At 32.7% G+C, this 63,173-nt stretch overlaps 7 protein-coding genes and 2 long non-coding RNA genes across 16 annotated transcripts; 5 read left to right on the top strand and 4 right to left on the bottom strand.

The window, feature by feature from the left end:
• Positions 1 to 2,848: 2,848 nt before the first annotated feature.
• LOC123198179 (probable WRKY transcription factor 30) lies at positions 2,849 to 5,521 on the bottom strand. The gene is made up of 3 exons (XM_044612827.1): positions 5,096 to 5,521; positions 4,738 to 4,866; positions 2,849 to 3,604 (listed from the first exon to the last, which is right to left on the bottom strand). The coding sequence occupies exons 1-3, from the start codon at positions 5,407 to 5,409 to the stop codon at positions 2,995 to 2,997; spliced, it is 1,053 nt and encodes a 350-aa protein (XP_044468762.1). The 5' UTR covers positions 5,410 to 5,521; the 3' UTR covers positions 2,849 to 2,994.
• A 6,354-nt stretch (positions 5,522 to 11,875) lies between these two features.
• Positions 11,876 to 16,059, top strand: LOC123197784 (RNA polymerase sigma factor sigE, chloroplastic/mitochondrial). Of its 3 annotated transcripts, none has more exons than XM_044612173.1 (7): positions 11,876 to 12,022; positions 12,890 to 13,626; positions 13,709 to 13,855; positions 13,951 to 14,187; positions 14,270 to 14,533; positions 15,226 to 15,417; positions 15,783 to 16,059. In XM_044612173.1, exons 2-7 carry the CDS (start codon positions 12,940 to 12,942, stop codon positions 15,855 to 15,857), a joined length of 1,602 nt encoding a protein of 533 aa, XP_044468108.1. In that variant the 5' UTR covers positions 11,876 to 12,022; positions 12,890 to 12,939; the 3' UTR covers positions 15,858 to 16,059. The 3 variants fall into 3 exon arrangements, with proteins under 3 accessions (XP_044468108.1, XP_044468110.1, XP_044468109.1); XM_044612175.1 differs by having other exon boundaries at positions 15,701 to 15,935; XM_044612174.1 differs by lacking the exon at positions 15,783 to 16,059 and having other exon boundaries at positions 15,226 to 15,665.
• A 134-nt stretch (positions 16,060 to 16,193) lies between these two features.
• LOC123197785 (transcription factor TRY) lies at positions 16,194 to 19,557 on the bottom strand. The gene is made up of 4 exons (XM_044612176.1): positions 19,351 to 19,557; positions 19,161 to 19,248; positions 17,903 to 18,006; positions 16,194 to 16,615 (listed from the first exon to the last, which is right to left on the bottom strand). The coding sequence occupies exons 1-4, from the start codon at positions 19,409 to 19,411 to the stop codon at positions 16,587 to 16,589; spliced, it is 282 nt and encodes a 93-aa protein (XP_044468111.1). The 5' UTR covers positions 19,412 to 19,557; the 3' UTR covers positions 16,194 to 16,586.
• Positions 19,558 to 26,927: 7,370 nt separating this feature from the next.
• On the top strand, positions 26,928 to 44,573 carry LOC123197831 (bidirectional sugar transporter SWEET3-like). Of its 2 annotated transcripts, none has more exons than XM_044612257.1 (6): positions 26,928 to 27,189; positions 27,288 to 27,324; positions 27,464 to 27,686; positions 27,902 to 28,063; positions 42,694 to 42,867; positions 44,363 to 44,573. In XM_044612257.1, the coding sequence occupies exons 1-5, from the start codon at positions 27,153 to 27,155 to the stop codon at positions 42,862 to 42,864; spliced, it is 630 nt and encodes a 209-aa protein (XP_044468192.1). In that variant the 5' UTR covers positions 26,928 to 27,152; the 3' UTR covers positions 42,865 to 42,867; positions 44,363 to 44,573. The 2 variants fall into 2 exon arrangements, with proteins under 2 accessions (XP_044468192.1, XP_044468191.1); XM_044612256.1 differs by lacking the exons at positions 42,694 to 42,867; positions 44,363 to 44,573 and adding exons at positions 28,177 to 28,296; positions 28,397 to 28,961 and having other exon boundaries at positions 26,952 to 27,189.
• On the top strand, positions 33,103 to 33,710 carry LOC123197833. The gene is made up of 3 exons (XR_006497931.1): positions 33,103 to 33,219; positions 33,325 to 33,493; positions 33,574 to 33,710. It is a non-coding gene; the product is annotated as an uncharacterized LOC123197833 (long non-coding RNA).
• On the bottom strand, positions 34,246 to 40,144 carry LOC123197830 (polypyrimidine tract-binding protein homolog 2-like). Of its 5 annotated transcripts, XM_044612251.1 has the most exons (12): positions 39,987 to 40,129; positions 39,577 to 39,724; positions 39,242 to 39,463; positions 38,934 to 39,143; positions 37,493 to 37,555; positions 37,331 to 37,404; positions 36,864 to 36,959; positions 36,567 to 36,624; positions 36,152 to 36,256; positions 35,985 to 36,066; positions 35,128 to 35,240; positions 34,246 to 34,918 (listed from the first exon to the last, which is right to left on the bottom strand). In XM_044612251.1, exons 3-12 carry the CDS (start codon positions 39,425 to 39,427, stop codon positions 34,562 to 34,564), a joined length of 1,344 nt encoding a protein of 447 aa, XP_044468186.1. In that variant the 5' UTR covers positions 39,428 to 39,463; positions 39,577 to 39,724; positions 39,987 to 40,129; the 3' UTR covers positions 34,246 to 34,561. The 5 variants fall into 5 exon arrangements, with proteins under 5 accessions (XP_044468186.1, XP_044468185.1, XP_044468187.1 ...); XM_044612250.1 differs by lacking the exon at positions 39,577 to 39,724 and having other exon boundaries at positions 39,987 to 40,144; XM_044612252.1 differs by lacking the exons at positions 39,577 to 39,724; positions 39,987 to 40,129 and adding an exon at positions 38,731 to 38,791.
• LOC123197832 lies at positions 40,359 to 41,936 on the top strand. The gene is made up of 4 exons (XR_006497930.1): positions 40,359 to 40,637; positions 41,197 to 41,578; positions 41,719 to 41,778; positions 41,877 to 41,936. It is a non-coding gene; the product is annotated as an uncharacterized LOC123197832 (long non-coding RNA).
• Positions 44,574 to 47,577: 3,004 nt separating the features above from the next.
• LOC123198024 (ATP-dependent zinc metalloprotease FTSH 11, chloroplastic/mitochondrial-like) lies at positions 47,578 to 56,514 on the top strand (the record flags this gene model as incomplete). Its single annotated transcript, XM_044612593.1, is given in 18 exon segments — positions 47,578 to 47,766; positions 47,768 to 48,252; positions 48,346 to 48,499; positions 49,225 to 49,317; positions 49,526 to 49,611; positions 49,776 to 49,899; positions 50,108 to 50,227; positions 50,605 to 50,655; positions 51,318 to 51,379; positions 52,582 to 52,639; positions 53,172 to 53,297; positions 53,397 to 53,477; positions 54,207 to 54,336; positions 54,470 to 54,618; positions 55,069 to 55,350; positions 55,614 to 55,703; positions 55,783 to 55,836; positions 56,037 to 56,514. Coding segments are annotated over 18 exon segments (2,490 nt in total), but the record flags the coding sequence as incomplete, so codon positions are not given.
• Positions 56,515 to 57,083: 569 nt separating this feature from the next.
• LOC123197336 (abscisic acid receptor PYL8-like) lies at positions 57,084 to 59,504 on the bottom strand. The gene is made up of 3 exons (XM_044611586.1): positions 59,175 to 59,504; positions 58,185 to 58,400; positions 57,084 to 57,818 (listed from the first exon to the last, which is right to left on the bottom strand). The coding sequence occupies exons 1-3, from the start codon at positions 59,319 to 59,321 to the stop codon at positions 57,600 to 57,602; spliced, it is 582 nt and encodes a 193-aa protein (XP_044467521.1). The 5' UTR covers positions 59,322 to 59,504; the 3' UTR covers positions 57,084 to 57,599.
• Positions 59,505 to 63,173: the final 3,669 nt, after the last annotated feature.

The following is a 63,173-nucleotide window of genomic DNA, read 5'->3' as shown; positions in this document are numbered from 1 at the left end:
GTAAAGGAATTATTACTAATCATTCAAAATTTATGACTCTAAGATGTAAATCTTTCTGAGTCGACATTCTTTATATTGTAATCTTCAAACTTAATCAATATAGAGTGCGACACTGCATGCATCTACTTTTTATGTAATATTTGCTGTATTAGACAAAAGCCATGTTCATAAATGTTCGTGGACCATTTCATGAATATTTTAGTACATTTTCTTTGATGTGATAATTTTATCTTCAGTTGTTGACTTGTTTTTCTATTAATAGATGGTTTTGTATGAATGGTTAGGGTTCCCCGCTATATTGTAATATTTTGATCTATAAGTACCCAACCAATCTCCCCCATTTGGCAAACCAATTGTACAATTTTGTGCAAGTCTCCCTTAATTAGAAAGAAAATAGACATGATTTGCATAGAGACCTTTAAAGTCTCATGCATAAAGATGTGTTAGGTACTGTTGGGTGTTTTCCACTCCAAAAGCTTGATGAAGAGGTGAGTTTTTCACTCACATGACTTAATTCATATAAGTAATCAGTTCTACATTTTTTACAATTAGTCATCCGAAAGTCAATCACCCTCTCACACATTGGGTTATCAAGCTAACATTTCTCACAACAAGCCATTCGTAGGCTAATCAACCCTCTCACATAGGGTCATCAAGCTACCAGTTGGACCTTCAGGTCAATTGACTACTTTTGAAGACTCTTGAATGAAGTTACAATCAAGTTCAAATACCACTATTAGATGTTATTGGACTTCCCGCACCCTAAAAGTTAGCTCAATTAGTCAAGTTTTTCTTCATAGTTATACACCAACATTAAACCCCTTTTTCAACCGATGTAGGACAACCCAACAATATGTCCATAGTATATATATAAAATTTAGGTGTAAAATAACTCAAGAATTTGTGCATCTATTATCAAAAGGCTTTAAAATCTAGCTAAGAAGCAAGGAGTTCAGACTCTTACTTAAAAAGATGCCTCAATCATCATTGCTTAGCAAATATAGAAGCATTTTGGTTGTTTATTAGTAGCGATCAGTACAAAAAAAATGACCTTTAACGAGGGAAAAGTTTTTTTTTATTCTCGTCATTAATACTTTTAACGATGGAAGCTATAACGATGATCGACGATGAAATTTTTTTCTATCATTAAACTTTTTAACGATAAAAAATAAACTTTTAATAAATTTCTTTTAATAAAAATATAAATAATTTGTTACTAAAATTATGAAAAAAGTATTTATAACAATGAGATATGACCCCTTTTTTATTGCTTCTCTTGCTAAAGCTAATATTTTTTGTAGTGGATCTTATGGCTAAATTTTGATTAATATATTGTAACTTACAAAGTCATTTACAAGGAAACAAGTTGGAAACCCACAAATTTTAGAAGTTGAAAAGCATCAAAGTTGGGTTATGGTCCCTCCCATAAGCTTAGACTGAGATTTTACGGCAGCTAGCTGAATTTTGTATGAATGCCTTAATTAATGAAGCTTGGACCACCCACTACAAATTGTACAAGAGACAATTCATTCTCAAGTTTTAGTGGGGGTTAGATTCAATTTGAGTTATTCTAGTTCAAATTCAAGATCAGATTGAACAAATCAAATTAGAATCAAATTCAAAGTTAAATTATTATCAAACCAAATTTCAGTCTTAATTAGTTGATATCAAATTAGATTCTTTTTTAGACTCAACCCAAATTAAATCTAGTCATAATTTTTTTTATGCTTTTGTGAACCAATGCCAATAACATGGGTGGCTCTACAACTAGCCTAAGAGGCAAAGCCCATATCTTAGTTAGTTCGTGCTCCCGGAAACTTTTAAGGGTGTTTAGGAAGTCCATATTACATACTTTTAGAACAGTTAGCCCATTTTAGTTAGAGTGAATTCATTAGACCCATAATCAAACTAAATAAATAAACCCATCTTTTATTTAACACGCCCCATTTGAAAATTATTTTTGTTCTTATGTACCAACCCGTAGATTCCATTAATGTCCTTTAACCAATCTTCACAAATTAATTGAAAACTGAAAAAAGAAATTGTGATTATTGAATAAATTTAATAAACAATTTAAATTAAAAAATAAGTAATTATAATTTTATAAGGATCAAAATCCAAAATATCTTTTAGCAAAAGCTCTTTCTCCACATTTGACATATATATATATATATATATATATATATATATATATATATATATATATATAGCTTTTGCTAAAGATATTTTGGATTTTGATCCTTATAAAATATATATTTTTTATTTAAATTGTTTATTAAATTTATTCAATAATCACAATCAGTTTTATAATTTGTGAAGATTGGTTAAAGGACATTAATGGTGTATATATATATATCAAATTAGAGTTTCTATACTCAACATAAAGAATTAGGGTTAATGCACATATAAGTGGGTGTGTGAAGAGTGTGTTATAATTTATAAAGAAGAAATTGATTAAAATTTAGCAATTTTATTCAAAGGTAAAACGTTAAGTTTTTCTCAATTAGAAACGTTTCAATTTCATCTCATAACACTTATGCTTTGGGATTTGATACCTACAATTAGAGGTAAGTTCAACTGAATGAAAATAAGTTTAGCTTAAATCCAAATTGGTTAGCTCGAGTTGTTGGAGAAGAAGGATATATGGTTAGAGAAGGAGTAGAATTATTAGGAAAGAAAAAAAAGTTCAGCAAATTGAGTTCCAGTGCTAACGTCAATCTTGAACCCAATGAATTGAACTTGCTTTAGCTTAATTGAGCTTGTTCGAGCTAAATATGAATTTAAATCTAAACTATCTTGGTTTGAATTCACTCTTGTCAACAACCCCAATAGTATAATTATTGAAACATGGTGAAAATGGAGATTCATTACTTAGTAAATGTAAATGAGCAACACTTGATAGACATCTCGGAATCAAGACAGTGGAACTTCCTCTTAAGGGACAAACAAAAAATTTCGAATTAGAGTAAGATTCATGGCTAAGCGAAATTATCTTCATTTTCCGAAGGGTCGGAATGAGGAAAACAGTGAACTGTCAAACGTGAAGTTTGGATCGAATTCAGCGTTACCAAAAGGGAAATCGAAGCTGCCAACAGTCGGAGAATTGGTTGCTGAAGAAGTAGCAGCCGAGACAATTTCATTGAGCTCTGACTGAAAGCTATTCATCCCACTTGAAGAAGCCGAGAAATAATTAGTCCCAGAAGTTGCAGGAGACATAAACGACTGCGGAAAGCTTCCTGTATTAAAACTGTTATCAACCATGGAAGGTGGAAGATGAAACGAAGCAACTGATTGCTGGTGCAAGTCTAAATCTTCTGTAACAATTTTAAGGCCTTGTCTCAGATTCAACAGTGCCTCTTCTTGTTGTTGGTGGGCAATTTGCAGTGGTGGGAAATTGTGTTGAAGTGGTTCAATATTGGTGTTGATGATTGGCTCTTGATTTTCAAGTGGTGCTGAGGAAGAAGCAGCCATTTTGGAGGCTTGTGCACAAGTGTGCCTTCCACGATAAGTTATTTCAAAGATGGTGGGATCTTCGTCGGATCTTTGCACTTGTTTTGTGGCCAAGCAACCTTGGATATTTCGATGTGTGCATCTGTAGTAGCCCCTGTGAGAAACAAAAAGGAAAAAGATTAAATTTCCATTAAAATATTATCTTTATGGCATCAAATTGACCAGTGATTAGTGTTAGATAATCAGAGAATTAAATTGGTGATCCGCATGCTGCTCTAGATTTGACAGGTGGGGAAATATTTGGCCATCAGTTTCTTCATACTTGCACCGTCCAATTAATGAAGATGACTTATAACTAGCTGCACTTTGGGTATCTTGGGTTGGTGTGTTTTAATTAGAAAAAGCAACAACGTGAAACCAGTTCAATACATTATCAAAGTGTTTAACCATATATTCAAATCTGTATGCATATAGTTTTATTATAATCAAGTGCACATAGATTGTAATCAAAGTCATGCATATTGGTGCAAAACATGAGATTTAGGGCTACAACTTAAACTTGGTAAGATTCTATAACAAACGAGCTTAAGATTATCTATATTGATGTTAATCCACATATAACAAAGTGTTTAAATCGATGATATATTGTCTATTTTAATCATTATTAGGCTTACAATTTTATACCAAAAATATTCAAAACCTTCAATCCTTATTTGACATGAGATTTTTGATATTAATACAATCCCCAAATCAAAGGGTTTGAAAAGAACATTTGACATCATCTTCACAAATAATACCATTATTGATATTATCTCTATACGATTTAAAATCGTAAGATATCATTTATTTAAGACTTTATTGCTCTTATATTTTTGCCTTTAAAAGACATCCATGAGAAGGAAGGAATTTATACATATATATATAAACCCTCTACTCTATTTGACATAGGATTTTGACATTAACAATCTACTAAAGTTCTGCTCATTGACATAACTCTTTATATAGTATATGTATTTTTATGTGCGTTTAGACGACATCACTACAAACTAAGAAATAATAAAGCTCTACATCTGAAAGTTCACTGAATTTCTGTCTTCTTATATTAGACTACACCATTAAAAAGTTGATCGATATTACTTTGAGATCTAATTTTGTCGTCATGGCTTATACATATTAATTATAATTAAAACAAAAAGGTATTTGGTGGTGTATATATGTGCCTGTGTATGCACGTCGTTTGTAATTTATGCAACTATTATCATGAATGCTGCATAGATGTATACGTACCTTGGATGTTTGGCTCCAAGAATGTCTTTCTGGCCATATTTTCTCCAGCTAAAGCCATCGTCAAGAGGCCCTTCCAATCCTGCTCCAGGATTAACACGCACCCGTTTTGTCCACCTTGGAAACGTCTTTCTGCAACACACAAAAACTCAAGTCTCAGAAATACCGCATAGAAGAAGCTTAAAGCATGGACAATTATATATGTGAAGCAATAAAACTGTGTGTCTACTTTAAATACATAAATGAATATATAATTAATGTATATCATTAAGTGATTAGATAATTTTGAATTATAAATATGTATTAATTTATATACTAAAAAAGTATTATGCATAGCATTGCTCTATGTGAAGGTGGTTACCTCCTTTTCGAGCCATCTTGGTCTTTCAAATCACGATCAGAGTCCTCACTCCGGGGGCTGCCACTCAGTGGCGGAGACTCAACTCCGAGCCCTACAGGCAGCTGTGGCTCGCCCGCTGAGGCACTGCTGCTGAAGTTGAGAATGGAGAGCGCTTTCTCGTATGAAGATGTAATCTTTTGCGCCAACATCTCACGAGTTTCATGGGAAGAATACGGCACATTTAAATGAGCTTGAAGTTGCCTTGCCAACTCCCTTCCTTGTGTTAACTCATTTATCAGCTGCTTATTTTGCTCCCAGTCTCCCATATTCTGCATTTCTCTAAATGGAAAGTTGGTAAAAAAACCGTGTTAGCTTGAAAGAGAAAGAAGGTAGCAGTGAATATATGAAGAGGCGAAATGCAGGCTTGTGATTTAAGAGGGAGATGGAGGAGTTGCTTTCTGTTTGAAGGAAGAAAGTGAGGGAAAGTTTGACTGAAGAAAAATGAAGAGTTGATTTTCGTCGTATAAGACCGGTCTTTGGTCGTAGGAACAATCTATGGGTTCAAAGAGTGAACAAGTAAGGTCCACTGCTGACCATTTCTTCGCTGCTTAAATATCCTCTACATCCCATACATGCAGATTCCCTCGCAACTTCATCTTCACTTTTGCTGTACACCTTTACATGACTTTCAATTTTGTAATTATTATTTTTTTGTGGTCAAAAAATGTTACAAATTTCATTCAATAAAACTGAAAAGAGTAATATATTAATTTAAATATCAATAATAATATATTATTATATAATAATTAAAATTAAAAATATTAAAAAATTAAAAATTTATTATAATCCCTCTCATTAATTTAAAATTTTATTTTTTTTAGATTTTAAAATTATTATTATTATTATTATTTTAATGAATTTTTCTATTTATAACCATCTTTAACTCTGATATCTCTCTAATAAATTTATCGATCTTTTGTCCTTTTTCTCTATCCCTTTTTATCAAAAACTAAGTCACAAGAGAAGGAATAAATTTAGGAAAATATTATAAGTGTAATTGTAAAAATAATAATTAGGATGGTTAAAAGAAAGTCATAGCAGATACCTGGCAGGGAATCTTCGGACCCGTTTCCGCGTTGTTACTGCGCCAACGAACAACATATACGTCGGCAGGGACTTGATGACGAGACAGTAATGACGTGTCCACGACACTAAATTTTGAACCCTAGCATACGTTATTTTCATTGCCGTGTTTATACCTATATAAATTTCATTGAACTTATTTAATTAGTAATTAATAAAGCACGTGCATTACACTCGGGAGGACATTAAATATTTTTATATTTTGCACCAATAGCATAAATTGGGTGATAAAAAAAGGAAATCCTCAAGGGTAGGTCGAGATATGATCAGAGTTAGTTTAGTTTTAAAAGTTAATTTAATTTGATTTGATTTAATTTAATTTAGACTAAACTTGAATTAGAAGATTTGATTCGTTTTTTAATTTTAATTGAACTTGAATCAAGAGATGTTTGATTCGGTTTAATTCAATCTAAAAAGAATAGTTTAACTCAAATAAGGGTTTTTTATTATCAAAAAAATATTTTTAAACAAAAGTGGATTCAAACCAGATCAAACTCAAATAAGTTTTAATTTTAGTTTGATTTAAATTTAAAATAGTTAACTCAATTTTAAGTTTGATTCAATTAGTTATTGAATGGTAACATCAAAGAAGACATCGGGCTTGTTGGAGGAAGAAGGAAAAAAATTTGTAAAGAAAAAAATCCTTAAAAAAGAATAATAGTTATAATATGCCGGTATTGGCCAACAATGAAACTCAAATTGAGACATTTAACTAAATTTTCAGCTTAAAGTCAGCTCATTCAGACAAAAAATGGATTCCCGTATGGCCGACTCAATTTGAATTTCCAACAAGTGTTAAAATCACGCATGACCTGCAATATTTATTTTTTATTGAGTCTGCGTCTGAAATTGGATGATTTCTTGGTCACATTCATGCATATGCAAGAACATGGATTAATTACTTGCACAATTTTTTATTTTTTATTTTTGTAATTTGAATAAAAAATTGCAGCATATTATTGCAGAATCGATGAACCAATATGCTGCATGATTCATGTATCAGTGACAGAATTTCAGCAACAATTAAATTGTGAAAAGAATGGAATTTCAGAGAGGATTTTCGAAGAATAGAAGAGAACTCAACTTTAATCATATATATTTAGAAATTAAAAAAAAAAAAAAAAGAAGAGACATCGTGGATCTTCACTTCTTTGGTATAAACTACGTATGACTTTTCCTCAAGGCCAAAAAATTTATTCTCACTTAAGGTTTAGTTAATTATTGGAATAATATTCGTTAATTTTTAAAAATTTAAATACTTATTTGTCATTTAATTTTTATTAAATTTTATTATTAGTTATTAAGAATAAAAGCATAATTTAATTAATAATATTAAAAAAATTAAAAATTTTATATCATTTTTTATCACAAAATTAAAAATTTTCTTTTAATCTAAGCTTTGAAAACTAAGTTTTTTTTCTTTATTTTCCAGTGATCATCTCCATTTTGGCCGACTTCGACTTCTCACCTATTTGCTTTACCAACTCTTTCTCTCTCTCTCTCTCTCTCTTGGCGCCTAAAGAGAAATAAAATTAAACCGAAGGCGAATTGTTTTTATCGATGAAGAGATAAAGATGATAACAATAAACTAAATCTTGGGTGGTAACAAGTAATTTGGCCTTTTTTTATGCACTTCTAGAAATGATATTAAGCGTGCCCCTCTATAATTTTGAAATAAGAAATGATTTTTTTTTAAGCTCAATCCAAACAAATGCTGTCTCATTCTAGGCTTGAATAAAAAACGATTGGTTTTAGATCAAACTCGATTTTTTTGAATCGTCAAAGAATAAGAATACTCGTCAGAAAAAAAAAAACATTTTTGGGGAAAAAGAAAGATATATCAAATTCAAAAGATTTGTCAGAGAAGAAGAAAAAAATCGTTAAAAAAGAAAAAAAAATTTCAACGATGCAAGCTCTTGTTCGAGCTAAGCCAAACAATGATTTTAAGTTCAAATAACTTGACTCAAATCTACCCCTAAATTACCTATACAAAGAGAGACATTTCGCAAATTTTATTAGATTTTTTTACTATTATAAAATAAACTTGTTACAATTTTTATCTCTTATATAGTCATCAAGAGGAGAGTGGGAATCTCTCTACAACAAGACTAATCATTATTGAAGTTTAAAATAAGATAAATATAGTCTAAATAGTTATGTTATTTAAATCAGAAATTTTCTTTTTTTTTTCCTTTTTAATGTCAACACATACCATATATATTGTTGAAATAAAATTAGAATATATATATATATATATATATATATATATATATATATAACATATCTTAAATTAAAATAGACTCAAAAACTATAATCAATCTACCTGATTGATTCGATTTAAATTTTTGAGTAGATAGACAATTTATACATTTTATTTGTCTAAAAATTGTTTAAAATACTATTTTTGAATCATAAATAAAATATAATTCAAAAAATTATCCATAACTTGTTAGGCACTTTAAAAAAAGTTTAATTAGGAAGATAACATATCGCAAAATACAATAAGATCATATAAAACGAAACTCTAACATACCCAGTACAATGGTTATGAGTTTGATTATTATGCTTTAGAGCTTATCTGTTTGACGAAATTGAGCAGACTTTTTTGTTTCTGAAAAAAGAAAAAAACATGTCACAAAATAGCATATATATTGTTGTATGAAAAATATAATATAAATCTAGAAGAATTATGCATATATATGGACCAATTCAAATTCAATGATTGGACCATCTTTTTTCTTTCATTCTTTCCTTTGAACAAGGCAAAGAGAATAATATTAAGAGTAAGCAACAGAGAACTTAAGAGCCGCATTTTGATCCGCCCTTTGTTTCGTGTAATATGACCTCATTTAAAGAAGTGTCAATAGAAAATTCTCATTGTTTGGGTCCTTATCATAATTTCGCTTGGTATTATTATTATTATTATATGTGCTTTTTAATTAACTAAAAAATTATTATTATTAGGTAATTTTGCCCTAGGGCGAGTGAGTCTAGATAAGTTTTAAGAAATGGATACTAGGACTAAGTAGGATAGGTGATCAATTTGGGATGTAACCATATATCGTTTTAATTTCTCAAACCATGAGTTATAAGCTTGTGCTAGAAAATTTCTTGATGTGAACTAATATAAAGATGATAACTTTAGTTTGAGTTTAGGGTCTTCGATTCTCTCTAACCCTAAAGAAAATGAGATGAAAAAATTCTCACAATCTGGGATAAGCCAGGAATAGAGATACATGTATCCTCTCTCTAACTGCCCTATCACGTTCCCACCTAGTCTTATTAATACATTTGCTTAAAATACTAATATGTTCTTATAGTTTTAAATTATTTATGTTTTTCAAATTTATTTATGTTTTTTGTTGTGCAAAGTAAAATTGTTAGCATATGTTATTTGCGATATTTGAAATTGTGAATTGGTTTTAATTTTAATTAATTTTGTTATTTAATATATTCGTGTTGTATTTAGAGGATACAAAAAGAGGATTTTTGTTCGCGGGTATAGGGATAAGGAATTCTTATCATCCTGATAATAGGGTTGAGAATTGATATCTCTCGTGGGGATAAAGATGAGGACTATGAATAGGGTATTCGGTCTTATCCCTCCCCGTTGTCATCCCTAAACTAACAGTAACTATAATTTGGGCTTAATAAAAACCAAATAATTGAATAATTCAATGATAGTTTAGAGATAAGCTCAATATTATTAATAAGTAGAGACACAATACACTTTACATATAATGATTTCAATAGACACACGACATCAGTGTAGGTCTTTGGGTTGATTGAACATTTGATAAAATCTAATAACCTTTTATAAATTAGTTATATCTCATTTTCGAAACCCTAATAGAATAGTTATTTATTGAAAACTATTATTTAAAAAGATTTTATGAGTAAAAAACCAATTATATCCAAATCCAGAATCAATGAACTCAAACTCAAAACAAATATAATATTCGAGCCACTCAAACTTAAGCTTGATTCGTGTTGCGAGTCGCTCCTCGACTCATTGGAAGTGTGAAAGGCAATTGTATAAAAAAGTGAAGAAATTAATTGATATGAGACTAGAAGCATTGTATTAAATGGTAGTTGAAAAAGTTGAAAGGCTTAGTAGCCACAAGGCCCGCAAGCCGCAACAATCAAATATAAGTCCACACCTTCGATTATTTGTGAGAAGCGTGTGGACTCTCACACCTTTCATTCTTTGAATTGAATCGTTCTCCCTTTATTTCCAGTCAACGTCTTAATGCTTTTTTCTTCTTTTTTATTTATTTATTTTTGGAAAATATTTATGCCGATTAAGATTAAAAGGTGGGGGTATTTGCATTAAATTGTAAAAATTAATTTTTTAATGTAAATATTTATTAAAATAATTATCCAAAATCTTATTAATCATTTGAATCTAGCCAAACTTCTGTCGGATATTGCAGGTTTCTCGAGTTTTACGAGGTCAAATGTTCAGCTGCCCATGTTTTATTGAAGATTGTTAATTTGTCAAAATGCAAAGGAAAGAGAAGAAAATTCATGGCACCTGCGGGTCTAGATTCAAATTAAATCGAGTCTAATTATTAATTAATTCAAACATAAAAAATCTAGTTTGACTTAATGACGAGATTGTTAAAAATTTCTCAAAAAACTTGAAAAAAGAAGAAGAATCCTTATACTCATAAAAAAAAAAATAATATCTTCCAAACAAAAAGAAAAACAATTGAAAAAGATAAATTTATTAACGATTTTTTGACTACGCGTTAAATTTAAATTGATTCGGTTTGAACTTAAGATAAGACAACTCAAACTCAAATTTAACTTATTTGAATTGAATATCAAACATAGGCCAAACTAATTCAACTCAATTTTATGTTTTTGCTATAAATTTAAAGATAAATCTGTATGTTTAACTCGTTCGATAAGTTGGTCTAAGCTAAATTGATCAAGGAGGCTCACTTATAATTCAATCAAGCCCATTCATTTTTATCAATCATTAGTATTATAATTTGACAATGTATTTTTATTCTAATCGTGGATAGGTTTGAAATGAAACTGAGTTAAATTTGAATTTATATTTGAATTAAAATGGTTAAAGTTTTAATTTGAGTTAAGATTAAAGATTGGTTTTTCTTTTTTTTCTTTTTTTCAATGGTTTTTCTTTTTGTTTTTAATATATTTTCTTTTTTTCTGATCTTTTTTTTTTTTTTGGACTTACTTAGATTGCAAAACAGATCAAACGGTAATAAATTTATTAAATTTTAATTTTATAATAACTTAATTTAATTGAAAATTATTGACGGACGGAAAATTTTTCATTTTCTTAGGTAGTACTTAACATTTAAGTAACGAACATATTTTTCATTTTATTTTTTAAGTTTTATTTATTATAATTTCCAATAATTAAAGGGGCTGAAATTAAGCAACGTAAGACATCCGTGACCACCACAAGAAGTAGGTCCCACATATTTGGTAATATCTTTCAACCAATAAAAACCAACCACGTGTAACAGAATCGTCCATAAGAACTCATAAAATATCTCGTCCGCCACCGTAAAGTCCCCACGTCATCTCAACACTTCCGTGTAACTTTCTTCTAGAGTCTTACTTGTACACCTTCTCCACCGTGGATTCAGATCACCATGTTTTCCTGACCGTTGATTTCTCGACTGATATAATTTGTGGTTACAGTTTTTTACGTTAAATAAAAATACATGATTCTTGCAATAAAAATCAGAAATTTTCACAGTTTAGATTCTCTGCAAATTTGCTATCGAAATCCTCAGTACAGTTCCTGAGAATCTGTGCGATTTATAGGTACGTTGGCCTTTCTTTGAATTGATGTTTCTGTTAATGCTTGTTGCAGAAGCTTGTACTTTCATGAAAAACACAGTAAATATTAGCAGTTTTTTTAGTGGTTTCGTTGTTCATCAGTACTGTCTTGCATGGAAGCTGATGAAAATTACTGTGTAACTTTGATCAGTGTTGTTGCTGTGTGTAGCATATGTTTGATTTTGAGCTAAATCACATTTTAATAGCGATAAACCAATTGGTAGATTATTGATTCATGAGTGATACGTTTGAAGTATAATGGAAGATGATGAGGATTAGATTTGTAAACATGATCATTTTTTTAAGACTGGGCTCGAAAGCCAGATTGGCTCGAGTTCGCATAGGTAAGCCCAAGTTGAGCACTATCTAAGGTTTTTTGTTCGCTTGGTAACTAAGTCAAACTTGAACTGAGAGAAGTTCAACTCGATTGATCTAACTCATGGGTCAATAGTTTAGTTTGGTCCAGTTCAAGTTTAATTGTAGCTCAAATAAAATAATTGATAAAACAATGATATTTTGATCATTATAAAAATGACGCCCTTTTATGATAAAAAAAATAATTCTAGTTTGAAACTTAAAATAACATCGTTTCAACTATTTTTAAAATAACTCATGAATTTAGACCACACAAACAAGTCGTGAACTCAAGCCATGACAACGAGCCGAGCTTCAAACTTGCATCCCAAAGCGAGCCTGAACTTTCCTAAATCCCAACTCAACGAACACAAGCCATCCCATTATACATCCGAGCCAAACTTGCCTGCAGATGTTTTAGTGGTGCACAAATTTTGACATAGTTTTGTTGAAATTTAAATCGTTTGTGTTATTGATCAGCCTTGTGATCTTGTGCAGTATTGAGAGCTTCACTCTTGTTCCCTTAATTTTTACTCGGACAAATTGGTATGGGAGTTGTGACTGTCTCTAGTTCAGCTGCTAGAACTCCAGTTGGATTGAGTACCAAGTTTCAAACTCACCATTCAACATTAAAGAAACCATTGATTGTGGCATTCAAAGGGGATAAAACAGATAATACGGCTTTAGTAGTGCCACATGAGCAAATTCCATTGCCGATAGAAGCGCCTAAGCAGCAACGAAAGACACTAGGAAAAGGTAGCAAATCTTTGAAGAGGGTGAAAGCGATCTTCACTGATGAGGCCTCTCCATGCACATCAGAAGTGGATTACCATGAAGCTGCTGCCAAACTTGAAAACATCTACAAGCTTAGTCCAGCAATTAGTACTTCAGATGTTGAAGATAATGGTGTAATGAGGAGAGGAAGGCGGAGGAGAAAAGGGAGCGCTAGTGAAGCTGATACTCATAAACCAGTAGTTAGGAACTTGGCTAAGAGTCCTAAGAGATTGAATCTTGATAAAAGGATTGAACTGAGGAAGAAGAAGATGGATGAAGTGATGGAAAAAAGACGAAGAAAAAAGGATGTCGAGGCTGAAAATGAGAAGATTGAGATACTTTTAAGGGATTATTCATCATCAACTGATTTCGTTAGCTTGGATTGGAAAAAAATGAAGATACCTCCAGTTCTTTCCTCTACAGAGCATACTTGGTTGTTCAAGCTGATGCAGCCTATGAAGGTGAGCCTTCTCTTTTCAAAAGGCAATCTGTTTCTGTTTCTGTATGCTCTTCTGCTGATAAGCTTATTTTGTTATATTTCAGGCACTCGTTCAAGTAAAGGAGCATTTGCAGAAGGACATAGGGAAAGAACCAACCGAGGCTGAATTAGCTGAGGCAACAAGTATGACTGTGGTTCAAGTGAGGAGATGCTTGCAGGTTGGTCGAGCTGCACGAAACAAGCTCATTAAAGTGAGTAAATTTTTTTCCAGTCTTTTGGTGAATAGGCAATTACTCTTCGGCACTGTAAACAAGAAGCATTGGCAAATAATGCTAATTTGTTGCAGCACAATCTCCGCCTTGTTTTATTTGTAATGAAAAAATATTTTCAAGACTTTGCAAATGGCCCCAGATTTCAAGATCTCTGTCAGGCTGGAGTGAAGGGACTTATCACAGCAATTGATCGTTTTGAACCAAAAAGGAGATTCCAGCTATCTACTTATGGCCTGTTTTGGATCAGGCATGCAATTATACGTTCGATGACAGTTTCAAGCTTCACACGTGTTCCATTTGGCCTTGAATCAGTAAGCATGCTTTTTACTAAATCTTGGTTTTTCTTGTTTCCATTTACCAAAAAATGAGAAATATTGATGATGGTTGATGCAGGTAAGGGCAGAAATCCAGAGAGCAAAACTTGAATTGTTGTTTGAGCTTCAGAGATCACCAACAGAGGAAGAGATAATTAAAAAGGTTGGTATCTCGCCTGAGAGGTACCGTGAAGTGATGAAGGCCTCAAAGCCTGTTCTTTCTCTCCATTCAAGGCATGCAGTCACCCAAGAAGAGTTCATTAATGGGATTACTGATGTTGATGGGGTTGAAACTGAAAAGCCGAGGCAACCAGCTCTTCTCAGGCTTGCACTAGATGATGTGGTAACCATTTATCTTACTTAGCTGGCCTTTAATTTCTTCCTTGATTTATTGATTGCCAATCAGAATATATTAGGATTCCTAAACAATTAAAGAACAAACTTTAGAAGCCATCTATGATAGAACAGAATGAACAGTAAGATTATATTAAGCCTCAATTGTTATGCACAACAATGCAATTGGCTAGGCTCTTATTTATTTTTAAGGTCTTCAACAACAGAGTGCTCGCTTTTCAGCCTGCTTCTTTTTCTTGTACTAGAAGTAATGTATAAAAAATATAGTTTGATTGACTGGTGTTGGATTTGGCATCATTTCGCGTATAAAGCGCAACGCATATGGTCTATGAAGAGCTGTCTTAGGATTTATTAAGTTTAAGAATCTTGATACAGTTATAAATACATTAATCTCCTTTAAGAGTGATATTATAATTCAATAGAACATATATATATTTTAAAGCGAAAGGTAAAGAGATATGAAAATAATATTTGACTTTGTTGAATTTATCTCTGTTTTGGATGAATTGAGATAAATCACACGATCATTCTTTTACTATTTATATTGGTTTGAGGGTGATTATTTGTTTTATTAATTTCACACACTCTCTAGTTCGTTCAATTAGTAATTATAATGTGTGATAAACCATCAGCTATTGTACATGGACAACTTACATCCTTTCTATGGATCCCCTTTTCCAGCTTGATTCTCTAAAGCCTAAGGAGAGCTTGGTGATTAGACAGAGATATGGATTAGATGGAAAAGGCGATAGAACATTGGGAGAAATTGCAGGGAACTTAGGTATTTCAAGAGAAATGGTACGCAAGCATGAGGTTAAGGCTCTCATGAAGCTCAAGCATCCAACTCGAGTTGATTATCTTCGCCAGTATGTGGTATGAAACAATGAATCAACAACATTATGCATTCCCATAATTCGATTTCCCCCTTTAAATTTGCTGTTCTAATACCAGTAGGTGGCAGATACGACCAATGGATCTGTACCATATCTAATTAAAATACAAGAACACAGAATTCTCATATACCATGCAACATATGTTTAAAAAACAACGTTTTAAATTACCATACTTATACTTGATGTATTTTCCTCCTTTATATAATCTGATAGTGGTTGATGCAGTAATTGAATATTGAATCCATCATTTTTTATGATTGAAGATGTAATTTCAGACTGCTGAAATAACTACTCAGAAAAAGGATGAAATGAATATGGATACATGTAATCTGTTTTGATATCCAGAAACTGGGAAAAGAAGAGAAATTGAAGCATTCACATGGAGTGTGTTGGAGTATTGTAAAATTATTGAAAAGATAGATGACTGATGGAAATTCGGAGGTCAAAACTTTTTATTGTTAGATGATTAATGGGAATTGCTGGAATCTTTACCACTTTGATTAAAAGGTGTGATGTGTATGAGATCTCAGTGTTCGGTTAGTTGGTTACTCTTGAAGGTAAGTTTTTTATCCCCTTTGTATATGAAGAGATATTGAAATAATATTAATTCTATTGAACAGAACATGCTTTAGATAAATCAGATAAATTGCCCATGTTCATTCTCTTTACTGTTAGGGTGTGTCTGCGTAATTGATTCTACACACTAATTGATAATAAGGTATTTAAGAAAGGGAGCAACTGAGGCAAGAATCAAAATACATGAATTCTTTCCTTCAGAAAGATTTCCCCTTTCATGTAGCAGCTAGTAGTTCTTGTATTACATGAGAAGGCAATTTCATACATAATGGAAGCCACTGTGCAGTTTGCTACTATGGTGCCATGGACTCCCCTCTTTATCTACCACCCACTTTAATCAGCTTCTGCTGCGCCGTCGACAACATTTTTCTGATTGTTGGTGATGGTGGCGGAAGAGCCGATTATGTGGACCTAACTGCAGTCTCACTTGCAGTCATGGGTTTTCTTTCTTTTTAAGGGCGGATTCTGTCGAAATTGTTTGAGTTCAAGTTGTTGTTTAGCTCCACTCAAACCGAAGTATGCATTACTAGTGATTTTTTTTCTTCTTCGATGATAAAATGAGTAATACTGTATCTAGAATTCCCCCGGCGAAGAACATTCAGCTGCATTGCCGACATGAAAAACACAAATTAGAGAAAAACATCATTAGCTAAAAGGCCAAAAGAAAGGTTCAGTGAAAACCTAAATTTCTATCGCTAATTTTCAAAAATCCAAACTTTCACCCGTTACTCAAATTCTATTAGAATTTTCTGTTAAACCAACAGTAATATTGTTATTTCATCAAAAAGGTTAAAAAATTATAACTTTATCTCATTTTTTCTCCCAACTTTCGAAAAATAATGATTTTACCATAACCTAAAACTTTTATAATTTTAAAAAATGACTTTTCCCTTCTAAATCCCTAGGGTTTCAATATTCCATCTTTGACCACCATATCCAATGATGGAAATCGTCAAACAAAAGAGAAGAGGTGGCGACCATCTCTCGATAGAGGAGATTCGCGTTAACGATGACATCTTTTCATTTTCGTCGATGAAGAGATGTCTTTATGTCTTTATCTTTATTGACAACGAATCTCCTCTACTGGGAGATGGTCGCCGTCTCTTCCTCTCTTATTTGATGGTTTCTATCACCGAATATAATGGTTGGAGTGGAAGATCAAAACTCTAGGATTTAGGAGGGAAATTGTTTTAAATATTATTTTAAGTTTATTTAAATAATTCACCAGTCCAACTAGGAAAGTCTTGGATTGAGCATAGATTATAGTGGCTAGAACTTGAATTAGCTTAAACATGGGTTAGCTCTAACTCAATTTGAATCTTAAATTATCCGTTCAAGTTCAAACTTAAGCTCATTCAAATTTATTAAAGATGTTGTCAAAAATCATCAATGAGATGAATAACATCACTAACATAATAAAAAATATCATCAGTAGAATAAATAATATTACAAGTGAGAGATTCGAGTTAAATGTGAGTGGAGCTTTCAAATTAAAACTTTAGCTTGAATTTAAATCAAATCAAGTCAAATACAAATTTGAGCAAAAATGATTTGGTTCGAATCCAACCCTTCTCCCATTTTTAAGCAGGACAGGGGAAATACACAGAGGAAAACTTGAATTATATTGTTTGAGCTACAAAAGATTCCACAAAATGAGTGACTGCCAGAAAAAGAACATTTCTGATACACTATGAAGATTCCAAAATGTATACTTACATGAACATATAATAAATTTGAATTATAAATCGAACAGGATTCCATTTGATCATTGGAAGCTGGTGTTTTGCTCATGAAAATATACTAAATAAAAATTAAAATAAAAAAAAGTTGAAAAAATAATGAAGAAAATATTTTGAAGCCACTAAAGATTTATGAATTCCTTTTCTTACTCTGGCTTCTTCTTTCGGCAAACCCTTCACAGTTTTTCATTATCCAAAACCTCTCTATCTCTTCCGCTTTCCGTCCTGGTATTCGCCCTGCTATCAAATCCCACCTGAAAAATAATTCATACTGTTAATTTTTTACTTCATTTTTTAGCATCATTTAAATAAAATCTAATGCCAATGCGATCTGCTCAAGCACCAAAAGAAGAAAATTGCACCAGGTTCTTCATGAATGTCTTCAGGATAAATACGAAGGAAATGAAAGTTGTTTTTGTTTAGTTATGGATTAGTAATCAGGACATAAAGTAACTGATCTGACAAGCTTAAATTCATAGAATGAAACTTGAATTTTACATTGAACTGAGATGACTTTTAATATGAGGTTTACATCATATAATTCAAGCTCGAGTTGTAATTCAACAACTCGATCAAGTTTGGTTTTTTTTCCCTATTGATGATATTATTAATTCTGTTAGTAATACTATTTATCATATTAATAATACTATCCTCTTTGGCAACATCTCTCGCCAATTCAGTTAAACTCATACTGACCGTTATTTATTCAAATTAAGTTTGAACTATCTCATATTTGAAATCAACTAAACTCCAATCTAATCATGTTTATATAGTTTTGGATTCTCTAATCTCAATAATTTCCGGTGGGGTCCAAAACTCTATGATTGGTATAATGTTACTGGATGGGGAATTAATCTGTTACCGTATTAATTCCAATTCACACTTGAGTCTTAACCCAGATAACTACCATGAAAACTGATAAAATGTTATTGTTCAAAGTACAGACCACAGTCGTATGAAGCTAGCAGAACAGTAATTTCAAAGACAATCAGGAAAATCAAGACTTCAGTTGAATTAATAACCAAAATGAGCTACAGTTTTTTAGATAGGAAACATCAATGACTTCATTTCAAAGCAAATCACAAGCAGCCATTCGCTTTAGAGGTCTACTACCACCGCATGTGGACACTGTACGGTCTACAGTTCCGGTGGCCACCCGCCACACTTTTATTATTGTAATTGAATGAAATATGTGGCCAGTAACAGACACCACACAACTAAAACCAAGCCTGACTGGTGCTTATTTACATAAAAACGATATTCAAGACCCAGAAAATATGTGGCTCTTCTCCATGTTTAGTTTACTGATTAATCTAATTTTCTATATATATCTGATAAAATAAGACAAAAGGATCACAAACACAGCACAAAAATGAAGAAGAATGGAGTCTAATGATTAACTAGCCACCTATCTCCAACGAGTCTATGCATTCTGTAGATGAGATCTTCTTCTTGTTCAGTCATGTTAATGAATTCCCATTCAATACTACTAACCTCTGCCAAACAAACAAAATTTAAAGCTATTATTATAAGATAACAAACCCAAGAAGCTGATCTATATATCCCATATTCTACAACAAATCTCATTCTTTTTTTACCTTCAGACTCAAAGATTACTGTTTTGGCCTGCTTCCCACGCCGCCTGCTCGCAATTTCCATGGAAACTGAGAAAGGTATTTGAGAGAAATTGTAGCCCCAGAAAAGGAGAATATGTTGTTGATAGGAACGCTAATCCAAGCCAATCAATCAAGCATCCACAAAGGAAAAAAATAAGTTTGCTTGTTGACTTGTAGGCTTCAAAGACTTGTAGTTGACAACTCAACTCCTGTTTGATATAACAATAGAGAGCATCACATTCATACAACCAACCAAAATTGGAAAACAAACAGGGTATTTTTGTTATTTTACATATGTCTTGTCGTAACTCGAAAATAAGTTACCATGTGATTAGTTCAGATTCGATTAGATCAGTCCGATTCAAGTAAAGGTTTACTAATTATTTCTTGTGTATATATATATAGTTACACTCAAAACGTCCTTGAGTATTATGTAGCTTTCATGGAATTTGTAAGCTGGCCGAACCCAGTTGGTTTATAAGGTGGCCCCTGTGGCTGTTGTACCTTTGCAAGAGCGAAACAGCCAAGAAAATTCCTGGAAAAGATAGATTAATAATTGAACAATTAATTGTTGTTCCAAGATTTGGATGTATTCTCATTTCAATTACCAAAAGGGTCACCTTGGAGCCTTAGACCTTTGTTTTACTATTAAAATACCTCTTCTCCTGTTAAAAGAACATGTTTTATTCTTTCACCTAACATTCTTGTTGCAAAAATAAGATGCTATTCTAGCAATTGGTGTTTAGTGGGGGATCTTGATCTTTAGTTTTGATCAAGAGGACATAAATCTTATCATTTTATGTTCCTGAAAATAAAATGAATCTTCTACATCAAACTGAAATTCTTTTTCGTATAAATACCAATATATTCCGACCAGTCTAGATTTGGATTGATCTAATAAGTAATATGAATAAAATTATATATTTAATATATTTATTAATTGGGCAAATTTAAGTATAAATAATTCTGGTTTAAAGACATTTATACTTAATTCGAACCAGATTGATCATCGAATTCTAGTTCAACCAGTTAATATGATCTTGATTTAAAACAATAAAAAATTAAAAACTATAAAATTATGTATACTCAATTTTGAGTATTTAATTTAATACATAGATTATACGTCATCATTTAAATGAATTATTTTAAATCAACAATAAAATAATAATCAAAATTGAACACACTTCTCATTGCTCAATTAATAATCATTTGAAATTTTAGTAAAGAGAGTGTTTTTATTTAAACCAATATTTTTAACTCTAATTCTGGCCTTTTTAACAAGTACAGTGCATGCTGCCGTTTATCAATGATTTTAGCCATGAAAAGAGTATTAGCCAACTCGGGAAGATGCTCATATTTTATGAATAAAAGTAGAAATTTCTAATCAATCCTGCATTTTCTGCAGTGCTTTGCTGGGATACTTCTGCGCTTGCGGAAGGGTGAATTACCCATTTCTTTTCATTATTTTCCTTCTTTTCGTTGTTTGTTCTCTCTTACTATTGTAGATAAGCTCCAGTTTTGATGGATTTTACAGGCTGACAAGCAACTTTCTGATTGCAATCTCTTCATTGTCTGCTTTTCTGTAACTACTAAGGAGTTTGGCTTTTCGACAGTTCATCATTTTGGCATCAGGTTCCTGAAAACCATGTGACAAGGTTCATTATTGAACATGCAAAACACCAGACATAGCCCTTTATATTAAATATTAAAGTCTATATAATTTGTGAACTTCCATGCAGGCTTTCATGGATATAATAAATAAGAGTAACGTTATCTGTGCAAATAATAACGTGTTATTATATGATTGAATAATTAAAAGTTAAATACAAAATAATACTCAATCATATAATGACACATCATTGTTTATACATAAAGTTGTGTGTGTAATATTATTGAATAAATAAATATTCCCAGATGATTGAAAACCCATATAAGTGTGGGTTATGTCTAGTAGGCTCAGATGACAGGTTTTGTGTAATATGAGATTTGATTTCCACACTTATAAACCTAATATATTTCAACTATTTAAAAGATTTATATTATGTTCTAGTTAAGTTCTTCTGGCATCTTTAATTTTTATTTTCGCTCCTAAGAGATAGTTTCAATGATAAAAAGTGTGACTACAAAGTGAAGAGTTTAAGTTTAAGTCTCTCTAACAATATATCAAAATTATACTTTTGATTGACTTGAGTCAGTGATTATTGTGTTAATCATTGGATTTGAGGTTATATTTGTTTAGTATGATTGATTCACTTCTGAAAAAATAGTTCAACTCTGGCGGATTCTTCTTTTGAAAAAAAAATCATTATTTTTGAATTTTAAGTAGCTATATATAGTTGAATGGATAAACTTTAGTCCCATATAGAATCCATTGGCTAGGATAAGCTTGAAACCACCATAGATTTGTCTTTAATAAGCTCTTGTTCTTGACTTCAGAGTTTGAACATTGAATAAATAGGAATAATATTTCTCTAAATTGGCATATGTTAACCATACACCTAATTTCATCCAATTGAAAACGACATTGCATTTTCAATAATACGCTTCTCATAATCTTATCTCATCCCCCAAACACCATATATTATAAGCATAAAAAATATCCATCATCTCATAATCTTATCTCATAATCTTATCAATAATATGTATTGTTATGTTATTAGATTTCTCTTATGTAAATTTGCTAGATTAATTATTGAAAATTTGCCATCCCTTTGCCTCTTTACCATATGAATTTATAAGACCGAGAGGAAACAATGATAATGTATATACATAAAGATAGGTTTTAATAATATATAGAATCTAAACATATAAATAACTTTGGTTAACTATGTTATTCGACCAAAATATAAGATAATTTTGTACTTTATAATGATAAGGGAATTGCAATGGAAAGTGATAATATGATATTAAGAGATTGTGGTAACATGTTAAAGAGATCGTAAAAATATTTAAGACTATTAAAAGTTTTTTTTCTTATTGTTTCTAGATAGGAGATCATCTGTCCGTATTTAAAGTCTATTTGTGAGTAAATGATATCTCTAATCATTGATTATATGAGTAGTCGTTTTTTTTTATATGACTCGTATATTTAACTAAGATGAAGTCTAACTACACAAAAATTAATGTGTTGTCGTGATTATCAAATTGAAATTATTATAAGCAATGAGAATAGCATCATCTCAAGGCTCGATCAAACATAAACAAAGAGATAAATATCTATAATTTCATTAGAGTAATACTATATGTATCAATATTTTTTCTAATTTATCTATATAAAATAAAAGTGATAATTTGTAATTAGGGTATTTTAAAATGAAAATAATAATAATAATATATATATATATATATATATCTACTCATACATGTACCACCATATCCATTTATATGGATAAATCGATTAAAAAAAATGTTTATACATACAATTTTATTTGGTGAAAATTGGCCATTTTTGGCCCAACCCAAAATAAATAAATAAAGAGGAAGAATCAATTTGGGTGATGTCTAATACAATTGAAGAATCAAATTCTTGAGGCCACAAAGAGAACAAAGCTACCATTAAAACCAGGAATATTAGGTTAAACTATTTCCATTAAAGGCATGGCATCATCTTAAGATTTATTAATCCCCATATTAGGGCCACATACATGAAATAATTAAAATTATAAATAAAATCTTTTGAGCTAATCATGGTAAAAGAGCAATACTATATGTATATATTTTTTTGTACATAATCTGTGTATATAAATGATTTGTCATTATGTGATTGAGTGTTATTTTATCTTTAATTCAAAATTATCTACTCATATAATAACACATCATCTATATACCCAAATTATATACAAAAAATATGTATTTATTAGTTTTATTAATGGTAAAAAGAGTAAATATTTGTGTTATTGGGTCCCTTTGTGTCCTCAATTTTTTGGAAGGAAATTTTGTGGTGAACAAAGGGTTCAACTATCCAAATAAATACATGTTTACAAAACCATGTTCTACACATATTTCTAAGTTGACACAATTAAGGGTGGACTCAATACTAGTAGGTGTTATGTTTGACTCGAATGAGTCCAACTCAAGTAGGGGAATCATCGGCTTGAGATCCACTAAAGCTAGCTCCCTCACTTGAGTTATCCTAAAGTTATTGATAAATTTATCTTTTATTACGACTTTCAATTTTTTCTAATGACTTCTCATTTTCTCTTATGATTTTTCATCTTTTTTGATAACTTTTCATTTTTTTAATGATTTTTCTTTTTTAATAATTCTTTTTCTTTTTTTTTAATGACCACTTTTTTTCTCTAATAGTTTTTTGGATAAACTCATGATCAATCGTGCAAATTGAACTCGATTTTGAATTAGTTATTTTATATTCAATTTGACCTCGACCTAAGCTTGATACTAGCTCTTGAATGGGGAATCCACCCTAGACACAATCCACTTTACTCATAAAATAAATCAGTCAAGTCACCATATTTACAAATTTATATTAAAAAATTGCATGGAATTGAAATAACTCCAATAATTGAACCATTTTCTTTAAAAACACATAGAATTTAAGCAGCAGAGAGATGTGATGATTAACACAATGATTATGATCATAATAATTGAATAATTTAAAAGCCATCGGCTCAGGAACCACAAAACAAATTTGTCCTTTGCGTTGAAAACGAAGAAGAAGAAGAATCCAAAATTGCTTATTCAATAAGCCAACATTATCAACATCTTTTGAGTCGACCCCCACAGACTATGAACAGTGAATAATTTATGTTTTTTTAAAGTTTGTCAATGGGGAAAATGCTGTCACACCTAACGCCATTCCCCCATAGTCAGATTTCATGCGTTTACATTTATCCAATTGAACAATAAAATAAATACAAGCACTTTGGCAATACTTACAATGCTTCTCAAACATGGGTTTAGGGTTTTGACAAATAATTAATGACAATATGTTTATTGAATAGTAAATAAATAGAAATAAAAGGTAAAATAATATAATAAAGAGTAGAGTTGTTAATTTGATGAGACTGACCTACGGCTTAGCTCAAAACCCAATAAAATGGTTTGGCCTAGTATTGTAGAGTGCTAAGCCCGATCTATAGATCTTTCTGGTCGGGCTGACTTGATACTGTTCACATAATATTAAAAAAATTAATTAATTAATAAATAATTATAATATAAAAAATTAATTTTTTATTAAAATTAATAAACTAACCATTTAAAAGCCGACCCTATATATATTAAAATTAATAAAATAATAAAAGGTAAAATAATATAAAATCGGAACAGAGGTACTCCACCTACTGCATGAGAGTTAACTCTTATAACAATATTGAAAAAATAATCGATGTTTCCCCTACCAACCATAGCTTGTATAAATAGGTAAATATTTTCTCTTAATCAAATCCTAAATCTTGCTTATCATATTGTTTATAAAAAATTACTAAATTTTATATTATTAATTATCAATAAAACTATATGCACAATCTTTATATATAAAAAAATTACACAAATTGATGTCACGTTGATGTGACAGATCTATCACATTAGCACCAGTTTGTATAATTTTTTTATGTACAAAAGTTGTGCATATAGCTTTACTAACTATCTATATTGTTTTTTCTCCTCGAAATAATTTTAGTAGTATACGGTTCGTATTACCAGCTTCTAAGAGTGTTTTTTTTCTAATATCAAAGTCGAATCAATCAAGTGCTTCGTACAAAAACACGTTAAAACTCATCTTAGAATTGATCCAATCTATCTCATCACGCGTTCATCGGTACTTAAAATTAGGTGTATGTGATGTTGTTCTATCACTAATAGAGAATAAATCAACATTTGGAGAATAATTTGATTTAAACAGATTGAAGGAAAGACTAAACATGTTTCTGGACTGATTGTGACCAATCATTTAATTCTCAGAATGTAAAATATGACCTTAAGTTTCAATTCTCAAAAGAATGTGAGCACATTATAGACCAGTGGCAATCTTTAAGCATCAGCACCCAAGTTTGATTGAATATTGATTGCTGCAAAACATCACCACCAAATTGCAACTGTCAGTAATTTGTAGCTGGGGAATATATTCTAAACAAGGAGAAAATTGCACATTCATCAGCACTACAATCTTAATTACAAGTTCCTCTGATTGAATGGTCCATGTTGAAACCATTTGCCAATGTCTAAAATTTTCTGTAGTTGGACAATGACAATCATAGTCGGAAAGGTGAATTTTTACATGGTTTCCTCAGTAAATTAAAGGGGTTTTGGCATTGCATCAGAAGCAACAATGTATCATGTTGAATGGTTACTTTATTTAATATAATAATATCCCCCTTGGGGAAGAACATTCAAGTGAAAGAACCAATTGTGACAAAATGAGGCATCAGAAACCCCAATGTTGCATTGAGGATATGGAAATTTGAAGGATTGTTGAAGCAAAATAGAATAATTATGGAAGACAGCTAAAAAGGAAGCTGAGATCAGTATCATAGCAAATGGTCTTCCCCATCACACAAGAAAAAAAAATTAAAAGTTTCATGGGAAAAAGAACTCCACTTTTTAGACATGGTATATTTTGACAGGCAAAATCTTTGGTATTAGAAGCACACCACACAAATTTTCCAGTCAGAATAGTTTGATTCTCAGCAAAATTTTACTCTTATTAGTACTGAGAGAATTAGAATAATAGCTATCAACATTCTATTGAGAAATTGCTTGGATGTCTATCGTTTCTTTAAAATATTATGCTCTGGTTTTAAGTGCTTGCCTATGGAGACTGATCAAATATTAAGATCTATGATTCTTTTTCACATGGTTTTTTGAAGAAATTATATCTTGAATTTAACCTAATTATTCACTTTTCTGTTGAAGTTCAAGATTATTCATATATGATGTAATTCATTTCATTATCATCATCAACAAAAACAAACCACAGGCATCAAGGCCTTAATGTTAAATATGATTCCTTATCTAAAGCAAGCTGTAATCATCAATTTATTTGCATATGATTAAATAGAAAATTTTCAATGAGAACAAACACTTCTTTTAATGGTGTCCCTTACTGTGAAGGTTGGATTCGATCTCAACTACAAGAGCTTTACTTCGAGTTGGGACGTGCTCGTTTTTATAAAATGGGTTGAGTTCAAATCAATCCAAACTTTTGAGTTTGAATAAGCTTAGATTGAGTTTAAAATAAAATTGTTTTCGAATCTTAGTTTGTTGATCTTAAATCAATTTAGAGATGACTCTTTTGAATTCAATTTTGTTTGAACCCGACCCAAATCGAGTCTACTTACTCCACAATTGGTATAACGATAAGTTTTGTAACATAATTAAAAGAAGTGCTGAATAAGATATTAGTGGTATATATTGCATCAAGAGTCAGACAAACAAAACCTAATTAAATTTTTTCAAGTGGGTAGTGGAAGTAACTGACAGCTTCCACTCATGAAAATTCAAATACCAAAACAAATGCTTTATTATTTTCCTCTGATATATTTTAAAAAGTATACTAAAGCTTTTTCTATGAAAGCTTTTGCATTAAACAATTTGTAACAAAGCTTGGTGCTGTAGTAAACTGTTTTCTGCCACAAGTTTACAAAGATGTAGACAACACTTCTGCTTCTTTCAATTTATATTATTCTCTTTTGCCCATCTTTCCATTATTTATATCCCCTAAAGGGTGTTAAACAATCCATGCAACTTTCTTATGTAGTTGTTTTGTAACTCCTTTTGTTGGGACCATTAATTTTCTCCATCTTAGGACCATTTTTACAGGAAAAAACATGGGGGATAGATTGCGCCTGGCAGTAGGAGTCATGGGTACCTTTCTTCTTTGTTTATTGTTTTAACTTCCTATTAATATATCACCATAGATGGAAAAGCCTTCACCTAATACACTAATAATGTTTTGCTTGCAGGCAATGCAGCTTCTTTGTTACTTTATGCTGCACCAATGTAATGTTGATACAATATTCCACTACATGTTATATATTTTTATACAAGTTATTTTATTCTTAGACTTAAGTTATACTTTATCGAGGTTTGAAGAAGCTAACTTGGAAACTCAAATCTTAAATTTTTTATATGTTGCCAGATTAACATTTGCAAGGGTGCTCAGGAAGAAAGACACAGAGGGGTTTTCATGCATTCCTTACATCATTGCTTTGTTAAACTGTCTCCTTTATACTTGGTATGGACTACCTGTTGTAAGCTGCAGGTGGGAGAATTTCCCTGTGGTCACTATAAACGGTTTAGGGACCCTTCTTGAGTTCTCCTTCATTTTGATATATTTTTGGTTTGCTTCAGCAAGAGACAAGGCAAGCAATTTAACCATGTCTATTTGGCATGATTTAGATTCATTTGCATGCATGAAAGGAAGTTATTATTCAAGTCGCCAGAAAATGGTGAATGCTGAGAAAGAATAATTTTATTTCCATATATATATATATATGTATATTGTATTCTTGCCTGCATGCACTTGCATACATAGTTCAAGAAAGAGAAATATAAAGTAAATATAATGATTTTACAGATGAAGGTTGCTGCTATATTGATACCTGTTGTCCTAGTGTTCGGCGTCACTGCAGTTATCTCAGGATTTCTATTTCATGACCATCACCATCGCAAGGTGTTTGTGGGCAGTGTTGCACTGGTGGCCTCTGTGGCAATGTATGGTTCTCCACTGGTGGTTGTGGTGAGTCACCTTTTCTCGTTATGGGTTCCTGGTAGTATTCTTCTAAGTATTGCACACACAAAACAATCTCCTTTAGACTCTTTGATTCATGTAATTAATATTTGGTGTTGCAGAAGCAAGTTATTCAAACAAAGAGTGTAGAATTCATGCCATTCTATTTATCTTTTTTCTCATTGATTGCTAGCTCACTTTGGATGGCCTATGGACTGCTGAGCCACGATCTGTTCCTTGCGGTTTGTATAGCTATTAAAACCCTCTTTGTGAAGAAAAACTACATGCTTAAACAATTTATTGTGCTTAGAGTTTCACATTTGAACTCCTTACTTCTTGCAGTCCCCTAATCTTGTGGGTAGCCCATTAGCCATCCTCCAACTTGTTCTTTATTGCAAGTACAAGGGCATTATAAAAGAACCAAATAAGAAATGGGATTTAGAACAAAATGAAGACAAATCCAAACAGTTGCAGCTCGTGATCAATAATAATGATGCTAATGGCAAGAGTTAAAGAAGGTTCCTCATGGTGTGCATCAGCAAAGTTTTCCAAGAAGAGAACAATCCCATATGAAGTTATTAGAATGGCTCTTTGGCTTCAAGAAATTCTGCTAATATTTAAGGCATGCTGATTAAGCAGTGACATAAAATAATAAAAAGTTGCTTCTAGTAGCAGGTCTCTGGTTCCATGTGATGTGCTATCTTAAAACAGCATGAACATAGTAGAGTATGTTGAACAGAAAATGACCCACTTCTCTTAATGGATGCCAAAGTTAGAGCAATATTAAATAGTTCAAAATCTGGAGCAGTGTATGTAAAATGATTGACCGAGTTAGCTATTGAATGTTGTGAATAAATCAATTTTAGCAATTTAATATAACAGAAAACATAATAACTATTGGCTCTCACACCTCCAAATGTATTGTTGTTTACCAGCTCAAGTTGTAAAATTCCAACGTGTCAGCAATGGTACACAATTAACCATCCGACCCTCCGTTATATGCAAATAGACCTGTCAATCCCAGATGGGCTCGGCCTGTAATTTTATAGATCATGCCGGAGCTATCTTTTTAGGGTGGGTCATCTTGGGCTGGCCTGACATATCCCACTAATTAAAAGAAAAATACGATATGTTTTCCAACATTTTGAGGGGTGGTTGTTGCCCAATGGCTACACTGCCAATGGTCAAGCAGCTGTTTGTCTTTTTTCATGTAACGTCTCCGTTACAAGTAAAAAATTTTCAATAAAATTTAAATGCATTGTCCTTGTTTTTTTTTTTTTAAATTAATAATTTGATAATTTTAGAAAATTTTTAAAAAAAAAAAATTTGAGATTTGGCAATTTCACTCAAAAACCACATAGATTGGCTAATAAAGGCATGACTCAAACAGTTGTAGATTATACCCTAAGCCTTGTTTTTGCAACAGGCCATATCCCAACATGACTTATCGCACGGTGAGTTGCACCAAATTAGGTGCAGCCCACAAAAGCATGACTCAAAGGGCTGTAAGTCATGCCCCTAAGCCTTGGTTTTGAATGGGTCATGACCCAACACAACTTGGGGCGCAATGAGCCACACTAGATTAGACAAAGTCTATAAAAAGGCTCATAGAGGCACAATCAAAAAGGTTATAGGTCATGCCCCGAGCCTTGGTTTTGCAACAGATTATAACCCAACACAACTCAGGACGCGGCGGGCCGCACCAAATAAGGCACGGCCAGCAATCACCTCTGTCAACAAGAAGTGCCATTTTCATTTAATCAAATTATGTGTTAATTTGTATACTGAATAAATGAGCTGCATGAGATTAGGCACAAGCACGACAAACAGCAGAAAAGAACAGTCTTAGCTATTGAAATAATAGTCTCGTGGTATTTTTTTCTTAAAGAACAACAGTTAATCTGCATGTTTTACGTTGCTAAACAGAGAAGAACTACTAAAAATGCTAACACTAGTTTGGCCTATGATGAATTTTTGTAAGAAGTGCTCTCCGAAGCTACAAAGATTTCAAAAAAATATAAGAAAAGCTGTCATTGTCCAGGATCAGAACAAAAGAAAATATCAAAAAGGATACTAAAACTTTGAAACTGGAAGGGTTATGTTGCCAGAGCAAGATGCGCACGGTTTTATGGATAAAAGAAGAGATTCCTGGAAGCTAGCCATGTGAAGGACTGTGAATAAGCTTCAGATATAATTGATTTTGCAGCTTTGTTTTAATGGAGTTTGGCTTCATCAGTTTGTCACTCAACAGATTCTTGGAAACCGTGTGAAGGAGTTGCCAAACTGAGATCAAAGAAGAGAAGGCTGGATAACCAATGAGTTGCAATTCCTGCTGAGTATCATCACCTCGTTTTGCATAAACTGTTTCCTCCACACCTATATAACGTTTCTTCTTCTTTCAATTTTATTTTATTCACTAATTTACCCTTCTTTCCATTATATATATCGCCTAAAGAAGTCCATGCAATAGTTATCTTCTTGTTGAGAGAGAAAAAAACATGGGAGATAGATTGTGCCTGGCAGTGGGAGTCATGGGTAACTTTCTTCTTTGTTCATTGTTTTAGCTTAATTCCTATCAATATATCACCATAGATAGACAATCCTTCACCTAATACACTAATAATGTTTTGCTTGCAGGCACGGCAGCTTCTTTGTTACTTTATGCTGCACCCATGTAATGTTTTCAAATTTTTCCAGATTAACATATTCAAGGGTGATAAAGAACGAAAACACAGAGGGCTTTTCATGCCTTCCCTAATTACATAATTGCTTTCTTAAATTGTCTACTTTATACTTGGTATGAACTACCGATTGTAAGCTTCAGGTGGGAAAATTTCCTTGTGGTCACTGCCTACGGTGGAGGGGTCCTAGAGTTTTGCTTCTTTTCAATAAATATTTTGTTTGCTTCAGCAATGAACAAGGCAAGCAATTTAATTATATCTATTTTTTCATGATTTTGAATCATTTGCAAAGTCCACAGAAAGTGGTGTATATGTTGAAAAACTATATGCACTTTCATACACAGTTCAAAAAGAGAATAAGTAAATAAAATGATTTTGCAGATGAAGGTTGCTGCCACATTGCTTGTTTATGACAGGAATGGCTTCAATAAAGCAACAAAATTCCAGGAAGATGGCAATCACATCCAAAGTTATCAGAATGGCTCTTCAGCTTCAAGAAATTCTGCTAATATTAAATTGTTGCTTGCCTTGTTCATTGCTGAAGGCTGAAGAAAGCCAAACATCAAAACAACGTTGATAGTCCCCACAAGGAAATTTTCCCACCTGGAGTTTACAATAGGTAGTCCATACCAAGTATAAAGGAGACAGTTTAACAGTGTAATTATGTAAGGACTGCATGAAAACCCCTCTGTACTTTTGTTCTTGATCACCCTTGAAAATGTTAACCTGGAAACATATGAAAAATAATAGTTTGAGTTTCTGCATTTACTCTTCTTAACAACACTTTTGAAATGGAATGAACAAATAAAAAAGCAACAAAACGCACCGTTTGGCTTCTCATGGCATTCTTAAGATGAGAAAAATGGATCATATCCATGCCTAGCAGTAGGAATAATGAGATTTTTTTTTTTAATCAAAGAAATACAGTGATGATAGAGGAGCCCCATATAACTGTTGAATTATGGTAACTTTGTGCTCACGGGTAATACAGTGATAATAGAGCGGCCCCATATCAACTACCCTCCAATCAGCAGTGAATGATGGTAACTTGTGTTCACGAGGCTGGCACCGCTTGCAATCTGATGGACTCAACTCTGACTCAGCCATTCTATTTCTGTTCTATGGCTCTCCTCTTCTTCTATAATGTCTCCATCTGCACATTGATGAGAAGCTGCAGATAGTCATGTGCTGCTGCTGCCATAATGCATGAGTTGGGCAACATTTTCTTGTTCACTTTAAAGATTCCAGGGAGTGGTACTTGAGTTGCTGTCAGTTGTAATACTCTTGATTCTTCTTTGTGCTTTGTTATTATAGTTAAATTCTTCTTATTCTGTCAAAGAGCTTCTTGATTTTGCAGAATATAAGCAATTGGGATAACGTTTAAGTTGAGAAAATTTTCTAAAATCAAGCTGAGAGGTACAAATTTGGCAGCAAAAGAGAGTATTTTTGGGTTAATTTTAGGGACCTCGAATTTTTCCTAGAGAATATAATTCTAACCCATTCAGAAATTTGATTAGAGCATATGACTCTTCAAAATTTTACTATAACATAATCTGGCACTGTTGGCCTTGGTCCATCCATGGCGGATCCACCCCACCCACAACATAACTTTTGGTCATTTAAGCAGTAATATGGACTTTTGGACAGTTGGCTGAAATTTTGTGTGTGTTCTACTAGCTATCTCCCTTTTTCATAGTAACTGCCGCTGTAGAAAAGGCCAAATGTTAGCTATAAATTCAATTTCAGTGCAGATCCATAATAAAGCCTATCTGTTGCAGATGCAAATTTTGCTAATTATTGAAAACTCTAACAAGAGGTGAGGCTTAAGTTAAGCTTGGATAATTATATCTGTGGCGCAACAAAATCAACTTTTTAAGAGGATTAATTATGCATCTTAAATAAGTGGCAGATCTCAGTTATGAACATTAAGCATATATCCCCATACTTTTCTCCCATGGAGGACATAAGTAGAAACTCAGGATGTGTGGCATACAATCTAAGAGTAGCTGTTTCCTTGGGTTGTGAATTTTTTCTGTGATATATCTTGGTTTTGGACTTGGAGCCTATTCCATTACATACATGAAATTTGACCATCTTTAGTTCTAGAATCATACATATCTGCTAATGAATTCTAATTAGGTTATTGGCTTTTTTTTTTTGGTTCTGGGTTGTTCATTAGTTAGGTTTATCTCATTTTTTCCTGTTAATTTTAAAACCAGCCCTTGTGGACTAGGCCTACTGGGACTGGCCGCTGGATATTGGACATTTAAGTCAATCCTGACTGAAGTTGGATGTTTATTTTCGTGAATTATGATTTGACAATACGTAACATTTGCTAGTTATTCCTCATTTATTTCTTTCTTGAATACTACAGATATCAAGGTTAATCTTTACGAATTCAGGCAATGCCATCTTGGCATTAGCGTCAAATGCTGTCGCCTGCTCTGGAAGTGGCAGCGAAGTGACCGTAATTCAACTGGCAAGGTACTAAGCTGCCAAAAATTTGTTTCTGTTGGCTTACACAGTTCTTAGTCTTCAATTTATAATATGACTCGGCTTTTCTCCAACAATTGGTCATTCATTCTGTAGGCAACTGCCAGTGTGCCACCTCAACTATGGCAACCACCAAGTGGCATTCTGATGACCAATGAAGTTTCAGACACAAACCCTGAAGAGGCTGTTTGTTGCTTTGCTTTGTCTAAGAATGATTCTTGCTTCTGGTGGAAAAATTTCCCTCTTCAATATGATGACATTTAAGGTAATTCATGAATCTTTATAGTCACTTCGATGTTTCTAGATGTTCATTTGACCATTCTTAACTTTTTTGGGCAAATGCAGACAATGGCTACTTTCATGCACCACCTGCAGCCACGATATTTATAAACAAAAATGCTGGAATTAGCTTGGACTAAAGGCATTCTGTTTAGACAAAAAATTTGGCTTGTTTTTATTGTGTTTATTTTATCATTCTCATACAAGTTTAAAGATGAAATAACCGTCTCGAGTGGTTGATCGTTGTCAAGATTGTGTTCCCATTTTGCCGCTCCCATGGCATCAACCGTCAAGAACACTAATCCATCTTTAAACACCATCTATTAGACTGTTCGTTCAACTAAACTTATTTATTATGTCTTGTATGACTAAAGCCCGATTAATTGGACATATAAACCCTACAATATAATGATTAAACCTACGACCATCACACCAAAAAATTGAAATTTTGACTTAGCATGATAACAATTATTCAAACATTTCATCAAAACCAATTGCAATACTGATATACACCAGTCAATCTTGAAGCAGTTTATCTTCATATAATCTTTTATTTTTTGTAATAACAAATTATCCAAACAAAAAACACTCTAGGTGTCAAATTTAGGAAGTGAATTATACATGTAAATTAAATTGGGTTATTAGACTTTGCACGGTGAAAGTTTTCAGAGGCACGTAATTTTTTCACATGCTAGGGGAGAAGTTCAGAACAGAATTCTGTGAAAAACTAGATTGTCCTCGACACAAGCCTGAATGGCAGTAACTTAATAGTCAGGTCGAAAAAGAACAAGAGTTTTTTTTCCCCAAGTTTTTCACATTAACAAAACAGAGTTCTTAAATAACTCAATCTTTGGCCTGTCACTTACATAAGCTCCCTTCAGAATTGGAAGGCAACATTTGACACATTTCAGCTTCATAACTGTTTGTGGGATCTTCACCAGTAAGCTTCTTTTGGTCAAAATGATATTTCCAATCAAATTGAACAGCCACTTTCAGATAGGCATAGTCATCCCACAATTGCACAAAAACAATCAAAATATTCTCAGGAGATGTGCTATTGCATCTTCTCAGGTCTGGTTGGAGGCATAGCCCCTACATGTGGTGGCATGCCACCCTGGCCTGGCATCTGCATCATTCCAGGGCCCATTTGTGGCATTGTTCCAGCTGGCATGTAAGAATGATTATTCATCATCGGCATGGAATGAGGTACTACTGCTGGAGCAGCTGAGCCCCATCCTGCTGAAGGCTGCTGCATCACAGGCTGCTGAGGCGTCGGAGGATACTGAGATCCATTGTATGGATGAGCAGCTGTGCCCACCATAGGATGTGATTGTTGCCCAAGAAGAGATGGCTGAGGGTTCACCATAGGTGTGTTGGGAATTGTATAATCCCTGCTCCGATCATTATTGACCTGTAATGATTGCATCAAGATCTGAATAATAGGCCATTCATCTTTAAAAGGTATTTGTAAAGATGTCTCAACAATGCTCACTACTTGAGATTACAATATTTTTTGACAGCATGGATGTGCACAAGTGATAAAAATCATCCTATATTGACACACAGTTTGTACTATGCTTTTATGGAACCAGAGCTATTTCAAGGGCATGATTTAAATACCTTTATACTGAGATCAGTATGACGAGAGTATGAAATGTGAAGCTTGCAAAACCCTCCATCATAAATGCAGTGTCCTTCCAAGGCTTCCTTTGCAACAACAGCTGTCTGAACATCTGCAATTAGTCACAATATGAATACCTTGAGTAAAAACTTCTTAAAGTCAACCAGACGTGTCCATGTCCACATGCAAATATGGAGTTCATTTTAAAATAAGAAATTCACCATAAACTTAAATGTTACCTGAGATGTAAAATGCATGGGATGTCTAATGATAACAAAATGCGGACTACCTTTCATGGTTTCCAAAATATTTCTTCAAAATAAAATTGATTTCCCCTCATCCAAGCATAAACCATTCCTTTCATATTTCTTTCTCCAATTATAGTGAAAAGAATAGTAGAACACAAAGATCCTTTAAAAAAATCAGAATTCCTAAAAAATCTAAAAAATATGGGCCAAAAAAGACAGTGTGAGGTGAGAGGAAATAGATCAACGGAGAAAGAAAACAGGAGATTAGATAGAATTTTAAGGGGAAATAAAATAGTATTAATAATAGATCAAGTGGTGCAAATTTTGAACTGTGAATTGAGCAAGTTATCCAAAACAACCACTTTCAGATGCCTTGTTTATAGAATGCCAAATTTTGATGCCGTAATACATACAAAGCAAGGTAACATTTATATTTTGTTTTTCATAAAATTTAGTATAAGATAAATGATGTGACCACATAATGAACATAAAAGATTTTATACTTTGACAATGCATATAGGCTCAAAAAAAGCAAGTTAGCAAGCTACACAAAGTAATCAGTGACTGTTATTTATATCAATATAAGTTGACAAGCTCCAAGAAATTACCAGGATATTGAATCAAGGCCTGAAGTCCACCATTCTTATCAAACATGGCAATCTTCTGAACAGGCCCAAAAGCAGAAAAAACCTAGTCATGGGTATAAAGGAGGCAAATTTTAGTGTTGAGGAAAAGCATATCAGCTAATAATGTCAATAATTGCTATCGTATATACCATGTGCAATACATCCAAGGTGATGGCATACTGCATGTTCTCAATAGATGCAAGAAGAACATTGCTCTCAGGTTCTAGTTTTTTCCCATCAATGCCCACACTAAACTGCAAGAGAATATAAGAAATCTATTTAATTAAGAACTCAAAGACAGGCATTATCAGATATTCCACCAGAAAACGAAAATGTTGTGATCTTAAGCATCACGGAATATCAAGTCCCCCTCAGATTGCATCTTGGCACATAGAAAAGATACCGAGGTTCCATGATTGTGTATGGCAGTAAACAGTATATTAGACCCCAATCAGGCAAAATAACCTCATGATGTAAATGCTTCAAATGAGCCAAACATTATTTCATATTGCACCTTGTAACTATGATTTTATATAACACAATAAACCCCTGAGTCGCAGTTACCTGACCACTAGCATCAATGGCTGATGGAGCAACAGGAAGGTAAGGATTAGTGTAGTCCCTGTAGGCGCAATTAACATAAATGAGACAAAAAACTTACTATTATCAAGACAAAGGGAGAAGTCTAGTAAATAATATTATTGCAAACAATCATATAACCAAATGGATGAAGGGAACTGAATGGTACATATAGATGTTGAAAAAGTGCCTAGTATCCCCACATAGAGAAACTAGCGTGAAGCCAATATGCAATGCAGTATATTAAACAGTCAAATGTCAAGCAACTGACAACTGTGCTACCTGCTACGATGACTCTGGAATTTCACACTCAAATCTGTGTGCGCAGAATATGTGATCCTCAGGGTACATTGCCCCAGATTCTCGGGAAGAAGATACCTGATACCAATGACAAGAAAAATATTCAATAAATAATTTAAGTTGCACAAATGATACTAACAAAAGCAATAGAACTGGTACATACATAGCTTAACCAATGTAACACATGAACATTCAGGGAATTATCATTGCCAACAATTTACCAGATAAAGAATTATTTACTCAGCATCAGTGACCCAAAATTTTTCTAAACTTTAAAGGATTAAAAAATTGAAGATAAGGGCATGAGGGGCTTCACTGTCCATCAGAAGTTTGATTAGAGCTTTTATGTGAAATGACTCTTAAATGTCTTATGTGTACATTCCCAATCATGACATGTTTTTACAACAGTTGAACTAAATGCCATGTCAAAAGAGTAATACACTTGTTACCTAGGGATGCTTCTTCCATCGAGCGCATTTTTTGCAGAGGTAGCAGTTTCTGTATCGGAAAATTGAACCAAGGCCTGAAAAGATTGTTGTACTGTGAGTTCACACTCCAAAAATGAGAAATCGCCAATACAAATTTGCCACCAACAAATAATATATATACACCTGAAATCCAGCCGTTTTCTCAAAAGTAGTAATCTTATGCACAAACCCAAAAGCTGAAAAAACCTGCATAAATCAAATTACTTTAAGAAACATTTAAGGAAAAAATATATTCTACAAGCTCAAAAAGCAACTTCCCTGCATTATTCCTAGCAGTGAATATTATAAAACCAAATGCATACATATTTGAATTTTCCATGTTTATACAAGTACACAGCAGTATTTCATATATCAAAGGAAAAAGGATGCAACATAACTGCAAAGATACAAAACATTGATATTATACTACAAGAGCTTTAGTCTCCCCGTGTGGCTTAAATTCACACTATTTTTATGAGAAACAATAGTTCTCTCAGATTGTTGGGCACTTGGCCTCTACCTCCATGTATTTTAAAAAGGCAATTCCCTTGACTTCAAAATGATTCATTCACTCTTTCTAAGCTAAAAGTAACACTTAGGGCTGGACTCGAACCGAGCAAGCTCGAGCTCAACTCGGTCAAGCCCGAAACGAGCCGGCCCTAGCCGAGTTCGAGCTCGAGCTCGAGCTACTCGTCATATTTTATAATTAAAAATTTTAATACAAAACGACGTCGTTTTGACCAATATGTATTAAAACAACATCGTTTTAATAACGAAAAACGAGTCGAATCGAGTTCGAGCTTAGCTTTCACGAGCTCAAGCTCGAACTCCAGCTCAACTATATATGAACCGAGCCGAGCTTGAGCTCAACTATATATAAACCGAGCCGAGCTCAAGCTCGGCTCGGCTTAAATCCAGCCCTAGTAACACTTACTTAAGACAGATTAACAGCAATGATAGGCACTTGAAACTCAACTCTCCTAGTAACAGAATAAGAATCACAATTCTATCCACCAGTCAAATCACCCGAACTCAAACCAATTTAAATATTAGTAAATTCAGGAAAGCTAGCATCCATCTGGTGCAAAAACCTTACACAACACCAGAGTGAACACAATAAAAACAAAAATTAAATGGAATTGATCAAAGCCTAGTGTCCCAAAATTATAAGCAATTGTACTGGAAAAACCAATGCCAGCATTGGCCACAGGATAACCAAAACATAAAACAAAGCATGCAGCTATAAAAAGAGTGAAGGGAATGCACAAGAGAAAAAATTGAAATTATCCTAAACTATTAGAATTTTAGGAATAGGTAGGTGAGGAGGAAATGAAGGGAAGAAAGAGGTAATGTTAAGGAAAGGAGAAAGGAGACAAACACACATGTGCTCTTTCTCCCGATGCACTAAGCTGCCATTGGAGATATTGCCTTGACATGGGCCTGCTGATCCATTTACATTCAAGTCAAACAAAAGCTTTCCAAAGCATGACAAACTAGAACCCAGTTACAGAAGTTCATTGACAACATGCAGTAGTAGTATGTTTACCTTGTCTAACAATAAAAGAAAAGCAAGAAATTAACTTACCAGGTGTAAGACATCAATGCTGACAAGGCGTGCATCTGTACCCTCAATTGTTACCAACAGTACATTTCCAGCAACATCTGCTGTTGTTTTGTTGTTTACTATCTCCTGTCTATTAGAATACTGCAGGTACACAGTTTTCCCCCGCACTTGAGCAGGCTCCGAGGATGAGGCGTAATATGATATCATTGCAATAGCTTGATTTAAATCTGCCTGCGGATATGAAGAAAGTGAATGATGAACACCCACTGACACAATCTCTGAGAAACTTGAATTGAACAATTAAAACACAAAGACCCACTCCCACTTACAAATTCTATAAATGCCTGATTCCGGTTAGCTCCGACATTGCATTTCGTGTTCACAACTTTACCAAATGGCTTCCCAAGTTCAATTAATTCCTCCTCTGTGCATTCCCACGGTAAGTTTCTCAAATGTAGCACCTTAGATGGCGGTTGAGTGTAACGGAACTGTGGCTGACTAGAAACAGATGCCATTCTGAACAACCACCCCGATGTAAGTTATATTAAGTGCTGCAATATGAAACCCATATCAAAACCACATCTCATCAAGAAAACCTACATACTAAGTCTGCAAAAATTATCAACCAAACATATAAAAAGCTTCATATCCAGAAGACACCTACATAAGCATTCCTTCATCGGAACTACAACCAAAACAAACATAGATGAAGTCATTTACAGATGTCCTGTCAAATATCATCATCATTTATATACTAGCCTTCCCAATTTGTATTTAACCAACAAAAGTAAGAAACAGCGATCACAGCCCCCCTAAAAAAACAATGAAGTCAGCATCTATAATCGCTAAGGGAAACAGAACTGGCATGAAATAAACAAAAATGCAACCTTATTCTAAAAATAATCTACAAAATATAATCAATCTAGCGCCCGATACAACGACAGAAATTAAATCTTTTAAAAGAAAATTCAGCATAAATACAGGAACAGAGGGAAATTACAACCGATCCATCTAAAATTTTAATGAAGAAAGCTGGGAGAAATCTGGAATAATAGAAGATTAGAAATCAAATACCTGACGAGCCAAACTTTGAATTTGGTTTGAGGTTAGGGTTTCCAAGGAGAGAATGAAGCTGAAGAGATTTATGATTTAATTTTTTTTTTTTCTTGTGAAATAATTTTGGCGCCGGGTAAGCGTATTGAGCAGCCGGTTGAGGTTAGCAGATTGTGGTATACAACTTTAAATTGCGCAATTCAGCTGGAGATTGTGTGGTTTAGGAGATCAAAGGGTAAAAGAGGAAAACACTCATTTTCAATTAACATGTCCATATTTTATAGTAATATAAAATTGCTTTTTTCCGTTTAGACCCAGCAATGGGGCATGGGCCGGCATGGCTCAAGGTTTAAAAGAGCTCAGCCTGGGCAACCCAACTACTTTTAAGGCTGGCCGTGCTGAGGTTTTGCAAAGAAGGCCCGCAGATCAATTGGATAGAGTCGCAAAAAGTTAAAAATCATTAAAAAATTAATTTTTGATGAGCCAGTTTGACAAACACGTGGATTATTGAATAAGTGATTTGGTCAACTAGCACGTCCTTGTAGGGTGTTGGAGGTCTTGCTGCTACTGGTTTTGTTTCCATGGCGGCTGCTACTGGAGCAGCCATAGCAACAGGCTTTTTCGTCCTCAATTGTTCATCTGCAACGAGCAAATGTGATTGCGTAAGGGTGAGTAAGTCCTAAACCCTAAAATATACACCCTGTTGTAACAATGAAACGATCTCCTACAATTTTTTATATGTTATTTGCTTGGTTTCCTATTCCAAACAATGAATAAAGCCAATTTGTTTTCCGTTTAGATCAGCCAGGGTACTCCCTTCATTTCTTTTGTGTTTGTGGCAATCATTTGAAAGTTGAATTCTTATGTGGCAAGCTTCTATTTTTTTACGAGTTCAGGGTCTAACATTTCTTAGATCATGGTTATATTTATGTCCCTGGAAGGTTGAAATCAAAGAGAAAAGAAAAACAAAAAAGGTAACCAAATAGGAGAACAGAAAGGTATAAAGAATTTATGGTGCTTAGAGTTTCACATTTCCTACAATCCCCTAACCTTGTCTAATTAATCTGCAATATTTTTCTGGTATATATATTAACGCAACAAGATAGCTGTAGGATTAATACAGATTTTTTACCTTCTTTTCACAATTTGCTTTCATTTAGTATTGTAGATAAGCTTAAATTTTGGTTGTTTTTTACAGCTTGTTTTCCTTCTTTTTTGGTTACTGCTACAGGCCACAGCCTTGTTGGAAGGAGTTTGGCTATCAACAGTTCATCATTGTCTGGACAACCTTAGACAATTCCCTGTTTAGTTGTCATTCCCTACTTACTGTCATTGTCTGGACAACCATAGACAATTTGCTGTATTTTTTAAATAAAAATTTGTATTGACAGAAAACCCCTTATATTTTTAATATTTATACGTTTTTCACGTTTCCATTTTCTATATTTTTTAGAAAATATATTTTCGCGTTTCCGTTTTCGTATTTACATGTTTTTGTAATTCTGTTTCCGTGCTATTTAGCTTGTTCCTTCACTGATTTTGTATTAAATTATTTGTAACAAAGCTATATTCTATAGTAAACTGTTTCCTCCACACCACAAGTTTATGAAAATGTAGATTACCTTTCTTTTCTTTCTATTCTCTATTATTCCTTTTTTATCTCTCTCTCTCTCTCTCTCTCTCTCTCTCTCTCTCTCTCTCTCTCTCTCTATATATATATATATATATAAAACTCTTTTTTATGGGATCTTAGGAAAATCTTTTCCAGGCAAAAACATGGGAGATAGATTGCGGCTGTCAGTAGAAATCATGGGTAACTTTCTTCTTTGTTTATTGTTTTAGCTTCCTATCAATATATCACCATGGATAGAAAAGCCTTCACCTAATACACTAATAATGTTTTGCTTGCAGGCAATGCAGCTTCTTTGTTACTTTATGCTGCACCCATGTAACGTTGACAAAATATTCTACTGCATGTTATTTTATACAAGTTATTTTCATCTTAGAATTAGGAAGATGTTTGAAGCAGCTAACTTGGAAAAACAAACTATTATTTTTTATATGTTTCCAGACTAACATTTTCAAGGGTGATGAAGAGCAAAAAGACAGAGGACTTTTCATGCCTTCCTTACATAATTGCTCTGTTAAACTGTCTCCTTTATACTTGGTATGAACTACCTATTGTAAGCTACAAGTGGGAGAATTTCCTTGCGATCACTGTGAACGGTTTAGGGATCCTTCTCGAGTTCTCCTTCATTTTGATATATTTTTGGTTTGCTTCAGCAAGAGACAAGGCAAACAATTTAATTATTTCTATTTGACATGATATTGAATCATTTGCATGCATGAAAGGAAGTTATTTAAGTCCACAGAAAGTTTTGTATGCTGAAAAACTATAATTTTTTTTTCCACTTTCATACACAGTTGAAGAAAGAGACTCGGTAAATATAATGATTTTACAGATGAGGGCTGCTGTCACATCGATTCCTGTTATCCTAGTATTCAGCATCACTGCAGTTATATCAGGCTTTCTATTCTTTGACCACCACCATCGCAAGGTGTTTGTGGGCAGTGTTGCACTGGTGGCCTCTGTGGCAACGTATGGTTCTCCACTACTGGCTGTGGTAAGTCATTTTTCTCATTATGGGTTCATGGTAGTATTCTTCTAAGAAGCCTTGAAAAAGCCCAAAAAGATTGTAAATTAACATATATGTTTTTGTTGTTGCAGAGGCAAGTTCTTCAAACAAAGAGTGTAGAAGTCATGCCATTCTATTTATCTTTCTTCTCATTCATTGCAAGCTTACTTTGGATGGCATATGGACCGCCAACCCACGATCTATTTGTTGCGATTTGTATAGTTACCAAAAACCCTCTTTGTGAGGCAAGACTACATGCTTAAAAAATGGGGAAATTATAATAAATGGCCAAAATTAAGGGGTTTAAGTAAAATTATCCAAAATAATAAGGTTTAAGCAAAAATGTTCAACTTTTATGAAATAATGAAACTACCCCTGTATATAAACAAGGAATTCCCATAGTAATTTTCCACGGTTTCACTGTGTAAATTCAAAGAAAAATGCCCTTCCCACAGTCATCCCACGGTGGAAGAGATTTTTGTCGATTTTCGTATTTTTCGATAACTGAAAATGACAAATAAGGATAGTATATCATCTCAAGTCTTGTTTAAATCAATTTATTGTTATGATTATTGAGATTTGAGAGAGATTTTGAGGTTTGAATGTTTAGTGTTCCGATTTTGAACAATGCATAAAATGTTTTGATTCTTGGTTGTTTTACTTGAATTTCTTGAGGGGTTTTGTGTTATTAGATATATAAATTTGATTTGTGTTGAAATTAGAGGCTGAAATACTGATTTTTGGCCAGAAAATGGATTAAATCTGTCGATTTTGCGTAATCTCTCACGGGCGCCCGTGGGATGGGGGGTTGGGGGGGGGGGGGGGGGGCGGAATTTAACATTTTCAAAATTTTAGGGGGAGGGGGAACAGGAGGAGATCCACAGGGGTCCATGGAAAATTTTACACTAAACCGTGGGGTAGCTGTGGGTTGGGTGGAAATTAACTTTTTTAAAACTATAGGGTATATATGAGACAGACTTTGAACGGCCATAACTTTTGATCTGGGAGGAGTTACGGGGCCTGTAATATATCAACGCGAAGCTCGTTTTGAGCTCTATAACAACACCAGTTTTGCTGGTTGCGCCGAATTTGGAGGCCAAAATAAAACTGTTTTAATATGTTTTATGCAGTTTTTTTATTTTATCAAATTTAGAATTTTCAATTTTTATGATTTTGAGTTTATTTGTGACCGGGCTAGACTTTTTTTTATATGTAATTTTCAAATTTGATATTTGTAATTACGATGTACTTTTTTAGACATGTTTTACAATGTAATTACGAAATTTTTGATCAATTTTTTGATTTTCTCATTCATAAGCTATTTAAATATGTAGTTTTCAAAATTTAGATATGTTTTTTTAGATTTTTGAGTAATTTTTTTATTGTTGACAATCTAGGATATTTCAATATATCTATTTATTCATAATATGTTATTTTTAATGTAGTTTTCACGAATTGATTTTTTTTATTCGAATTCAAAAATACAGATTTCTTCTTTCCGATTGAACCCGTAGTAATTGATATTAAGTAAAAATGAGAGTGAAAGTAAGTATTTAAGTGATATAAGAAATATATGTAATGAGAGTGAGAGTGAGGGAGTTTATATAAATGTGATGAAGGGTAATTTTGGTATTTTAAAAAAAATTAAGGTGTTCTGCTTAGGAATAGGGAATTTGGGCATTTTTACTTAGAAATAGTGAAATTGGGCATTTTTGCTTAATAGAGGGGTAATTTGGCCATTTATTATAATTTCCCTAAAAAATGTTTGATGCTTTGAGTTTCACATGTGAATTGATGTCTTGCAGTACCCTAATCTGGTTGGTCGCCCCTTAGGCATCCTCCAACTTGTTCTTTATTGCAAGTACAGGGATGTAGATCAAAATGAAGACATCCATATTGAAGCCTTTAGTTTAAAGATATGAATATGCATATCGAGAAATGATTATTTGTTCATAATCAAGTCAATTTTCAATATAATGGTCTGAATATGTATTAATGCCAATCTGAATTTATTCTCGAATCAACATTTGTACATGAGCAGAGTTTTCAGATAATTGTTTGTTTATGGCAGGAACGACTGCAATGAGGCAACAAATTTCCAGGAAAAGGGCAATCACATCTAAAGTTATAAAAATGGCTCTTTTGCTTCAAGAACTTCTGCTAATATTTAAGCCATGCCGATTAAGCAATGACATGTAATAGCAGGTCTGGGTTCCATTTGATGTGCTATCCTCAAACAGTATGAACATAGTAGAGTATGCTGAAAAGCAAATGACCTCCATATGTATTAACAGGTCAAGGATTTTTACAAAGATCCCAACATATCAGTAGTGGTACACGATTAATCATCTAACACCGTCCATTGTACACAATTGCACCTGTCAAAGAGCTGTGCCAACCCGAAAGGAAAAAGCATGGCTCAAATGGGCTTAGCCCGGAAATTTACGAGTCATGCTAGAACCCGCTTTTAGGCCCTGAGATGACCTTAAATAAAATAATTAAAAATAGGAAAACATAATATGTTTTCCAATAAGTAGAGGAGTAGTCAATGTCCAACAGTTACTACACCAACCAACCAATAGTAGATTTAAGTCAAATTTACTATAATTTTAATTCGAATTTAACTTAAATGAGTAAAAAAGGAGGCGTAGTTTGGTTAATATAATTTGAAATTTTTTTTTAAATTAAATAGAAAAAACAATATGAAAAATTTTCAAACCAAATTACAATAAAAAAATACAGTTTATTTTGATTTAAATTACAGTTTAAACCATAATTATTTATATTCTATTATACACTATATGTATCTTATAACACGATACAATATAAATAAAAAATTTATGTATCATAAGATATATCAAATTAATATGATATAATAAATATATTTTATGATATAATACATATTACCGATACATATAGATTCATTTTTTTAGAGGAAGTAATAGTGTAGTATGGGTGTTCATGAAAAACTTTCGAATATTAAGGGTGTTGTGATATTTTAAAACATAAGGACGTGTCAATTATTATTTTTTTATTTTTTATTAATATTTTTTTTTTTAAAAATGCATTATACGATACGTAATATGAAAAATTAGGTTTTCGATTACAATTTTGACTACCATAGTTTGAATCTTCTAAACTCATATACATATATATATATGTGTGTGTATATTATTTATTTATTTAAAGAAATATGGTTTACAATTTAATTTGATTTGAAAATTATTCAAACCACATCCCAAACTGAAAAAAAGAATGAAAAATTTCTAACTCAAATAAGACCAAACCAAACTGTAACTTTTAAGATATTCAATTTGATTTTATTGTTGAAACTAAATTATTCATACCCTTAAATGAGTTTGAAACAAGTTTGGCTCAAGTAAATTGGAGTTCAAGCTTGAGTCGAGAATTCAAAATTTTTAAATTCGAGCTTTAGAGATTTTTGGCAAGCTTGGAAACTGTAATAATTTGATATGAATTGACTAAAGCAATATCTTTTTAATCAATACACGTCAAAATGATATTGTTTTAACATCAAACTGAGTTTAAAAGTCAATTTAAACTCGAATTTAAATTGAGGTTGAACACTTTAAAAGTGAGATTAAGCTCAAACTTTGTTCTACTCAAATCTAACCGTACCATCAACAACCAAGCAGCCATTGGATTCCAACGGCTCTAGTGATTACTTTTTATTTTGCAACAATTTTTAACAATTTTTAGTGTGGCAATTGTAATACCCATGTCATAAATGAGGGTAATTCAATAATATTTCGAGTGTATTCTCCTCGTAAATATTTTTAAAAATTAATAGATTTAATAATTTTAAAAAAAAAATTAAAATAAAGATTTAATACGCTGACCCAAAAAAGCATGCAGATTGACTCGTAAAAAGCTTCATAGAAGGACAACCCAAAGGGTGATTACGTCGTGTCCCATGCCTCGGTTTTGTGGCAGGCCATGGCCCAATATGGCTAATAGCACAATGGGCCGCACAAATTAGGCAGAACCCAGCTACGTAAAGGTGTGCCCAATTTGCCAACAATCACATGTGTAAAGGTGACGGTGAGTTGGACGGCCTTGCGGTATTTTTTGGTCAAAAATTTGTTAATAATTGATGTGAAAAACTTAACCCATTTTTCTATATCATAATTACTAATTAATTATTTATTTATTTATATTATATATTGTTTTTTCAAATTATGAGCAATGACAGTCGGAGACTCGAAGTCAGCTCCATAGAAGATTAGATTGAATTGAATTTATTTGAATTTGAATTTAAATTCAATTTGAACTACTCAAAATGAGTCAACCCTATACGAATTCAAACTCGAGTTTAAGCTATTCACCAAATTTTTAAATTAAAAATTTTGATATAAAATGATATTATTTTAATCAATATATATTAAAACGATATCGTTTTAATAACGAAAAAAAAGCTCGAACTGAATTCGATCTAAATTGGAGCTTGATTTTCACAAGTTCGAGTTTAAACTCGAACTCAACTATATATAAACCGAATCAAACTCTAGCTCCATAGTCTGACTTGGATAATCCATAGACCCAATATTATTATGTCAGATTTTCAATATAATATGATAAAATATGATTGAAAATAATACTATTTGTATAACTTTTATATATAAATAATAATTTATTATTAAATAATTAAAAATAAATTAACATTTAACTATAAAATAATACAATATTATTTATACGTGGAAATTATATACAGTTTTATTGTTTCATTAACTACTCACCGAGCTCAGCGACAAAAAATCACCTAGACCAGTGGCATCCTTAATCAGTCTCTCTCACAAAGCCGGTGCCATTTTCAATCAAGATAAGGTTTTAACTGCTAATCCCTCTCTTAATAAACCAATTCTTGTGGCTGTCCTCTCTCTCCCTACTGCTCAGTACAGAGAAACTGAGCGAGCTGAGACTGTTCTACTTCACAAAATAAACCCTAGCGCCAATGACCATCATTCTCCAAGCTTCTCTCCTTTGTAAACCTTCACTCTCTCTCGTTATTCCTCCACCTCACCCTAAACGACACCGTTTTCACCATTCTTCTCCCCTCCTCCACGCCGCCATCGCCACCGCCACTTCTACCACCACCCCAACCGCTTCTTCCACTGCTCTTCCACTTTTACTTATTTATGTTTTCGCTCTCTCCGTCCTTCAATTCCTTGCACATTGCACCCTGACAACGTAGAATCCCAGGATTCTAAATTCTTTAATAATTCTGGTTCCGATTTTCGTGGAGATAATGATAACAGTAATGCCTTGAAACTGGATTCTTCCGAGGTTCCGAATTCGAATTTTCAAGAGACTGCGAACAGTGAGAGTTCGGGAAATGAGTTGAAGGTGGAGGAGACGAATGGTGGGGGCGGTTTAGGTAAAAGTGAAGGGGTGGGTGAGAGTTCGGTAGGAAATGAGGGGGCAAAGAGTAAAATTCCTTTGCTGGTGTTTTTGATGGGCTTGTGGACGAAGATGAAAAGAGGAATTGAGAAAATGATGACCTGGGATTGGTTCAGTTGGTGGCCTTTTTGGCGGCAAGAGAAACGGCTTGAGCAGCTAATAGCTGAAGCTAATGCTAATCCGAAAGATGTTGGCTTGCAGAGCGCTCTCTTAGCTGAACTCAATAAGCACAGGTTCAATTTTTCAAGTTTTATTATTTGTTTTGTTGATTAGAAAATTAAGTATTTTTAATAGCATTTATTTATTTATTTTGTTTTTTTTTTCAGTCCCGAGGCAGTGATCAAACGGTTTGAACAAAGGGAGCATGATGTGGACAGTAGAGGCGTAGCAGAATATCTTCGAGCACTTGTTGCTACTAATGCTATTGCTGAGTATCTTCCAGATGAACAATCTGGCAAGCCTTCTGCTCTTCCTTCATTGGTAATCATCCTTGTTATCATTGTTATTCTTTTCGTCTTTGTAATGATGATGGGAATTCGAATTTGCTTTAGTGTCATTTCTGAAAAGTTCCTCTATCTCAATAAAGTAATGGAGTGTGCCTGAATGTTTATGTAGGGATAGATTTGTTGTAGAGGTTTAAAGAGCTGCTTGAGTTCATATTCATATATTAGGAAATAAATGCATTGTCAGTTCTAAATTTCATTTGCCAGTTGGTTTATGTTTTATGTCGATTGGATTGCTTTGCTTGGAAGTTTTTCTTTTTCTTTTTAATTCTCTAATGTTGTGTTTGAAGCATGGGCAATGAGTCAAAACTTACCTTGCTCGGAACAATGTTTTCATTGTTCTGAAATTATTTTTTTGGTGAAGAGGCATTAAGGGGCATTGTTTTGAAATTATTTTTTTGAAATTATTTCATTTGCCCATGTTTTCACATTGCCCCTTAATGCCTTGGTGAAGAGGCATTGTTTTGAAATTATTTTTTTGAAATTATTTCATTTGCCCATGTTTTCACATTGCCATGAATTTGTTTTATTTGGCAGTACAACTCTTGAACTGGATTTTTATTTGACTGGATCTGTTATCATGGTCATAGTCCTTTCTTTTAATAGGGTTCCCTCATTTTTGTGCCTCTTCCCTGAAGATTCTTTCATATCCTGACTATGTGACTTTTTTGTATCTAATTAATTTCATTTTTTTTCTTTTAGTTGCAAGAATTGAAGCAACGAGCATCAGGGAACACAGATGAGCCCTTTTTGAACCCTGGCATATCTGAGAAGCAGCCATTGCATGTGGTGATGGTAAGTCTCAAAACAAGAGTAGATGTTCTTCCTGGGAGGAAAAACATAGGTGGCTCTGATAAGATTGTTGGAAATCCCATAGTTATATTATGTCAAACAATAATTGTTGTCAGTTCTCCACCTTTGTATTTCCTATTTGTTGCTCCCTTTTTCTCATTGTGTGTGCTTTCAATGTTTGGATTCTAAATTATGTGATATCTTCAATCAGGTTGACCCAAAAGTGTCAAACAAATCTCGATTTGCTCAAGAGCTTATCTCAACTATCTTATTCACCGTAGCTGTTGGATTATTATGGTATGAGTCTTTCGGTTTACTTAATGTACTTTTACTTTATCATTATCCTCTATAAATATGAAAATCATAATAAAAGACAAGTTCTCTCTCGCTCATGCTGTCAAAGTTGTTGGTGGTTGCTTGACTCCTAGAGGTTACTATTATCAATTAAGAACTATTTTCAGGTTAATGGGTGCTGCTGCCCTCCAAAAGTACATAGGAAGCTTGGGTGGAATAGGAACTTCAGGTGTTGGTTCAAGTTCTTCTTATACTCCAAAGGATTTAAATAAAGAAGTAATTCCAGAGAAGGTAAAAGTTAAAGTTCTGAGCTTGTAAAGCTGGTTTCCTCAAGACCATCTGTAGGAATGCCCTCACTCATACTTCTTATAAGTGGTACTTAAGCATCATATGAAACATTGAAATGATCTGCAACCATTCACGTTCATGTTCAGTTTTGTATTTAAGATATGACTTGGTCATGACCCTCCATCCTGTTCCTGCTTTGGCTCTCTTCCAGAATGTTAAAACATTCAAGGATGTCAAGGGTTGTGATGATGCAAAACAAGAGCTCGTGGAAGTAGTAGAGTATCTGAAAAACCCATCAAAGTTTACTCGCCTTGGTGGGAAGTTGCCTAAGGTTTGTGCAAGGTTTTTTCTTTCTTTTTTTGTTTTTTTCTTTTGTGTCTGTGTGAATAATTTTTTTCATTAAATTCTTTTTTTAGTGCTTCAGTTCAATAGCATGATCTTCACTTTTGATAGTTTAATGTTTTATGTTGATTTGGTGACATTTAGATGCAAAGAAAATTTTATATATATATATATAAATATAGATATAATATTTCAAGGAACCTGCTGTTAAGCTTTGTTTTTCTTATGCATTTTCAAAAAGCAGTGAAGCGTAAATGGTTTCTTGCTTACTTGTGAGGTTAAATAACTTTATTATCAAATTTGTATTTAGGTTCTCCAATTATGTGATAGATTGTTTTAAATACCGGTCTTACATGTACTTTGCAGGGAATTCTTTTGACTGGAGCACCTGGAACAGGAAAAACTCTGCTTGCAAAGGTGAGGTATTTCTTTTGTACTCTCCTGAATTGTTTTTATCTGTTAAGGGGTTTTAGTTTTCATGTGTTAAATTGTTTTGTTACCTGTTAAGGGTTTTAGTTTTTCATAAGCCAGTTGTTTATTCCTGTTTAGGGACTTTAGGTTTAATGTGCTAAATTGTTTTTTTACCTGTTAAGGGTTTTAGTTTTCATGAGCCAGTTTTTTGTACCTGCTAAGGGGTTTTAGGTCTCAAGTTTTGTGCCAAAGCTAGTACATTCCTGCGCATGTTTTGTGCATGATTGATCTTTTGTTTCTCTGTTTGTAACTGTATCTGGTCACTGTTCTCATAAGTGGTTATGTAGTTACACATATCAACATATTTTTAGTTTTTCCTTGTGTAGCTTTAACGTATGAAATGAATAAGTATTTATCGAAGATGAAAAAAGTGAAAAAACATGCATGTGTGAATTGTAATGGCAATCCTCATTTCACAAAAATTGGGCATTCAGTATCCTTTTGGAAACAACTTGTGTGGATGTGTTCCTTGACATTTTTCCATTTGTCAATTTAGGTTCCTTTACATTTGTTTAAATATTTTAACTTTCACATATTAAACCTTTTGATTTGATAGTAGTTTTTTTTTTTTTTTTTTCAAAATGGTTTCACAATTGTTGAACCTGAAGGCTATTGCTGGAGAAGCTGGGGTACCATTTTTTTATAGAGCAGGATCTGAATTTGAGGAAATGTAAGCCATCTTTTGCTTTGATTTTTCTGCTTCGTTAATCTTCATTTTCTATATCGCCTTGTTAATCTGGTAATATTTTATCTTGGGCAAAACATGCATAGGTAGGGTTGTATGTGTTTTAGCTTTAATATTAAGTACTAATAAAATAACAACAGTATACTTTAAGTGTTGTCAGGAGGTGTAGTTTTTCCTTGATGAAAGTTGTGTTTATTTTTCCATACCACTGTAGGAAGATATCATTTTAGATATTGCTATGCATCATCCAATCTTCCTTTTTAGTTATTCTGCCATTCCCTCAAAACCTCCATTTCTTATAGGAAACCCTAAATTTTCAGCTTTGCTCGTATACTCTTTCTGAGAATTTGTATACCCACTTTGAGTATACAAATGGGTACACAGTTGATGTGTGTCATCATGTGATTAGATGATTTTGAATTAAAGATAAAGTAACATCCAGTCACATAATGACACATATAAATGTGTACTCAAGGTGGATACACATAGTATTGCTCTTAAAAACAATTGATTATTTAATTGTTGAAGGATAAAAAGTCCTTGTTATGAAATAGGGTGTTAAAAGACATTTAACGAGAAATTACTGTGTGTGATGAATTCTCAGAAATTTAACAAATCTGTTAATCTCTGTGGGAGAATTTTGGCATTATAAAATGTCAGACTTTGTTGATTTCTCACAAACTTATTATTGCAATTCAGATCTTACAGATCCGCATATTGGTTCTAATATTGGCATCCTCTTTTGGCTATGCCTAAGGTTGTGCAGTGCGACTAGTTTATTAATGTCTATCAACACAATTTTAGGGTATTCCATTTGCTTTTGGGCCAGTAAAGAGCGAAAAGTGTGTATTGGATTATTCTTTCAAATGGTAACTAAAATCAGCCACTAGCTTTGGCTTTTACATTTGAGTAATATTATGCAAAAATGAAGCAGGGATGAAACTTTTACATGGTTATGTTTCTCATTGTACAACTTGTAACTATGGGAACTACTAGTCTGAAAATTGATTTCAACTTCAACAGTTCAATGTGTGAGCTTTACCATGTGTGTATGCTCTCATGCTGAGGGAATTGAAATTACTTGAATCTGGGACTTATCTAGTAGTATTCATGAATTAACAACTCATTGATAAGAGAAAGAAAATGCATGCTAGTGATGCTGAGTCTTTTTCGTATTTATTTGGCAGGTTTGTTGGTGTTGGTGCCCGACGTGTGAGGTCCTTATTTCAAGCAGCTAAAAAGAAGGTTTGTTGTTTTCAGGCATTTATTCAGTCAAGGTGCTGGAAAATCAAAAAGTAAATAAAGAGAGACGGAGGAAATTATATTTGAAGAAAATATGAATTTTTTTTTTAAACAACCATTACTGCATATAAATATAAAATTTTAATTATGCTTCTATTTGGTTCTTGAGGATTGTGTAGAAGTCAGAAAGTCAGATATAAGTGGTATTGAGACATGTGCAATGTCTTTTTCCTTGATTGTTTCAAGTTGCTAATGTATTTTATTGAATATACTTACCCAAAGAAAAGGTTTCTGATGGCAATTTTCAAATGAAGCCTTGTTCTGAAGATAGAGAGGTTGGAACTACCTTTTTATTTTAAGGGAAACTATAATGCTGCAAAATGGCCAGTGAAGTATATGTCCATAGCTATCTGTGTAATTGGGCCATTTTGGTATCATGATTAGTTTCTGAATTTGTTAATGTCACAATTGTTTACTTAAATTCTGTGGTTTATTTCTTTCATCATGTGATATTACATTAATTTATGTTTTATAGGCACCTAGCATCATCTTTATCGACGAAATAGATGCTGTTGGATCCACAAGAAAACAATGGGAAGGCCACACCAAGAAAACATTGCATCAACTACTTGTTGAAATGGATGGTTTTGAACAGAATGAGGTGCATTTAACTATCTTGCTGTATGAACGAGTTTCTATACAGTGATGTTATCTTTATTTCTTCTTAGAAAAGAAATTCATGTAACTTTATTGCCCACAGGGAATAATCTTGATGGCTGCAACAAATTTTCCTGACATTCTTGATCCTGCTTTGACAAGGCCTGGTAGATTTGACAGGCATGTAAGTTTTATATCTCATATTTCTTTGATTTTTAAATTGACTTGTGAATAAACTGAAGATTGTGCTGTAGAAATTTTTAGTTTGCTTAAATGCTATAAAACATCTGAAGTACGTGTATTGCACTGGTTCCATCCTTATCAAATGTTTCTGCATTTTAGCTGAATCCATGTCTTATCATTAAGGCAATACCAGGTGAAACTTCTTGAACTTATGGTGACACTAGAGATATTGTCCAATAGCATTCTTTCAGTCTATCATACTTGAATGCACTTCAAGTTGTGTGAAGCATACAGCCATGCTTTGGCTTATTTACGCCAACCTTCCTGTACATGGAAATGTCACCTGGGCTCCCAAAAGTTGATCATTGTAACCACAGGCATGTGTCTCTTGTGGGAATAAGTTGTCTGTACTAGGAACTTTTTTACTTTTTTGGCAAATTCGATCTTTTAAATATCCAAAACCTACTATTTTTCTTTTAGAAAGTGTGTAAATTTTAACTTCAATGATTTTTTGTGAACATTCCTGACAGAATGTTGATCTTTTGGTTCAGTGATTGTGAAGTTTTTGGATTAGGTTCTGAGATTATGGACGGTAATTGAATGAATATAACCACATTTTAATTCTCATGGTGATGAGTCAATTTAGGTTGTCTGCTCTAGTCTATCAATATATATTTGAAATTAATTTCTTTGCTTCTGGAGAGAGAGAACTGAGGCAACCCACTTTTAGATTGTTGTTTCAAATCCTGACGTCCGAGGTCGGCAAGAAATTTTGGAGCTGTATCTTCAGGATAAACCTTTGGCAGAGGATGTAGATGTTAAATCAATTGCCAGAGGTACCCCTGGATTCAATGGAGCAGGTAAATTTCCTTTCATTCAACTAAAGTACCATTTTTCTTGCTATAAATGGCATGGAACATATGTGTTTCTCATGCATTCTGTACATGTGTTGCCAATGAATTTTCACCTCATCTTTCTTTTCTTTCCATTCAGATCTTGCAAATTTGGTAAACATTGCTGCCATTAAAGCTGCTGTTGAAGGTTTGGAGAAGTTAACGGCCACTGAGTTGGAGTATGCTAAAGACAGGATACTCATGGGTACTGAGCGTAAAACTATGTTCATATCAGAAGAGTCAAAGAAGGTATTTTATGCATCTATTTGAGATGAAAGATCCTGGCTTCATGCAGTCTTTCAAATGTCTATTCCACTAATAAGTTCAATTATGTGTGCCCTTTATCCTTAATTCATAGCCCAAGTATTCTTGGGGGTTAAACCAATATTTCCTTCTGGAGTCATTTCTAAGTACTTCAGAGAGATTTGTGTGGTGAAGACTCAGGATAAAATTTCATTCAGGCTTGCTCTTTAATGAATTTTTCCATCATAAGATTTTGTTGAGATGAATTCATCATAGTTGGCCTGTGGCAATTATACTAGTTGTGTGCTTCTTATTTCAAACTAAATTATTGGTAGAATTAATTTAGAAGCTTATGGATAGTCGGCTCTGTGATAATGTAAAATGATCCATGCATTTCAGCATCAATTCATGATTGCATTTCAGCATTTCATAATGGATTGATATGTGTTATATCAGCTCACAGCATATCATGAGAGTGGTCATGCAATTGTTGCTTTCAACACCGAGGGTGCACATCCAATTCACAAGGCAACAATCATGCCGCGTGGGTCTGCATTAGGAATGGTTACCCAGCTCCCTTCAAGTGATGAGACATCAATCAGCAAGAAGCAGCTTTTAGCTCGTCTTGATGTTTGTATGGGGGGAAGGGCTGCCGAGGAACTCATCTTTGGTCAGGACCATGTCACAACTGGTGCAAGTAGTGATCTTCACACAGCTACAGAGCTTGCCCAGTACATGGTATAGTCTAAAGTCCTTTGTCCATGATTTGAAAAACTAGCTGATTTTTTTTCAATATTTCAGGATAACATTGAAATTAAATGCCACTGTTTCCATTTAAACTCAAAAGTGGTTGGTGTGATTCATCATATGTGTTTACTTTCCAAATTGTTTTAGAAATAAGAATTCAAAATATTCAGGAACTTTCATTTATTTCTACATGATTAAAATTAGTTTGTTTTGATTCAATCCATTGATACTAAAGTTATCTTTTTTTGTCACAGGTATCAAATTGTGGGATGAGTGATGCAATTGGACCTGTTAACATCAAAGAACGGCCAAGCTCAGAAATGCAATCACGAATTGATGCTGAAGTATGTCTGGAAATTTAGCCTCTTATGTTTAAGCTATGATAATAGCTTTTCAATCTGATTTACTTGATTGGTTCTGCAGGTCGTGAAACTCTTAAGAGAAGGATACGAACGTGTAAAGGCCCTATTAAAGAAGGTTAGTTAATGAAAACTGTTGGCTTCTTTGTCTTTGGAGAGGAGAAATAATCTGTCCTATAATATGCTTTATATATTTGATTTGTTTGGAAATTTTGTCCACAAAACCAGCAAGCTGGCACAATGAATTTAACTTCTTATGAATGTTTTGAAAATTCTGCACTCTGTGATACTTTCTGATATCATCATTGTTGATATCAGCATGAGAAGGCGTTACATGCACTAGCAAATGCACTCTTAGAGTACGAGACACTGAGCTCGGAGGAAATAAAGCGCATTCTTCTTCCTTACCAAGAAGGACGGCTCCCTGAGCAACAAGTAGAACAGGCAGAAGAAGGAGAGCTTATATTGGCTTAGGCATGGATCTTTATTGGGTCAGGTTTGAGTTTGAGGGAGCTTTGTACAGCATATTAGAAGCAGCACAGGTGATTATTTATACAAATCTGATGCAAAATTTCTTCCTATATTGTTTTCATTGTAAAGACGCGCTATAGGAATTCTATTTGTAGGCTGCTAGACTTGGAAACAACTAACTCCCCTGCCCTAACAGCCAACCAAAAATGGTAGAAAATCATGTATCATGTGTTCAATCATTTGTAGTATTTGAACCTTTCCCCATTATGGGTCAAATTTTGAATTATAGCAATAATTTAAGATTATAGAAAACCTTTTTTTTTTTTTTAATTATGATTTTTGGTGATCTAAAGTTCAATAGATGGATTCGAAGCCACTGCAATTATTTTAAAGACCTGTCTTTGCAATGAAACAAAGGTGAAATAACCATTTCTTTTAACTGAAATTGTAAGTTTCTACCTCTTTTCTTTCTAGGCAAAGGTTGACTAGACATATTTAAAGGACTTCCTAAAGTCAAAGGATGACTTGACATATTTTAAGGCAAATTTTATGGACCTCGTTTGGTAGTTGAATCTCATTTGAAGAATGTTAGATGAGTTCCATATAAACGTAGATTCAAATCAGACCAAATTCAGGCTTTATTCAAGTTTAGATCAAATTCATAATATATAGTTTAAATTTGTTCAAGTTAATACATGATATCATCAAAGAGTTAAAACTTAGATCCACAAAGTAAATACTATTTTTGAAAAAATGAACAATATTATCATTAGAATGAACAATATTATTGGATTTAAGAAGGAAAAACCAACTCGAGCTAAATTAAAGCTCTGGCGATCAATGTTTGAGTTGCACGGTGGATTCAAGCTAAGCTTGAATCAGATTCATCCCCAATTGCATTCAAATGTATAGTTCTTTATAAGGGTAACACACTAATACATTATGTATTAACATATAAGTCCTAACAGATAGACATGTCTTCATATAATTGGATGAGCATAGTCTAGATCAACCAACTTTTCCTTACGACTGCTATGCTAGGTACTAAAAACATGAAAATGAAACAAAAACTTACAAGATCTAAAGTCTTTCCAGTACATTTTATATACACACATAGATAAAGTAAAAAGCATGGACAAAATTCTGGAAAATACAGAAAACTTTTTTCATCATGTAAGAGTGAAACCTTTTATAAGAGCCTGTGGTTCCTGACCTACTTCAGACACTGAACATGCTCCAAAAAAAAAAAAACAAAGACACAACATAACTAAAGGAAAATGTGTGCATGTAGTTGACGAAACAAGTACTAATGCCAGTCCGTCTCCAAAGCCTTCGAGATATGAAAGCCTCAAAAGCTTCATCCTTGGCAACCGTAGCATTCCATATCAATGCTCTCATCCCTACACTTTCTTACATCCGATCAATGGGTTCAGTCCTATCCTGCACTGCAAGCCGCTCAGAGACATCAGCAAGTGATTTGAGATTGCACTTGATTAAAGCTTCAACGAAGTAGCATGTATCATCCTTGGTATTCCCTTCCGGGACATCCACCACAAACGACTCAAGCACAAATGTCCCAGGCCTTCCATCTATGATCTCTGGATGAAGGGAAATGACTGAAGAGTAGTTCTGAGAAGGGAAAGCCAAGACAGTCAGAAACAAAGGCAGATTCAAGATAATTGCATGAAAAAAACAGAACCACAAACTTAGGAATCAGAAGGTAAAAACTAGATAACAAAGTAGCAAGCTTTAGCAAGGAACTTTTAGGCTTCAGGTTTCGGTAAAAATTGTAAACTAAAGCTTCTCAAAGTATGTCAGCAGAGAAAAAACCAACCTTGTGGCCAAGAACATAAACTTGTCATTCTAGTTAAAATCAATACACAAGAACTTACACATTACAATGCAAAAGACACAATAACCCCATGTACTTTGTCGACACAAGTAAACTTGATCTAAGAAAATTACTTAATCGAAAGAGGCGAAAAAGATGAATACCCTGAGTCTGTGATCCCCGCCAATAATCCTGATTCTGAGAACATGTTCTACATCATCAAGAAGTTCTAGTCGTTCGGTACTCGTGGTGGCCGGAAGACCAGACTTTACATCCACTTCTCGCAGACTCCCGATCTCAAGGTTTCCCTGCACAACACACCGACTGATAAAAGGCTTGTACTTCTGCGGTTGATCGAACCTCCTCACCAAAGACCATACCTAAAAAAGAAATTTTCCAGATTTGTGATGCATCTCTTTTGAAGAGCAACTCAAGAAATGCAGTAACTTGCTGAATTTTAACAAAAACAGCTTTCAAGCTCTATAATTTTGGAAGAACAAGTAATTTCTACGTCAATCAAAAGTCATTTATCAACTGTCCCAATCCTAAGGCATATTCTTGATTAATTTAGCATCTCTAACTCCAACCATGCATTTGGTAGGTTAAAGAACAAGAATTTGGAGCCATATGTTTTCTTTTTTCCATTTCCGAGAATCTCCAAAGCGAGAAACTTAAAATTTCAGAAGATAACCTTTTCCTTTTCATTTTCTCGGTAACCAAACAAACTATATAATCAGAACTTGCAGAGAACCCATTGCATGCCATAATCATACCTCACAAAAGCCTTGAGAAACCTATTGAATCAATTAAAAAGCCAGAACCCAATACACCTATTCACTAAAATCAGCAAGAATACATCAAACCCACATCAGATTCAAACAATAAACAAATCTTTCAAAAACAACACAGATCAAGATCAACTACTCTCACACAGAACAAGTCAAACATCCAAAAACTTGAACAAAAAAACAACTGAATCTCACTAAAAGAAACCACAAATCCAAAACCCATCAATCCCACATTGAAAACCACAGAACCCAGATTTCAAGATCGAAACTTGAACCAATTAGAATGAACTTTTCAAACATTCATACATAAAATCTTTAAAAAAAATTAACACACACAAAAATCAATAAATAAAACAAACATATTACTAGATGAACAGGAGCCCTGATGTGCTTGGTGAGAACATCACTACACTGATGATCAGCCACATCGTGCGTATGATGTCTTCTAATATGCTCACTTTCATCAGCTCCTCCAAAGATGTTTCCATTATTATTATTTTCATTGCCATTCATTTTTGCCTCTCAGATTCTACCTACAGATTTTGTTCTCAGAAACTGTATAGCTTTTTTCAGTTTGTTTCTATGAAACAAGAACAACAAGCAGAAGAGGAAGAAGAAGAAGAAAGTATCTTCTTTTTTATATCTATCATCTCATTCTCATCACCTGGCCAAAATCCATAAAATACCAACGCCAACTACAAATATCATTTCTTATAAATAACCATTTCTGTTTTGTAATCTAGCTACTTTGGAATTTCACCCTGGTTTGCAATTATCTACGGATGTGCCATTATTTTGTCGTCTTCTTACAACTCGTCTCTTTTTGATGACAGTGCCTTTAGTGTTTACTTGGTAAATTAGTTCTTACGGTCCCGGAATGGGTTGGATTCGAGCTACCTCACTTGGGTCGGAATCCATGCTTAGCTCAAACCAATTGAATTGTAGATACGGTTTTAGTTTAAATTTAATTTATTTGTTTCTCAGATAATATTATTCATCTTCTAATTATATAATTTATCTTTTAATAATATTATTTATTTTATTGATTTTATTTTATAATTAAATTTATAATATAAATAATTAAAACCTTAATATTATCTTTTTACTAATTTTATTTTATCCAAATGAAATAATAAAATATAATAATTATTATATTATTATATAATTAATAATTTAATAATTATTTTAACCTTAATTCAATCCACTTGCGAATAAAGAAATATTACTCATTAAAAATCTATCTGTATTTATTATAATTTTATTTAATTTTATGTCAATTAAAATCCATTCTTCCATCACTCATGTGACCCCACACTGTCAATATAAGAACTGTCGCCACGCGCTCGGGAGGGAGACGTGAAAAGCAATCTTCTTTATTCTTAGCCCAAATTGCTTTTACAAGGAAAAAAACCGTACAAATTGACTGCAGCTTCAGCAAGCGCGGCGCAGCCTTACCCCAAAAGGCGTAAAACAAATGGCATGGCTCTCAATAAAGTTTCGAGAGTGACACCACGCGTTCGGTAAGAGCGTTAAAGTACTTTGTTGGTCAAAAATATCTTAAGTCGGCTACGGAAACGTGCTCGGAAGGTTAGATGCACGTGACGCGCTTTAGATCCTTGCGCTTCGCGTGCATACGTACGGTAAAATTGGTCCATCAGCTTCTTATATTGCACTTTCAAAAAATTAATTTTAAAAAATAGAAAATATTAGTTTGTAAAAGAGAATAGTTTTTTTAATGAGATAATTATTTATGTAATAAATTTATATGTATATTTTTTTAATATATAATTTATATATATAAGTAATATATATAATTATATGATTCAATAATTTTTAATTAAAAATAAAATAATATTAATCACATGATAATACATAATTTATATACTAAAATTATATCAAAAGACTTACACACATAATATTGTTTTTATTTATGATATGAATTTTTGTTAATTTTTAATTATTTTGTTAATTTTTTAATTATAGTTTGTTTGAGATGAATAATTTTGTGGAAGTTTAAAAAGATATAAAATATTAAAATACGATAAAACACACAAATTTCTGATACGTAATCTTTTATTTAATTCATACGTTATAATAAATATAGTTATAGAATGTGTTATTAAAATAATATTATGACAAAGCACACGTTTTTAATATGTAATTTTTCATTTAACTCATACGATATAATGAAGATGGTTATAAAATAACTCATCAAAGTAATATTATGAAAAAACACGTATTTCTAATAGGTAATCTTTTATTTAATTCATATGTTGTAATAAATATAGTTACTGAATGTGTTATCAAAGTAATATTACAACAAAATTATTATATATAAAAAGATTTTTCACTGTTATCGCTTAGATGTGACTGATATTATACTTGATTTTCATTCTCAGATTCGACATTGATCTATAAAGAGTCACTTTTGGTCAATCGATTATCAAATTGGTTGTATAATGATTAGACCGATGAATTCATTTAAAGATGATTTTGTCTATTTAATTTCGTTTAAATACATTGTTTTAACTCTTTTTCCGCATCAATCTTGTTTATTTTTGTCTTCATTTGTGTTAATTTTCTTTGTTATAGATTCCCTCAATGTTGATCTTGTTATTTTTTACTATTGTCAATATTTAACTTATCTTTGAGTAGATTATACACAATTAAGTAATACCATATATATTTACAAGTAGATATTATTTATTATAAATAATATATTATCATTTAATTATATAATATAAATATTTATTTAATTTTTAATTTAAAATTATTTAATTAAATAAGACCATATCAATCCAATAATATTTACCCGCTAATGCGTGGAGTATTACTTTATATATTTTAAATAATAAGTTACAGAGATTGGATTTTTATGAGGATAATTTGGTAACGTGAATTCATAGTGTGCGTAATGGCTTTATTGTAAATAAGTTGATGATGATGGAACTTTAACGAGGGAAATAAATTAATTAAGTAAACTTTTAGTAATTTTAAGGGCAAAAAGGACTTATCTCCACTCAAAGATTAGTATTTTTTTTTAATTTTTATCTATTAATTTTCAAAAAACTAAATAATTCACCGATCTGTTAATTTTTAAAATTAATATTAGAGATAAAATTATTATTTAATAAATATGTTAAAAAAACTACAAATTTAATTATATTTTTTTCTAATGGTTTCGATGGTAACTCTCAGATAATATAAACCTTAGGATAATTTTTCAAACCTTAGATAAAGGGTGAGGAGAAAATTGGTAATGTAGAAGCTACGAGGGTTTTGGAGGTGGGGGAGGAAGGAGTGATTAATTTTTTATGTGACAAAAAAATCTTATATTTTTTTTTTATAATTTAATAAGATATTTATTAAATAAAATTATAAAAATATAATAGAATTATAAGAATAACATTTACAAAATTTATGAAGTTGGAAAGGCAAGGATAAAACTATTTTAATTTGTTTGAGATAAATAATTTTGTGGGAGTTTAAAGAAGATATGAAAATGTTAAAATACAACAAAATGTACGAACTTTTGATTCATTAATCTTTCATTTAACTCATATATTATAATAAATATGATTATAGATTCTGTCATCAAAATAATATTATAACAAAACTATTTTATAGAGAGATTTCTCATCGTTATCTCTCGAGAATTAAGTGATATTATTTATAATTTTCACACTTAGATTACACATTGACCTAATAAAAGGGTCGGTTTTGATCAATCAGCGGTGAACCAGTTAACTAATATTCAAATCGATGGATTATTTAGGAATGATTTTGTTTGGGGTCAAATTGATATATAATTACGGTGAGTTTGTCAATTTCATTTTGTGTAAGAAACAAAGTTATATTTTTTGGGAAAAAAAAAAACTAATTGCAAACCACACAAACCCTAGTCATTGATCTTGTGATTTTTAGCTCCTCCTAGTGTCAATCTTGCCATTTTCAGTTTCATCTTATATTGATATCCTCTTTGATAGCTCATTTTGATGTTAATCTAGCTTTTATTGGTGTCAATATTGTCATTTACCACTTTTATCCCATGCTGACCTCTTTCTTTGGTAGTTATTCCCAATTTTGATAACCTTATTTCTAGGTTTAATCTTATTGACATCATTCTTGTCATTATAAATGACTAATTCTTCTTGTTATTTATAAAATTAATTATAAATTTCTTTTAATAATATTATCAGCTTCATTTTCCATATAAGACATCATTATTTTTTTTAAAAAATAAAAACATCAAATGTTTTTTTTATCATTTAATAAGATATTTATTCAATCATAAAATTATAAGAATAACAATTATAAGATATATAAAGTTTGAGAGACAAACATAGATTTATTTAAATTTGTTTG

Source organism: Mangifera indica, chromosome 15, assembly GCF_011075055.1.
Source record: "Mangifera indica cultivar Alphonso chromosome 15, CATAS_Mindica_2.1, whole genome shotgun sequence".
NCBI classification, from domain to species: Eukaryota; Viridiplantae; Streptophyta; class Magnoliopsida; order Sapindales; family Anacardiaceae; genus Mangifera; species Mangifera indica.
Note: the sequence above shows the minus strand (reverse complement) of the source record. Positions and strands in the feature narration are given on the sequence as shown.

Bases quoted from the DNA above. Each gene is read 5' to 3' on its own strand.
- LOC123197784 (XM_044612173.1), top strand. From the start codon at position 12,940: ATGGGAGTTGTGACTGTCTCTAGTTCAGCTGCTAGAACTCCAGTTGGA. The intron at 13,856-13,950 runs GTGAGTAAATTT...AATTTGTTGCAG, and splicing joins CACGAAACAAGCTCATTAAA to CACAATCTCCGCCTTGTTTT. The intron at 15,418-15,782 runs GTATGAAACAAT...TTTGATATCCAG, and splicing joins ATTATCTTCGCCAGTATGTG to AAACTGGGAAAAGAAGAGAA.
- LOC123197830 (XM_044612250.1), bottom strand. From the start codon at position 39,427: ATGGCATCTGTTTCTAGTCAGCCACAGTTCCGTTACACTCAACCGCCA. The intron at 39,144-39,241 runs GTAAGTGGGAGT...TCATATCCGCAG, and splicing joins ATCAGGCATTTATAGAATTT to GCAGATTTAAATCAAGCTAT. The intron at 36,257-36,566 runs GTAACTGCGACT...ATTCTCTTGCAG, and splicing joins CCATTGATGCTAGTGGTCAG to TTTAGTGTGGGCATTGATGG.
- LOC123197785 (XM_044612176.1), bottom strand. From the start codon at position 19,411: ATGGAAATTGCGAGCAGGCGGCGTGGGAAGCAGGCCAAAACAGTAATC. The intron at 19,249-19,350 runs GTAAAAAAAGAA...TTTGTTTGGCAG, and splicing joins AGTAATCTTTGAGTCTGAAG to AGGTTAGTAGTATTGAATGG. The intron at 16,616-17,902 runs GTAAGAAAAGGA...TCGGCAATGCAG, and splicing joins TGCCGAAAGAAGAAGCCAGA to CTGAATGTTCTTCGCCGGGG.
- LOC123198179 (XM_044612827.1), bottom strand. From the start codon at position 5,409: ATGCAGAATATGGGAGACTGGGAGCAAAATAAGCAGCTGATAAATGAG. The intron at 4,867-5,095 runs GTAACCACCTTC...TGTGTGTTGCAG, and splicing joins CAAGATGGCTCGAAAAGGAG to AAAGACGTTTCCAAGGTGGA. The intron at 3,605-4,737 runs GTACGTATACAT...TGTTTCTCACAG, and splicing joins CTTGGAGCCAAACATCCAAG to GGGCTACTACAGATGCACAC.
- LOC123197831 (XM_044612256.1), top strand. From the start codon at position 27,153: ATGGGGGATAGATTGCGCCTGGCAGTAGGAGTCATGG. The intron at 27,325-27,463 runs GTAATGTTGATA...ATATGTTGCCAG, and splicing joins TTACTTTATGCTGCACCAAT to ATTAACATTTGCAAGGGTGC. The intron at 28,297-28,396 runs GTTTGTATAGCT...TACTTCTTGCAG, and splicing joins GCCACGATCTGTTCCTTGCG to TCCCCTAATCTTGTGGGTAG.
- LOC123197336 (XM_044611586.1), bottom strand. From the start codon at position 59,321: ATGAATGGCAATGAAAATAATAATAATGGAAACATCTTTGGAGGAGCT. The intron at 58,401-59,174 runs GTAATATGTTTG...TTTCTTTTTTAG, and splicing joins TCAGGGCTCCTGTTCATCTA to GTATGGTCTTTGGTGAGGAG. The intron at 57,819-58,184 runs GTATTCATCTTT...TTCCCTTCTCAG, and splicing joins GCGGGGATCACAGACTCAGG to AACTACTCTTCAGTCATTTC.